At 32.8% G+C, this 72,089-nt stretch overlaps 1 protein-coding gene across 1 annotated transcript; it reads right to left on the reverse strand.

Annotated features, from left to right (window-relative positions):
• Positions 1–25,208: 25,208 nt before the first annotated feature.
• LOC141389597 (uncharacterized) lies at positions 25,209–34,879 on the reverse strand. Its single transcript, XM_073961359.1, has 2 exons — positions 34,864–34,879; positions 25,209–26,500 (listed from the first exon to the last, which is right to left on the reverse strand). Exon 2 carries the CDS (start codon positions 26,407–26,409, stop codon positions 25,732–25,734), a length of 678 nt encoding a protein of 225 aa, XP_073817460.1. The 5' UTR covers positions 26,410–26,500; positions 34,864–34,879; the 3' UTR covers positions 25,209–25,731.
• Between the last annotated feature and the right edge of the window lie 37,210 nt (positions 34,880–72,089).

The raw sequence follows: 72,089 nt of genomic DNA on the forward strand, positions 1-72,089 counted from the left end.
ACGATTCGAGAGGACTCGTAAATTTCACTTTTCCGAATTTTGTGTGGGACGAACCCGAAGGTGTGGACCGATATAGTCTTACCCGGTCTATCGATCGATTGCTCACTTCGCCAACTATCGTTCACACAATTTTTCGAAAAAAAATTGAACTTTTGTGGGGGAGGTGTGGACCTATATAGCCTATATTTGAACTTAAACTAAGTTTGGGCAAAATATTACGAAGTATAAAATTTGGTTCGAATCGGTAGATCCGTTCGAGAGTTATCGAGCGCACCAGCCAGCTAGACAGTAAGAGTGGCAGATGAACGGACAGGGCTAAATCGACTCCAAATTATCTGAAACGAATTTCGTCCAAACATACTTAGGGTCTAAAACGATTATTTCGATGAAACCCATCTTTGGTCGTAAAAGATCCAGTTGGACAACTGAACTGAAAATATCTCTGTCATGATAGAAATAATTTGTAGCATGGGAGGAAATTGAGGTTCTCTACACAAAACCCATTATATATTAGGTAGTAGGCCCGTTACCTAGCAAACACATTATTGCAATTTGCATCAGGGGAAAGTTCAGTAGTTATTTTTCCATATGTAGGCTACTTTGCCGGTATATCAGCAAAAATGTCTAAAATTGTCTTTTCCATTTCAAAAAAATCAAAAAAATTTTTTGATGCTACATCTATGATTTTTGGTACATAGATTAAGAAAAAAATCGTGATTCCAAATCTGTTTTCGTTACCAACTTTGATCGTTGCGCGCAAAAGATATGACCGTTTTAATTATGCTAATTAGAAAAAATTCTAAAAAAATCGCGGCTTAATATAATAAGCTGTCATATCCTATTATCGTTAACTGAATTCGCACCCTTTGCGATGATGCAAAAAAAAATTCGAAAAGTTTCAATGGATTCGCGAAAAATAAAATTTGTTAAATAATTTCACGTACTTACAAACATATTTTTGAAACAATAGCTCTTATACTTACAAAAAATATATATAAAGAAATTATAGCAGCATCCAGACATTGTGAGGAATAAAATGAAACCTATGTCGTGAAGTTTGGAGCTCTAGTATTCATGTTATTTGCAAAAATACAAAGAAAATATGACGAAAAAAATAAAAATCATATTATCCTAATTTTATTTTTTATGGTTTTATAGAAAAGGTTGTAGAAAAAATGTTTGAGTTCTTCGTCATTTTCGACCAAATTTCACGCAATAATGAAGATATTTCGTTGCAACAAATTTTTCGCTTATAGTTTTCCTATTGGCGAATATTTTTAGAACATTATATTAAATCACAAGGAATTCCAATTGTGACATAACATTAAAATAATATTATATTGAATATTACATCATTTAAAACGCATATAAACCGCGTAATATTGGAAATCACAAGATGCGCATCCGATTTTCCAAAACAGCGAATCAATCCCTTTTATTTGATATACACTTTGTGAAATTCCATTTGGCGACCACGATGTAGCATCAGTTGCATGTTAGGGTGCAACAAACAGTAAAATGCCCATAATTTCCACAAAGTACATTTGCATTTTATGCGCATCCGATTTCAATGATCACCATTAAAAAATACATCATCCTATGTCATTTCAATGCGATCCATCAAGAACCGTGGATGTAGCATCGCACTCAGATTTTAGAAAAAATCTATTATATCTTCGGATTCGCGAACGTTTTTCAATATCTGTTTTCGCACATTTTAAATAAGCGTTTTGCTCTATTTATCTAAGTAGGAATAACACATCTAAAACGCGTCTAAATACGCGATATTTTCAAAAACATTTTTTGCAGATTTTCGAAATTTGAGGGGTATCATATCCGCCGATCTAGTGGATGGATTTGGACGCACAAAGGCTTGTTAGATTCAGAACGTAAAAAAACTAAATTCACGCGGGTTTCCACTGAAATCGAATGGCATTTGTAAATTTTGAATCCAAAAAACTGTTTTTTTAGAAAAATTTACGCACAAAAATGTCGACTTTAAGCTGAGATAGTTGTGAACCTTTGAAGGCTACACACCCGAGTTATACACCAAAAAATGCGTAATCGCGAGTACTACAATCTCATAATCAGTTTTTAAACAAGTACAGTTGCGCGTCCCGATTAGAGCAAAAATTCAAAAAACCCAATTTTTCAGTCTTCAAAATGTCAGCATCCGTTTGAGATTGATGCATTGGTTATATTAAAAAATCATACATTAGAAACTTCATCTCTGAAGTATATTCTTTAACTTCTTCTTTGAACATTATACTCTACATTGTATTGTAAAGCCGCTAGTTGAAAATTGACTTAAAAAAACTCGTTTCCCTCAACGATTTTTTCCTATTTTTTTACATTAAAACGACCACAGCTTCCGCTCAAATTATTATTTTAAAAAAACCATCGGTGAATCGGGCTAAAACAGTTTATTTTACCGAAATGCGTTCAAAAGTTATGGTATAGTACAACTGTTCGCGAGTTACAGTACCCCATACCTCAGTTTCAACATAAGTTAATTTTCTACAAAAATGTCGATATGCCTTCCAGGAATTAAAATATGGACCAAAAATAAAATTTGTATATTTTTCATACGAAAGTAATGGTCTATGTCATCCGCAAAATGTCGTGGCTATTGAGCTATAATTGCGACCTCTAGCGTGTTTATGATTACACTACAAACAAAACCCTGGATATATTAGACTGTAACTCTGTTATCTGATCACGTACATGAACATAATTGACATCAATGGAAAGGTCAAGAGATCGGCTTCCAAATAAAACTCACGAGGGAGGATTGTGTCTTTCAGGAACAAACATATAAGCTGTATATTAAAAATTTGCACACAAAAGTTGTGGTCCATTTAACCCTCTTAATATTATCTGTTCGCCATCCCAAATTGCAGGCATCTTCTTTGTCATATACTCTTACCTTATTTAAAATTTCGAGTTCATCGGACTATTACTGCGACCTACAGAGCCGCTACAAAATTGGATAAAAATTATGTTTTTGGTCCATTTCACCCGCTAAATATTTCACTATCATCACCAATTAAAATAGCGATCTATTCTGATGTGAAACGGACCTCCATACCAAATTTCGTGACGATCGGTCCATAATTGCGGCCTGGAGTTTGATTACAATTTATAATGGACAGACGGACACACGGACGGACGGACACACATCTCAAAATCGCTTTATCTCGTCGAGATATGAAGATTGGTATACCACATTGGGGGTCTCCGACGAATATTTCGCGGTGTTACATGAATTTTTCCCAAAACAAACTTATAATACCCTTTCCACATAGTGGTGTAGGGTATAAAAAAACGCCAGCCCTCCAAAGTATAATATATAATTTAACTACTCCAGAACAAAAATATTACATTTATATATTACTATTTCATTCATAACAAATATTAAATTGGTATTAATTAAAAAAGTCCTTCATTTAAGTGGCTGGAACAAATATTTTATATTACGTGTGTAGAATTGTCATTGTGAAAAACGCTTTGTGTGTGTATGTGTTTCTCTTTATTTATATCTTTCTGTTTATACCCTCAGCATTTATTTAAAAATGTTTTACAATCGATGAATCCGAGTTTCACACTTACAGAATTCGGGAACTATTAACATATTCTATATAGTATGACTGTAATTCTTAAAAATTAAAATTTATTTTCGTGGAAGCTGTGTTGGCATCAATGTAGAAAATGGGTAAAAATGGGTTGAAGCCAACAAGTTTTTATGTTCCCTTCCGATTTATGGCTTAACCTTACATTCAATAGGAATATCCGCAGAGAAAGACTCAAAGAATACTCCATGGGCAACATGATACTAGTGTATGATTTTAGATATCGGCTGCATCCACCTAAAATTTATACTGACATTTTGAAGCCGGAATTTCGGTTTTTTTATTTTTTTTAATAATCCGGACGCGCAACAAAATACTATTCAAAAATCATAATAGGATTATAGAACTCGTGATTTTACATCGTTTAATGTATATCTCATGAGTGTGCTCCATACAGCATACTAGTAATTGGAGTCTAAAAGTCAAAATTTGATGCGTGAATTTTCTTAAAAAACCTATTTTTGCGTGTAAAATTTACAAGTGTCATTGAATTTTCTTTGAACCCCGGTTGAATTTAGTTTTTTTACGCGATTGATCTAATGAGCCATTCCGTGATCGAATACATTCACCAATACCACGGATATAGATGCCTTGAAAATAGGAAAATCAGCATAAATATATTTTGACGAATCCGCGTACTAAACCGCGATTTTCTTTAAAAATTTTTACGTAATTACACGATTATAATATTTGCGAAAACGCGTGTCATAAATTACAGGAATACGCAAGTAATATGGGTATCTTATGTAAAATAGAATGTGGAGGCACATCCGCGGTTCTAATCTACTTGAAATATGTGTATATTGACGTATTTTCGATGGGTGCTACTGAAACCGGATGCGCATCAAAATCGTATGCACATTGCGCGATTTTTACCCACTTTAAGGTTTTTTGCATTGTGTGATGCAACTGGCGGCACTCTTTGTCCGCTGAGTGAAACATCGAAATATGCATAAATATTGATAAAGATTGATTCGCTGTATCCAAAAACGGATGCGCATCAACTCATTTTAACTAATTCGCGAATAATATTCTTTTCAATTTCCACATTTTTTAATGATTGTAATTTCAATATTACTCTTAATTTCCTATCCTTATAAGTTATAACAGTAAGCAAATAGGCTTTCACGATAGTAAACCATATTTCTCGATGAAGTTTTAGTAGTACACATTAATTATTCTATGGGATTTTAGCGAAATAGTTGGAGAACTCCCAAATATTTTTTTCTAATTTTTCGAATCAAACCAAAAAATATATTTGAAGCAATATTTTCCAACAATAAGTTTTGTTTTGTTTGTATTGTTGCTATAGTATGCAATTTTCATATGTACCCAACCTCTATAAATTTGGTTTCATTTTTTCTACGCATTGTCCAGATTGCGCATATATTTTTTAATTTATTTTTCGAGGGTTTGTAGGGACTTTGGACCAGGATAATTTGGATTTACTTCAAAATTTGTTTATTATTTGTTGATTTTCCGCGAACATAATAATAACAATGCATAAATTTTCTCATAACAACAAATACGATTTTTTTTAGTTTTTGTTTACATGAGAATAAAAACCGCTATAACTTTTGCGCGCATCATCCAATTTTGTAAACGCGAACAGATTTGAAACCAAAAAATGTAGATGTGCTCGCAAAATTTTTTTTAAATTTTGCCTCATCGACCCCATGATAGGACGAAATCGGTTTCTGACAATTTGGAGTCGATTTTAGCAATGTCCGTGCGTCTGTCTGTATGTCTGGCTGGCTGGTGCGCATGATAACTCTCGAACGGATCTACCGAATCGAACCAAATTTTGGATATCGTAATATTTTGCCTAAACTTAGTTTAAGTTCGTAGGTGGGTCATATCGTTCCACTCCTTCCGGTACCTTCACCACAAAAGTTCAAAAATGTTCGAAAATTTGTGAGCACGACAACTCTTGAAGGGAATAACAGATTTGGTGCATACTTGGAACAGGGAATAACCGATTTGGTGCATACTTGGCACATCGTGAAATTTCACCGCCTCCCATACGACGGTGCAAGTTTCATCTGAGGCAAGTTCATACTTCCTGAGCAAATAGCTTGAAAGGTGCAAAAAACCCCTATGGCACCGTGTGTAGTGATTGGAGCGCAAGATAACTCTTGAACGGATCTGCTGATTCGGTCCATATTTGGCCTTCGTAATATTTTGTCCAAACTTAGTATAAGTTCGAAGATAAGCCATATCGGTCCTCTCCTTGGGGTACCTCCCCACAAAAGTTCAACGTTTGTATCCAAGTTCAGTATAGGGCCTGTTCGAAGATACTTTGTTCGTTGTGGTCCTATGTACAGTGATATTATGTTTTCCGTGAACAAGTCTATACTTCCTGGCATACTCGTCCAAAAGTCATACGATGACCCATAGAAATGACTATCGCGTCTACTAGTCATTTCTATGGGTCATCGTATGACTTTCGATCGAAAAGATATGACTCCAAAAATAAGATCCACTTCCATAAGATCCTCCTCCGCAACATTTTTGAACTTTAATCCTAATCCACAAGTTCCAATGTCCAAAGGGGTCAAAAATTCTGAAAAGACCCTAAATGCATTCGATCTGTCCGTAGATGAAAGTTTCAATTCACATAGGCTGGAGGTATATATCTGTCGGGAAAGTCGACTTATATTTTTTTACTTGTTTCGATTTCAAAGCAAACTTCGACTATCGGCTACCTGACTTAACGCCAACGGACACACCGCCCAAAATTATTTTTGGATGTTATGTCCGCTCTGACACCGGACTTAAGGCCCAAAATAAAATTGGGCGTTACGTCCGCCCCAACCCCGACATAAGGCCAAAAAAATCGGCGTTATGCCCGCTTTATAAGTGGGCATAACGCCCAAATATTCTTTTATGTTTATTATTTTAATATTTTAATTAATTAAAAATAATATTTTTATATTTTGGGCGTTATGTCCATTGGGCGTTAAGTCAGGTCGCCTCGACAGTCATATACGTTCAACAGTATTCCAAGCCATGTCTGCATTTTATATTATTATATTAAGTAGACAGCCTTTCGTGAGATCTTTTAAAAAATTAGGCTGGAAAAGGTTATACGATATGCAAATGTTAAAACAAATAGCACAACCTACACAAGTAGCCACATGTTACTTGCTTTTGCGACGACATAATAAGAGTCATCATAAAAAGAATTAACCGATTCGATTAAAAAGGCGAAAGAGAATCTGCTAAAGTGAGTCTGGATGTAAACGTCGATAAGATTAAGTTGTAGCGTGCAATTTGTGTTGAAGTTCCAAGTGATACAAATACTACTCAAAATTGGTATAAGTCGATTCCCCAAAAAATAATAAAATCTCCAAAAAATGTTGGCGTAAATTTTACGTTATAGCCAATATATGACGACGGCAACGGTCATACACATTTTACAATAACCGTTTGGCAGTTACATTATTTGATAACTTTGCTTTTTTAATTTAATAACTTGTTCAGAAATACAAAATAACAACAACAATAATAAAAGTAGTAGTAAGTACTGCAGACAAAACTTAACTCGTTTAACACCATAGACTACTTCATGAAAACAGAACAACCATTGTTTGGGCGAGCGAGTGAAACGAACGAACGAATATGCAAAATTGTATTTCATGCAGACGATTGCAAGGAGCGAAGGTGGAAATTCATATGAACTGTTTTTGTTGGTGTTGTTTTTCGATAATAAAACAATTCAACACTTAATAATAATAACTGCAATGCACAAACTTGACCAGACTGAATTTATGCGGACGTATCGGCTTTGGGGGAGAAATTGATGGAAAATGTTTTGGCTGTAATTCGGATTTTTTAAAGAATATTTTTGAAGCACCATTAGACCAATAATCGTGGATTTTTTAAGGAATATTTTTGAAGCACCATTAGACCAATAATCGTGGATTTTTTAAAGAATATTTTTGAAGCTTCATTAGACCAATAATCGTGGATTTTTTAAAGAATATTTTTGAAGCTTCATTAGACCAATAATCGTGGATTTTTTAAAGAATATTTTTGAAGCTTCATTAGACCAATAATCGTGGATTTTTTAAAGAATATTTTTGAAGCTTCATTAGACCAATAATCGTGGATTTTTTAAAGAATATTTTTGAAGCTTCATTAGACCAATAATCGTGGATTTTTTAAAGAATATTTTTGAAGCTTCATTAGACCAATAATCGTGGATTTTTTAAAGAATATTTTTGAAGCTTCATTAGACCAATAATCGTGGATTTTTTAAATAATATTTTTGAAGCTTCATTAGACCAATAATCGTGGATTTTTTAAAGAATATTTTTGAAGCTTCATTAGACCAATAATCGTGGATTTTTTAAAGAATATTTTTGAAGCTTCATTAGACCAATAATCGTGGATTTTTTAAAGAATATTTTTGAAGCTTCATTAGACCAATAATCGTGGATTTTTTAAAGAATATTTTTGAAGCTTCATTAGACCAATAATCGTGGATTTTTTAAAGAATATTTTTGAAGCTTCATTAGACCAATAATCGTGGATTTTTTAAAGAATATTTTTGAAGCTTCATTAGACCAATAATCGTGGATTTTTTAAAGAATATTTTTGAAGCTTCATTAGACCAATAATCGTGGATTTTTTAAAGAATATTTTTGAAGCTTCATTAGACCAATAATCGTGGATTTTTTAAAGAATATTTTTGAAGCTTCATTAGACCAATAATCGTGGATTTTTTAAAGAATATTTTTGAAGCTTCATTAGACCAATAATCGTGGATTTTTTAAAGAATATTTTTGAAGCTTCATTAGACCAATAATCGTGGATTTTTTAAAGAATATTTTTGAAGCTTCATTAGACCAATAATCGTGGATTTTTTAAAGAATATTTTTGAAGCTTCATTAGACCAATAATCGTGGATTTTTTAAAGAATATTTTTGAAGCTTCATTAGACCAATAATCGTGGATTTTTTAAAGAATATTTTTGAAGCTTCATTAGACCAATAATCGTGGATTTTTTAAAGAATATTTTTGAAGCTTCATTAGACCAATAATCGTGGATTTTTTAAAGAATATTTTTGAAGCTTCATTAGACCAATAATCGTGGATTTTTTAAAGAATATTTTTGAAGCTTCATTAGACCAATAATCGTGGATTTTTTAAAGAATATTTTTGAAGCTTCATTAGACCAATAATCGTGGATTTTTTAAAGAATATTTTTGAAGCTTCATTAGACCAATAATCGTGGATTTTTTAAAGAATATTTTTGAAGCTTCATTAGACCAATAATCGTGGATTTTTTAAAGAATATTTTTGAAGCTTCATTAGACCAATAATCGTGGATTTTTTAAAGAATATTTTTGAAGCTTCATTAGACCAATAATCGTGGATTTTTTAAAGAATATTTTTGAAGCTTCATTAGACCAATAATCGTGGATTTTTTAAAGAATATTTTTGAAGCTTCATTAGACCAATAATCGTGGATTTTTTAAAGAATATTTTTGAAGCTTCATTAGACCAATAATCGTGGATTTTTTAAAGAATATTTTTGAAGCTTCATTAGACCAATAATCGTGGATTTTTTAAAGAATATTTTTGAAGCTTCATTAGACCAATAATCGTGGATTTTTTAAAGAATATTTTTGAAGCTTCATTAGACCAATAATCGTGGATTTTTTAAAGAATATTTTTGAAGCTTCATTAGACCAATAATCGTGGATTTTTTAAAGAATATTTTTGAAGCTTCATTAGACCAATAATCGTGGATTTTTTAAAGAATATTTTTGAAGCTTCATTAGACCAATAATCGTGGATTTTTTAAAGAATATTTTTGAAGCTTCATTAGACCAATAATCGTGGATTTTTTAAAGAATATTTTTGAAGCTTCATTAGACCAATAATCGTGGATTTTTTAAAGAATATTTTTGAAGCTTCATTAGACCAATAATCGTGGATTTTTTAAAGAATATTTTTGAAGCTTCATTAGACCAATAATCGTGGATTTTTTAAAGAATATTTTTGAAGCTTCATTAGACCAATAATCGTGGATTTTTTAAAGAATATTTTTGAAGCTTCATTAGACCAATAATCGTGGATTTTTTAAAGAATATTTTTGAAGCTTCATTAGACCAATAATCGTGGATTTTTTAAAGAATATTTTTGAAGCTTCATTAGACCAATAATCGTGGATTTTTTAAAGAATATTTTTGAAGCTTCATTAGACCAATAATCGTGGATTTTTTAAAGAATATTTTTGAAGCTTCATTAGACCAATAATCGTGGATTTTTTAAAGAATATTTTTGAAGCTTCATTAGACCAATAATCGTGGATTTTTTAAAGAATATTTTTGAAGCTTCATTAGACCAATAATCGTGGATTTTTTAAAGAATATTTTTGAAGCTTCATTAGACCAATAATCGTGGATTTTTTAAAGAATATTTTTGAAGCTTCATTAGACCAATAATCGTGGATTTTTTAAAGAATATTTTTGAAGCTTCATTAGACCAATAATCGTGGATTTTTTAAAGAATATTTTTGAAGCTTCATTAGACCAATAATCGTGGATTTTTTAAAGAATATTTTTGAAGCTTCATTAGACCAATAATCGTGGATTTTTTAAAGAATATTTTTGAAGCACCATTAGACCAATAATCGTGGATTTTTTAAAGAATATTTTTGAAGCTTCATTAGACCAATAATCGTGGATTTTTTAAAGAATATTTTTGAAGCTTCATTAGACCAATAATCGTGGATTTTTTAAAGAATATTTTTGAAGCTTCATTAGACCAATAATCGTGGATTTTTTAAAGAATATTTTTGAAGCTTCATTACACCAATAATCGTGGATTTTTTAAAGAATATTTTTGAAGCTTCATTAGACCAATAATCGTGGATTTTTTAAAGAATATTTTTGAAGCTTCATTAGACCAATAATCGTGGATTTTTTAAAGAATATTTTTGAAGCTTCATTATACCAATAATCGTGGATTTTTTAAAGAATATTTTTGAAGCTTCATTAGACCAATAATCGTGGATTTTTTAAAGAATATTTTTGAAGCTTCATTAGACCAATAATCGTGGATTTTTTAAAGAATATTTTTGAAGCTTCATTAGACCAATAATAGTGGATTTTTTAAAGAATATTTTTGAAGCTTCATTAGACCAATAATCGTGGATTTTTTAAAGAATATTTTTGAAGCTTCATTAGACCAATAATCGTGGATTTTTTAAAGAATATTTTTGAAGCTTCATTAGACCAATAATCGTGGATTTTTTAAAGAATATTTTTGAAGCTTCATTAGACCAATAATCGTGGATTTTTTAAAGAATATTTTTGAAGCTTCATTAGACCAATAATCGTGGATTTTTTAAAGAATATTTTTGAAGCTTCATTAGACCAATAATCGTGGATTTTTTAAAGAATATTTTTGAAGCTTCATTAGACCAATAATCGTGGATTTTTTAAAGAATATTTTTGAAGCTTCATTAGACCAATAATCGTGGATTTTTTAAAGAATATTTTTGAAGCGCCATTAGACCAATAATCGTGGATTTTTTAAAGAATATTTTTGAAGCACCATTAGCCCAATAATCGTGGATTTTTTAAAGAATATTTTTAAAGCACCTTTAGACCAATAATCGTGGATTTTTTAAAGAATATTTTTGAAGCACCTTTAGACCAATAATCGTGGATTTTTTAAAGAATATTTTTGAAGCACCAATAGACCAATAATCGTGGATTTTTTAAAGAATATTTTTGAAGCTTCATTAGACCAATAATCGTGGATTTTTTAAAGAATATTTTTGAAGCTTCATTAGACCAATAATCGTGGATTTTTTAAAGAATATTTTTGAAGCTTCATTAGACCAATAATCGTGGATTTTTTAAAGAATATTTTTGAAGCTTCATTAGACCAATAATCGTGGATTTTTTAAAGAATATTTTTGAAGCTTCACTAGACCAACAATCGTGGATTTTTTAAAGAATATTTTTGAAGCACCATTAGACCAATAATCGTGGATTTTTTAAAGAATATTTTTGAAGCACCATTAGACCAATAATCGTGGATTTTTTAAAGAATATTTTTGAAGCACCATTAGACCAATAATCGTGGATTTTTTAAAGAATATTTTTGAAGCACCATTAGACCAATAATCGTGGATTTTTTAAAGAATATTTTTGAAGCACCATTAGACCAATAATCGTGGATTTTTTAAAGAATATTTTTGAAGCACCATTAGACCAATAATCGTGGATTTTTTAAAGAATATCTTTGAAGCACCATTAGACCAATAATCGTGGATTTTTAAAGAATATCTTTGAAGCACCATTAGACCAATAATCGTGGATTTTTTAAAGAATATTTTTGAAGCGCCATTAGACCAATAATCGTGGATTTTTTAAAGAATATTTTTGAAGCGCCATTAGACCAATAATCGTGGATTTTTTAAAGAATATTTTTGAAGCACCATTAGCCCAATAATCGTGGATTTTTTAAAGAATATTTTTAAAGCACCTTTAGACCAATAATCGTGGATTTTTTAAAGAATATTTTTGAAGCACCTTTAGACCAATAATCGTGGATTTTTTAAAGAATATTTTTGAAGCACCATTAGACCAATAATCGTGGATTTTTTAAAGAATATTTTTGAAGCTTCATTAGACCAATAATCGTGGATTTTTTAAAGAATATTTTTGAAGCTTCATTAGACCAATAATCGTGGATTTTTTAAAGAATATTTTTGAAGCTTCATTAGACCAATAATCGTGGATTTTTTAAAGAATATTTTTGAAGCTTCATTAGACCAATAATCGTGGATTTTTTAAAGAATATTTTTGAAGCTTCATTAGACCAATAATCGTGGATTTTTTAAAGAATATTTTTGAAGCACCATTAGACCAATAATCGTGGATTTTTTAAATAATATTTTTGAAGCACCATTAGACCAATAATCGTGGATTTTTTAAAGAATATTTTTGAAGCACCATTAGACCAATAATCGTGGTTTTTTTAAAGAATATCTTTGAAGCACCATTAGACCAATAATCGTGGATTTTTAAAGAATATCTTTGAAGCACCATTAGACCAATAATCGTGGATTTTTTAAATAATATTTTTGAAGCACTATTAGACCAATAATCGTGGATTTTTAAAGAATATCTTTGAAGCACCATTAGACCAATAATCGTGGATTTTTTAAATAATATTTTTGAAGCACCATTAGACCAATAATCGTGGATTTTTAAAGAATATCTTTGAAGCACCTTTAGACCAATAATCGTGGATTTTTTAAAGAATATTTTTGAAGCACTATTAGACCAATAATCGTGGATTTTTTAAAGAATATTTTTGAAGCACCATTAGACCAATAATCGTGGATTTTTTAAAGAATATTTTTGAAGCAACATTGGACCATTAATCGTGGATTTTTTAAAGAATATTTTTGAAGCTTCATTAGACCAATAATCGTGGATTTTTTAAAGAATATTTTTGAAGCTTCATTAGACCAATAATCGTGGATTTTTTAAAGAATATTTTTGAAGCACCATTAGACCATTAATCGTGGATTTTTTAAAGAATATTTTTGAAGCTTCATTAGACCAATAATCGTGGATTTTTTAAAGAATATTTTTGAAGCTTCATTAGACCAATAATCGTGGATTTTTTAAAGAATATTTTTGAAGCTTCATTAAACCAATAATCGTGGATTTTTTAAAGAATATTTTTGAAGCTTCATTAGACCAATAATCGTGGATTTTTTAAAGAATATTTTTGAAGCTTCATTAAACCAATAATCGTGGATTTTTTAAAGAATATTTTTGAAGCTTCATTAGACCAATAATCGTGGATTTTTTAAAGAATATTTTTGAAGCTTCATTAGACCAATAATCGTGGATTTTTTAAACAATATTTTTGAAGCTTCATTAGACCAATAATCGTGGATTTTTTAAACAATATTTTTGAAGCTTCATTAGACCAATAATCGTGGATTTTTTAAAGAATATTTTTGAAGCTTCATTAGACCAATAATCGTGGATTTTTTAAAGAATATTTTTGAAGCTTCATTAGACCAATAATCGTGCATGTTTTAAAGAATATTTTTGAAGCTTCATTAGACCAATAATCGTGCATGTTTTAAAGAATATTTTTGAAGCTTCATTAGACCAATAATCGTGGATTTTTTAAAGAATATTTTTGAAGCTTCATTAGACCAATAATCGTGCATGTTTTAAAGAATATTTTTGAAGCTTCATTAGACCAATAATCGTGCATTTTTTAAAGAATATTTTTGCAGCTTCATTAGACCAATAATCGTGGATTTTTTAAAGAATATTTTTGAAGCTTCATTAGACCAATAATCGTGGATTTTTTAAAGAATATTTTTGAAGCTTCATTAGACCAATAATCGTGGATTTTTTAAAGAATATTTTTGAAGCTTCATTAGTCCAATAATCGTGCATTTTTTAAAGAATATTTTTGAAGCTTCATTAGACCAATAATCGTGCATGTTTTAAAGAATATTTTTGAAGCTTCATTAGACCAATAATCGTGCATGTTTTAAAGAATATTTTTGAAGCTTCATTAGACCAATAATCGTGCATTTTTTAAAGAATATTTTTGAAGCTTCATTAGACCAATAATCGTGCATGTTTTAAAGAATATTTTTGAAGCTTCATTAGACCAATAATCGTGGATTTTTTAAAGAATATTTTTGAAGCTTCATTAGACCAATAATCGTGCATGTTTTAAAGAATATTTTTGAAGCTTCATTAGACCAATAATCGTGGATTTTTTAAAGAATATTTTTGAAGCTTCATTGGACCAATAATCGTGGATTTTTTAAAGAATATTTTTGAAGCTTCATTAGACCAATAATCGTGGATTTTTTAAAGAATATTTTTGAAGCTTCATTAGACCAATAATCGTGGATTTTTTAAACAATATTTTTGAAGCTTCATTAGACCAATAATCGTGGATTTTTTAAAGAATATTTTTGAAGCTTCATTAGACCAATAATCGTGGATTTTTTAAAGAATATTTTTGAAGCTTCATTAGTCCAATAATCGTGCATTTTTTAAAGAATATTTTTGAAGCTTCATTAGACCAATAATCGTGGATTTTTTAAAGAATATTTTTGAAGCTTCATTAGACCAATAATCGTGGATTTTTAAAGAATATTTTTGAAGCTTCATTAGACCAATAATCGTGGATTTTTTAAAGAATATTTTTGAAGCACCATTAGACCAATTATCGTGGATTTTTTTAAGAATATTTTTGAAGCACCATTAGACCAATAATCGTGGATTTTTTAAAGAATATTTTTGAAGCACCATTAGACCAATAATCGTGGATTTTTTAAAGAATATTTTTGAAGCTTCATTAGACCAATAATCGTGGATTTTTTAAAGAATATTGTTGAAGCTTCATTAGACCAATAATCGTGGATTTTTAAAGAATATTTTTGAAGCTTCATTAGACCAATAATCGTGGATTTTTTAAAGAATATTTTTGAAGCACCATTAGACCAATTATCGTGGATTTTTTAAAGAATATTTTTGAAGCACCATTAGACCAATAATCGTGGATTTTTTAAAGAATATTTTTGAAGCACCATTAGACCAATTATCGTGGATTTTTTAAAGAATATTTTTGAAGCTTCATTAGACCAATAATCGTGGATTTTTTAAAGAATATTTTTGAAGCTTCATTAGTCCAATAATCGTGCATTTTTTAAAGAATATTTTTGAAGCTTCATTAGACCAATAATCGTGGATTTTTTAAAGAATATTTTTGAAGCACCATTAGACCAATTATCGTGGATTTTTTAAAGAATATTTTTGAAGCTTCATTAGACCAATAATCGTGGATTTTTTAAAGAATATTTTTGAAGCTTCATTAGACCAATAATCGTGGATTTTTTAAAGAATATTTTTGAAGCTTCATTAGACCAATAATCGTGGATTTTTTAAACAATATTTTTGAAGCTTCATTAGACCAATAATCGTGGATTTTTTAAAGAATATTTTTGAAGCTTCATTAGACCAATAATCGTGGATTTTTTAAAGAATATTTTTGAAGCTTCATTAGACCAATAATCGTGGATTTTTTAAAGAATATTTTTGAAGCTTCATTAGACCAATAATCGTGGATTTTTTAAAGAATATTTTTGAAGCTTCATTAGACCAATAATCGTGGATTTTTTAAAGAATATTTTTGAAGCTTCATTAGACCAATAATCGTGGATTTTTTAAAGAATATTTTTGAAGCTTCATTAGACCAATAATCGTGGATTTTTTAAAGAATATTTTTGAAGCTTCATTAGACCAATAATCGTGGATTTTTTAAAGAATATTTTTGAAGCACCATTAGACCAATAATCGTGGATTTTTTAAAGAATATTTTTGAAGCACCATTAGACCAATTATCGTGGATTTTTTAAAGAATATTTTTGAAGCTTCATTAGACCAATAATCGTGGATTTTTTAAAGAATATTTTTGAAGCTTCATTAGACCAATAATCGTGGATTTTTTAAAGAATATTTTTGAAGCTTCATTAGACCAATAATCGTGGATTTTTTAAAGAATATTTTTGAAGCTTCATTAGACCAATAATCGTGAATTTTTTAAAGAATATTTTTGAAGCTTCATTAGACCAATAATCGTGGATTTTTTAAAGAATATTTTTGAAGCTTCATTAGACCAATAATCGTGGATTTTTTAAAGAATATTTTTGAAGCTTCATTAGACCAATAATCGTGGATTTTTTAAAGAATATTTTTGAAGCTTCATTAGACCAATAATCGTGGATTTTTTAAAGAATATTTTTGAAGCTTCATTAGACCAATAATCGTGGATTTTTTAAAGAATATTTTTGAAGCTTCATTAGACCAATAATCGTGGATTTTTTAAAGAATATTTTTGAAGCTTCATTAGACCAATAATCGTGGATTTTTTAAAGAATATTTTTGAAGCTTCATTAGACCAATAATCGTGGATTTTTTAAAGAATATTTTTGAAGCTTCATTAGACCAATAATCGTGGATTTTTTAAAGAATATTTTTGAAGCTTCATTAGACCAATAATCGTGGATTTTTTAAAGAATATTTTTGAAGCTTCATTAGACCAATAATCGTGGATTTTTTAAAGAATATTTTTGAAGCTTCATTAGACCAATAATCGTGGATTTTTTAAAGAATATTTTTGAAGCTTCATTAGACCAATAATCGTGGATTTTTTAAAGAATATTTTTGAAGCTTCATTAGACCAAATAATCGTGGATTTTTTAACGAATATTTTTGAAGCACAATTAGACCAAATAATCGTGGATTTTTTAACGAATATTTTTGAAGCACAATTAGACCAAATAATCGTGGATTTTTTAAAGAATATTTTTGAAGCACAATTAGACCAAATAATCGTGGATTTTTAAAGAATATTTTTGAAGCACAATTAGACCAAATAATCGTGGATTTTTTAAAGAATATTTTTGAAGCACAATTAGACCAAATAATCGTGGATTTTTTAAAGAATATTTTTGAAGCACAATTAGACCAAATAATCGTGGATTTTTTAAAGAATATTTTTGAAGCACAATTAGACCAAATAATCGTGGATTTTTTAAAGAATATTTTTGAAGCACAATTAGACCAAATAATCGTGGATTTTTTAAAGAATATTTTTGAAGCACAATTAGACCAAATAATCGTGGATTTTTAAAGAATATTTTTGAAGCACAATTAGACCAAATAATCGTGGATTTTTTAAAGAATATTTTTGAAGCACAATTAGACCAAATAATCGTGGATTTTTTAACGAATATTTTTGAAGCACAATTAGACCAAATAATCGTGGATTTTTAACGAATATTTTTGAAGCACAATTAGGCCAAATAATCGTGGATTTTTTAAAGAATATTTTTGAAGCACAATTAGACCAAATAATCGTGGATTTTTAAAGAATATTTTTGAAGCACAATTAGACCAAATAATCGTGGATTTTTTAAAGAATATTTTTGAAGCACAATTAGACCAAATAATCGTGGATTTTTTAAAGAATATTTTTGAAGCACAATTAGACCAAATAATCGTGGATTTTTTAAAGAATATTTTTGAAGCACAATTAGACCAAATAATCGTGGATTTTTTAAAGAATATTTTTGAAGCACAATTAGACCAAATAATCGTGGATTTTTTAAAGAATATTTTTGAAGCACAATTAGACCAAATAATCGTGGATTTTTTAAAGAATATTTTTGAAGCACAATTAGACCAAATAATCGTGGATTTTTTAAAGAATATTTTTGAAGCACAATTAGACCAAATAATCGTGGATTTTTTAAAGAATATTTTTGAAGCTCCGTTAGACCAATAATCGTGGATTTTTTAAAGAATATTTTTGAAGCACAATTAGACCAAATAATCGTGGATTTTTTAAAGAATATTTTTGAAGCACAATTAGACCAAATAATCGTGGATTTTTTAAAGAATATTTTTGTAGCACAATTAGACCAAATAATCGTGGATTTTTTAAAGAATACTTTTGAAGCACAATTAGACCAAATAATCGTGGATTTTTTAAAGAATATTTTTGAAGCACAATTAGACCAAATAATCGTGGATTTTTTAAAGAATATTTTTGAAGCACAATTAGACCAAATAATCGTGGATTTTTTAAAGAATATTTTTGAAGCACAATTAGACCAAATAATCGTGGATTTTTTAAAGAATACTTTTGAAGCACAATTAGACCAAATAATCGTGGATTTTTTAAAGAATATTTTTGAAGCACAATTAGACCAAATAATCGTGGATTTTTTAAAGAATATTTTTGAAGCACAATTAGACCAAATAATCGTGGATTTTTTAAAGAATATTTTTGAAGCACAATTAGACCAAATAATCGTGGATTTTTTAAAGAATATTTTTGAAGCACAATTAGACCAAATAATCGTGGATTTTTTAAAGAATATTTTTGAAGCACAATTAGACCAAATAATCGTGGATTTTTTAAAGAATACTTTTGAAGCACAATTAGACCAAATAATCGTGGATTTTTTAAAGAATATTTTTGAAGCACAATTAGACCAAATAATCGTGGATTTTTTAAAGAATATTTTTGAAGCACAATTAGACCAAATAATCGTGGATTTTTTAAAGAATACTTTTGAAGCACAATTAGACCAAATAATCGTGGATTTTTTAAAGAATATTTTTGAAGCACAATTAGACCAAATAATCGTGGATTTTTTAAAGAATATTTTTGAAGCACAATTAGACCAAATAATCGTGGATTTTTTAAAGAATATTTTTGATAATATAAAGGTGCATACCATTATCTAGGATTTTTTAAAGGATATTTCTGAAGCTCCATTATACCAATAATCGTGGATTTTTTAAAGAATATTTTTTTCATGAGCCATTGGAGCAATAATCGTGGATTTTTTAAACAATATTTATCATGGAACATTAGAGCAATAATCGTGGATTTTTTAAAGAATATTTTTCATGGAACATTAGAGCAATAATCGTGGATTTTTTAAAGAATATTTTTGAAGCACCATTAGACCAATAATCGTGGATTTTTTAAAGAATATTTTTGAAGCACCATTATACAAATAATCGTGGATTTTTTAAAGAATATTTCTAAATCATCATTAGACCAATAATTGTGGATTTTTTAAAGAATATTTTTGAAGCACCATTAGACCAATAATCGTGGATTTTTTAAAGAATATTTTTGAAGCTTCATTAGACAAATAATCGTGGATTTTTTAAAGAATATTTTTGAAACACCACTATACCAATAATCGTGGATTTTTTAAAGAATATTTTTGAAGCACCACTAATCGTGGATTTTTTAAAGAATATTTTTGAAGCACCACTAATCGTGGATTTTTTAAAGAATATTTTTGAAGCACCACTAATCGTGGATTTTTTAAAGAATATTTTTGAAGCACCACTAATCGTGGATTTTTTAAAGAATATTTTTGAAGCACCACTAATCGTGGATTTTTTAAAGAATATTTTTGAAGCTTCATTAGACCAATAATCGTGGATTTTTTAAAGAATATTTTTGAAGCTTCATTAGACCAATAATCGTGGATTTTTTAAAGAATATTTTTGAAGCTTCATTAGACCAATAATCGTGGATTTTTTAAAGAATATTTTTGAAGCACAATTAGACCAAATAATCGTGGATTTTTTAAAGAATACTTTTGAAGCACAATTAGACCAAATAATCGTGGATTTTTTAAAGAATATTTTTGAAGCACAATTAGACCAAATAATCGTGGATTTTTTAAAGAATATTTTTGAAGCACAATTAGACCAAATAATCGTGGATTTTTTAAAGAATATTTTTGAAGCACAATTAGACCAAATAATCGTGGATTTTTTAAAGAATACTTTTGAAGCACAATTAGACCAAATAATCGTGGATTTTTTAAAGAATATTTTTGAAGCACAATTAGACCAAATAATCGTGGATTTTTTAAAGAATATTTTTGAAGCACAATTAGACCAAATAATCGTGGATTTTTTAAAGAATATTTTTGAAGCACAATTAGACCAAATAATCGTGGATTTTTTAAAGAATATTTTTGAAGCACAATTAGACCAAATAATCGTGGATTTTTTAAAGAATATTTTTGAAGCACAATTAGACCAAATAATCGTGGATTTTTTAAAGAATATTTTTGAAGCACAATTAGACCAAATAATCGTGGATTTTTTAAAGAATACTTTTGAAGCACAATTAGACCAAATAATCGTGGATTTTTTAAAGAATATTTTTGAAGCACAATTAGACCAAATAATCGTGGATTTTTTAAAGAATATTTTTGAAGCACAATTAGACCAAATAATCGTGGATTTTTTAAAGAATACTTTTGAAGCACAATTAGACCAAATAATCGTGGATTTTTTAAAGAATATTTTTGAAGCACAATTAGACCAAATAATCGTGGATTTTTTAAAGAATATTTTTGAAGCACAATTAGACCAAATAATCGTGGATTTTTTAAAGAATATTTTTGATAATATAAAGGTGCATACCATTATCTAGGATTTTTTAAAGGATATTTCTGAAGCTCCATTATACCAATAATCGTGGATTTTTTAAAGAATATTTTTTTCATGAGCCATTGGAGCAATAATCGTGGATTTTTTAAACAATATTTATCATGGAACATTAGAGCAATAATCGTGGATTTTTTAAAGAATATTTTTCATGGAACATTAGAGCAATAATCGTGGATTTTTTTAAGAATATTTTTCATGGAACATTAGAGCAATAATCGTGGATTTTTAAAGAATATTTTTGAAGCACCATTATACAAATAATCGTGGATTTTTTAAAGAATATTTCTAAATCATCATTAGACCAATAATTGTGGATTTTTTAAAGAGTATTTTTGAAGCACCATTAGACCAATAATCGTGGATTTTTTAAAGAATATTTTTGAAGCTTCATTAGACAAATAATCGTGGATTTTTTAAAGAATATTTTTGAAACACCACTATACCAATAATCGTGGATTTTTTAAAGAATATTTTTGAAGCACCACTAATCGTGGATTTTTTAAAGAATATTTTTGAAGCACCACTAATCGTGGATTTTTTAAAGAATATTTTTGAAGCACCACTAATCGTGGATTTTTTAAAGAATATTTTTGAAGCACCACTAATCGTGGATTTTTTAAAGAATATTTTTGAAGCTTCATTAGACCAATAATCGTGGATTTTTTAAAGAATATTTTTGAAGCTTCATTAGACCAATAATCGTGGATTTTTTAAAGAATATTTTTGAAGCTTCATTAGACCAATAATCGTGGATTTTTTAAAGAAAATTTTTGAAGCTTCATTAGACCAATAATCGTGGATTTTTTAAAGAATATTTTTGAAGCTTCATTAGACCAATAATCGTGGATTTTTTAAAGAATATTTTTGAAGCTTCATTAGACCAATAATCGTGGATTTTTTAAAGAATATTTTTGAAGCTTCATTAGACCAATAATCGTGGATTTTTTAAAGAATATTTTTGAAGCTTCATTAGACCAATAATCGTGGATTTTTTAAAGAATATTTTTGAAGCTTCATTAGACCAATAATCGTGGATTTTTTAAAGAATATTTTTGAAGCTTCATTAGACCAATAATCGTGGATTTTTTAAAGAATATTTTTGAAGCTTCATTAGACCAATAATCGTGGATTTTTTAAAGAATATTTTTGAAGCTTCATTAGACCAATAATCGTGGATTTTTTAAAGAATATTTTTGAAGCTTCATTAGACCAATAATCGTGGATTTTTTAAAGAATATTTTTGAAGCTTCATTAGACCAATAATCGTGGATTTTTTAAAGAATATTTTTGAAGCTTCATTAGACCAATAATCGTGGATTTTTTAAAGAATATTTTTGAAGCTTCATTAGACCAATAATCGTGGATTTTTTAAAGAATATTTTTGAAGCTTCATTAGACCAATAATCGTGGATTTTTTAAAGAATATTTTTGAAGCTTCATTAGACCAATAATCGTGGATTTTTTAAAGAATATTTTTGAAGCTTCATTAGACCAATAATCGTGGATTTTTTAAAGAATATTTTTGAAGCTTCATTAGACCAATAATCGTGGATTTTTTAAAGAATATTTTTGAAGCTTCATTAGACCAATAATCGTGGATTTTTTAAAGAATATTTTTGAAGCTTCATTAGACCAATAATCGTGGATTTTTTAAAGAATATTTTTGAAGCTTCATTAGACCAATAATCGTGGATTTTTTAAAGAATATTTTTGAAGCTTCATTAGACCAATAATCGTGGATTTTTTAAAGAATATTTTTGAAGCTTCATTAGACCAATAATCGTGGATTTTTTAAAGAATATTTTTGAAGCTTCATTAGACCAATAATCGTGGATTTTTTAAAGAATATTTTTGAAGCTTCATTAGACCAATAATCGTGGATTTTTTAAAGAATATTTTTGAAGCTTCATTAGACCAATAATCGTGGATTTTTTAAAGAATATTTTTGAAGCTTCATTAGACCAATAATCTTGGATTTTTTAAAGAATATTTTTGAAGCTTCATTAGTTTAATTTTATTTATTCTACAATACGATCTAAGGTACTTAGATACACATGTATTTGTATGTATGTATCTGTATATATAGAAATGTAACAAAATAACCACTTTGTTTTTAAAGGCCCATTTCCATGTTCGCACATTAAGTGCAGGAACTCATATAATTTCAGAGTACACAGTGGACAATAACAAAAGCATGTTTATTGGCGTTTTGTGTTTCGTTGCTGCATGCATATTGCTGCTGGCTGCCACAAACAGACACAAGGAAATGTAGCTGCTTACACATATAGACGCATATACATATGTACATGGCAAACACCTAGACCCCCCTTTAACATGGATATCCTTATTCATTTATGTGGTGTAGCAGCCATAAATAAATGGGCTCCACAAAGAGGTAGGCACCAACACACACACAAACACCCGAACTACTAGTTTGAAATGCACTTTTATACCACAGACTATGGGTTGAATGCTTTTTCTGTTCTAAGCTCACTTTGTGTGCATGTCCTAATTCCATAATAAAGTCGCTCTATGCCATGTAAAAGCTAACGAACATACACCGACACACACACACAGAGACACTCGTATGCAAACATTTATGATTTTATGCCTATGGGCACCCATTTTGTAAGTTCCTCGACCTCTTCGCTCCCCGCCATTAGACCATGGGTATCATGTGTGCATGGTCCGAGTTAGGCTTGCATATGGTCTTGATTGGTAATAAATGCCGTTTGGTTCATATTTTAAAATGCGGTTTGAAGCGCGATTTTATTTTTTTGCTGTTGGTCGACAGGGAATGTGAGTGGTGTATCCATTGAATCCATTCACTGGGTAGTCAGTGTAATGATGACGACGACATAACCATAATAATAACACCTAATATACATACATACAAAGTTAGACTAGGTGGCTTTATTATAGTTACTCGCAAAAGTTTGTAACTTAGACTTAAATTTAATTTTATAGGAATTTAGGGAAAGGTATTAAGAATAGAATAGGAAATAGTTCTAGAGCCTAGAATCTAGACTTACCTATATGTAAAGGTACGTTCTTTCTTTCAAAAATAAGATATATGCCGCCGTGGCACATACTTTTATCCCACACTTTATACACTGTTTAGCATAGCGCCCTATTTAAAACGACTAGCCAGCCATTGCCATAAATTTACAAGTATCCAATAAGCAGGCAATAAGCCACGGACCATATGGACTTTTGACAGTCTAGTGCTTTATTGCCGAATATTTTTTGTCACGAAATTAATTGTGAATGAACGAACGAGAGACCAGAAATGACAATAACGACGACGATATACCCAGTTCAGTTTTACGATAACCCTCCTTAATACTGACAATTCAACTGTCATGACATTAAACGGTATCAATAATCATATACATAAGTGATACAATTAACTGTAAATTTTGTGAGTACTTAAAAGATATCACCCAAATGTGAAGTTTTGGAAACGTTAAAAGGTAGTTTGGATGGAAATTAAGTGGAATTATATGGTTTGGTTATTAGTTGGACTGAGAAGCATTGGAATTCTTTTTAAGCAGGAGATTTTAGGGTCACCATCCATGAATTTTTAATGAATATTTTTCAATGAATATTTTGATGTGAACTCAGCCCAATCCGTGTGTTAGAGTACACGGATTGGGCAGAGTTGAGCACATCATATGCAGAATTAGCTGAACAGCAATTAGGCTATGTGTAGGAATGCGAGAAAACAATGGATCTCAGATGACACATGGAACGCAATAAATCGAAGGAGGGAATTCAAAAACTAAACTCAACAACGCAAAAACAAGGGCCGTCAAACAGGAGTGGCAAACAAAGTACAATGCAGCAAACTGTACCGTCAAAAGAAGCGCAAGGAAGGATAAACGTGTGTGGATAAACAATTTAGGAAGAGAAGCACAAGCAGCCACAGTAACACATCGCAGCATAGATTTATACAAATATGGTAGAGAATTATGAGGTAGGTAGATGGTGTCATCTAGACCATTTGTAGATGAGAACGGCATATCAACAACATCCAAGCAAGAACAAGTACAAATCTGGACAACATATTACTCGATTATGCTATAGGTAATGGCACATCCTACACAACAACAGTGTGATTGTAGCAACCACATGTCAGGGATGACATGAACATTCAAGGCCCAAACAGGGAAAAAGTTATAGAAGCTATTAAGTCTCTACGAAAAAACAAGGCACCTGGTCCTGACAATGTACCGCCAGAATTACTATCAGCTGACACCGAAACCAGTGTGCAGATTATACTTCAATGGAGGTATCATAATCAAACTACCTAAAAAAGGCAACCTCACAGAGTGCAGGGGCTGGAGAGTTATATCGTTAATGAATGCAGTAGCGAAAGTAATATAGCATATCATGGTTAAGCGGATTGGTGAACCATTGGAACCATTGTTGAGAAGAGAACAGGCGGGCTTCCGACCACGATAACACTTTGTAGGTAATACAGTTGAATAAAAATGACTGAGTGGAGAGGGGGATTCCAAACCAGGATAGGGAAAGACAACCAAGAGGAATCCAAAACCTTTAAGTGGACTGTATTATTGTAGTTGTTGTGACAATATTATTTCTCAACCAAAGGGAGATAATATTGTTTTAATGATGATGTTTATAGCATGAAATAAAAAGAAAAGATTTCGAAAAACGTTATAAAACGTAGGTTTCTGTTTTATTGGGAAAAAGAGAAGAGACAAATAAAAGAGAGTAGAGAAGAGGATGCTCACCGTTTGCTTGTTGATTTGAAAGTAAAAGTAAGTGTGCAATTTCTAAAAGGTTAAAGCTTAGCCTAGGTTACTTCGTTAAGTTTTAACAATTCAAAATAGGGAAATGACGAAAGTAACCGCGTAGAATTAGGATACTTATTCAATAACAATAGTTCAGTGCTAAATATAATAATTCATATACTTAACGCTAGGGTGATAATTCAATGTACTTAAAACTATAACTACATAATTCACAATTCATTAAATTTCATTTTATGGTGAATGGCAAATTATTCAAATTTGTCCATGGCGCCGGCCTTGCACTTGTGCAACTGATGAGGCGACGCACATGACTTCAGCCAACGATTTGATTGCCTGGGATAACACCAACTGATCTGGCATAAGGACACTGCTTCTTGGCGCCTTTAGCTGCATGTTGCGTGATTGAGACTGGTGAGCTTGACGATTGTTACGTGGGCGCTGCTGGTGGTTGTTTTGTGGGCGATTGGGCTGTGGATTGTGGTGACGGTAATTTTGCTGGCGGCCGCTTGAGCGTGGATGATGTTGCGGTTGGGATTGTTGACGCTGTGTTTGTTCACGTTTCGGTTGCTGACGGTGGCGTTTTTGTTGCTGGCGTTTCGACCGATGGTGTTGTTGTTGACAATTTTGGCGCTGTCTTGGTCTATGTTGCTGCCTAGGTTGATGTCCTGAGCGGGTTTGCCTTCTGTGTCGGCTTGGGGAGTTGGGCGGTACGACTCGCTCGTGTATCGTTGCTCGTGACAGCTCTTGGGAGTCTTCATGGCGAACGATGGCAGTGGAAGAGGGCTCTGGGTGCAGCATTGAGTGGTGCTGGCTGCCACACTTCTTGCAAACAACTTTAGAGTGGCATCTTCGCACCTGATGGCTTCGGGCGAGGCAGTTCATACAATAATCATTGTCTCGGACTACCTTCCTTCGGTCTTCCACTCGCATCAGAACGAACTCTGGACAGAAGCGCAAGGCATGGCTTCTATCACATATGACACACTGGTACAGTTCCCGAGTGCTAGAGTTGCGACGAGACCTACAATGTAAAACATTGTTAGTAAAGTGTAATGGCATGGTGGAAATGGAAATGATAATGTGCATGTGTAGTAAACGAGTATAAGACGAGATAATTCATTGAGCGCATATATTACTCGTTCTTCAAAGTGACGTATGAGACGAGCTTGAGAAAAGTATTTTAGAGTAGCAAGTGAGAAGAGTTAGAGAATGAGACAACTTGAGTAGAGAATGACACGAGTTTGAGTAGAGATGAGAAGGGTGGTATATGAAATGAGCACTATAACGTTACGTATCTGAATCGAGAAGAGGTAAGTAGCAAAGTTTGACAATTGGTCTTTTAATTATACCAGAAGCTGTTTTAATTTCAGCCACTCTCACGTGACTATCACTACCAGAATGTGTTGTTACGATTCTACCTAACCGCCATTCGCTCGGTGGTAGTAAATCGTCCATTACGACAACTAGATCGTCAGGTTTTAAATTGGGAGTGGAGTTTTTCCATTTGTAGCGTTTATGTAGAGATTTTAAGTAATCCTCTTTCCATCTTCTTGCGAATTGCTGATGAATAGCTTTTAGTTTAATCCACCTATTTACAAGAGATAGATTTTCTGATATTGGTTCGGGTAGTGCCATAATTGGGGAACCTCTAAGAAAATGTCCTGGAGTTAAGGCGGTAATGTCAGAAGGATCTTCAGAGACAGCAGAAATGGGGCGAGAATTGAGAACACCTTCGATACGAGCTAAAACGGTCGCAAATTGTTCAAACGTAAATCTGTGTGCTCCTGCTATCCGTTTAAAATGGTGCTTAAAGCTTTTTACAGCTGATTCCCACAAGCCACCCATATGAGGTGCATGTGGTGGAATAAAACGCCATTCAAACCCGTGAGTAGAATATTTGCCAGCAATCTCACTGGGAACAGCTTTAATAAAATGCGAAAATTCTCTAAGCAACTTTCTGCTAGCACCAATGAAATTCTTCCCATTATCAGATACTATCCGAAAGGGTAGTCCTCGCCTCCCAACGAATCGAGCAAAGGACGCCTCGAAAGCCGCAGATGAGAGTTCAGTGCATGGCTCTAAGTGGATAGCTTTGGTTGCAAAACACACAAATAAGCAAACGTAACCTTTTAGAATGGGAGCATTTCTCAAAGTGGAACTCTTAATTTCAAAGGGGCCTGCAAAATCAATACCAGTTATATGAAAAGGGGGAGTCAAAGCGCATCTTTCTGGAGGTAATGGGGCCATAATCTGGGTACAAGGTCTCTTTTTGAAAATTATGCATGTTTTGCACTTATGAATGATGCTTTTCACTCTAGGTTTGAGACGAGATATATAAAATTCGTTTTGGACCATCCTGCACATTTGATTACACTCTGCATGAGCCAGACATAAGTGTAAATGTAATAAATACAACCGAGAGAAGCGAGAATTTCCAGAAACTATCATGGGATGTCGTTCATTATAGGGAAGATCTGCGTTGGCCAATCTACCATTAACACGCAAAATGTTGTTGTGATCTAAAAACGGATTAAGGGATTTTAAAGGGCTTTTGAGTGAAATATCTTTGCCGTCTTCCAAATCCTTACATTCTTGCTCATAAAATTTGCGCTGATAAAAATATATCAGTCCATATTTGGCCGAAAAAGTTTCAGAGTGTGAAAACTGCGGGGAAATAATTTTGGGGGAATTTCTACTCCTGCTTAAACAGTTGTTGTAGAACCGATATACATATGAGAATACTCTCAGAGCTCTATGATAAGTGGAAAATGGTTTCAATAAATCGGTATCTTCTTCAACGGCTACCATAGCTTGTACGTTTGCACGTTTTCCCATATCTGGGATAGCTATTGGATTTTTCTTGGGCCATTCAGAATGGGGGTTTGTTAGCCATTTGGGACCATTAAACCATAAAGGATTTGTCACTAAATCTTGAGGTCTACATCCTCTGGTGCCAAGATCGGCTGGATTGTCATGCGTGGGTACATGACGCCACACACCATTTGGAACTAATTCCAGAATCTGAGCCGTGCGATTGGCAACAAAAGTTTCCCATGACCAAGGAGGTTTTGACATCCAACCTAAAACAATTGTTGAGTCTGTCCATAAAGTTATACTTGTGAAGTTAAAATCGAAAGTAGAAATCACATAATTAACCAACTTTGCGAGAAGAACTGCTCCACTGAGCTCAAGTCTTGGTAAACAGACAGGTTGAAGAGGAGCAACCTTGCTTTTTGCAACTAGCAAATTGGAGAACACTACAGATTTGTTATTCTGGCATCTAACATACACACATGCGCAATATGCGGCTTGAGACGCATCTGAAAATCCGTGGATTTCCACACAATCAGTCGGATAATACTGAATCCACCTAGGAATAGTAATCGATGATATATTTTGGAAATCGGAGACGAGATTGTTCCATTTCGATTGAGACTCTGGACTTAAATTATCGTCCCAATCAATACCTTCTAACCATAACTGTTGCATTAAAACTTTCGACCGAATAATAATTGGGGCAATCCACCCTGCAGGATCGAATAACTGTGCAACAGCCGATAGAACCATGCGTTTAGTCATAGAGGAGTTCGTCGAAAGTGAGCCAAGCGAATATGAGAACTGATCTGAGAATGCATTCCATTTCATACCTAATGTTTTGGTCGAACTTGATTCATGTAAGCGGAGGAAATCGCAATCATATAAATCTTCGGTGTCAATATTAGCCAAAATTTTTTGGTCATTAGCGGTAAGTTTTTTCAGAGGAAAACCAGCACTTTTAAGAACATTAATAAGATCGTTTTGCTTTTGAATAGCTTCTTCAATTGAGAAACTGCCAGAGAGAATGTCGTCGACATAAGTTTCTTGCCGTAAAATTTTTGCCACATCAGGATATTGGTCTTCGGAATCTTTTGCCAATTGCAACAGTGTACGGATCGCCAAAAACGGCGCACAATTCACACCAAACGTTACAGTCTTAAGTTGGTAATCTTTTATGTGGCCTTCGTCATCTTGACGGAATAAAATGCGCTGATAGGGTCTATCATGAGGATGTACGAGTATTTGTCTGTACATTTTTTGGATGTCTCCACTAAAGACATAAGGGTACTTTCTCCAATTTAAAATTACAGACGTTAAATCTGTTTGGAGAGTTGGGCCGGTATGGAGAACATCATTTAACGAATAACCGGACTTTGTTTTGCGAGATGCATTAAAAACAATTCGTACTTTCGTTGATTTGTGTTCGGGGCGAACAACAGCGTGATGAGGAAGATAATAGGAGTTGTATTTGTTATCAATACAGACTTCTCGAGACGAGCATTCTTCTACATGATCTAACGCGACATATTCGTTTAAAACCGAGCTGTATTCGGTACGTAAGTCAAGATCATGAGATAAAGTTTTTTCCATTCGAGCATATTGTGCCAATGCAATGAGACGAGACGAGCCGAGATAAATTGAGTCAGCAAATTCCTTCTTAAAAGGAAGCCGAACAATGTAACGCCCATCAGGTGAACGTGAAGTGGTTTTATTATAAAATTTTTCACAGAACTGGTCTGCTGTGGAGACTTTTGGTACATTTGGAACTTCTTCTAGTTCCCAAAACTTCCTTAGCAATTCGCTTATTGGAGGTTCATTTTTTTCAATTATTGTAGTGGAGAAGAGTTGAACACTTTCGGTTTTAATGGGTCCACTTAAAACCCAACCGAATATAGTTTTATAAGCGGAAGTATTGCCACAAATATTCTTTTTAATGCCTTCAAGATTTATAAATCTGTCGGCGTCATTACCAAGTATGAGGTCTATTTGTGAGGACTTATTAAAGTGTGGATCTGCCAAATCTAGTTCTTTGAGATCAGATGGGTGTGCAATTTCAAAGGAAAGAGCCGGCACTGGCTTTGTTACCTTGGGAAGGATAATAGCAGATATAGAGAATCGAACATCACACTTTTTAGAGACAATAGTCAACTCACACTCTTTATCAGAAACTTGTTGTTGACCTCCAACTCCAGAAATTTCAAAATGGCTTCGAATGGTGGGAATTTTGAGAAGATTTCTGATTTTTTCAGATAAAAATGTTCTTTGAGACCCAGAGTCAATTAACGCTCGCACAGTGAACAGTTCCCCAAGATGTTCAATTTGCACTAGAGCCGTTCTTAGGAGAATCATGTCATTATTGGCAGAGAAATTAGCTTGAACATTGGAGCCTTTTTTATTTGACGTTGATGGCTTTTCTTGAGGAGACGAGTAATTTTGTTTTGGGGAGAATTTAGAAGACGATTTATTGGGATTGTACTTATTTTCAGTACCATCTTCGTGAGAAGAAGAATCGTTGACGTGCAGAAGACTATGATGTGATTTGTGGCAAATAATGCAAGTATTGATACTTTTGCAGTTGATTTTGATGTGAGACGGGGAAAGACAATTCGAGCAAAGTTTATTTTTGAATACAAAACTTAAACGCTGATGGGAGGTAAGTTGTCGAAACTCTTGACATTCTCTTATTGCGTGATTCCCATTACAAAGTGGACATAACGTGATTGATCTATTCTGAGACGGCTGATTTTGGAATCTATTACAATTCTGAGAAGGGGCAGAGTTATTTTGTTTGGTGGTACGAATGCTAGAAATTCTCTCAACTACTTCAAATCGATTTACAAGGAACTCATCTAATTGAGCCCAAGTTGGCAACTCTCTGTGGGACTTCAGAGATTGCTCCCAATGAGATAGGGTTTCGTCTGGCAATTTTGTAGAAATAAGGTGAATCAATATGGGGTCCCAACTTTCAACATTAACATTGAGAGTTTTCAAAGTACTGAGGCAATCGGAAACGGTAGAATGTATTTTCTGAAGTGATTCGCTACTTTCATTTGTGGCAACTGGGATATTAAATAGGATTTTAAGCTGATTGTCGACCAAAACACGCCTATTTTCATACCTAGCCTTCAGAGCATCCCATGCCAATTTGAAATTATCGTCACACAACGGATATCTTTTGACTATCGCACCGGCAGGACCTCTGGTTTTATTCCTAAGATGATACAGTTTTTGAGCCTGAGACAATTCGGGATGATCCGCGTAGACCGCCGTGAACATATCACGGAAAGACGGCCATTCTTCGTACCCTCCTTTAAATACCTCAGTATCGCAAGGTGGCACTTTGATACAGACGCTTGACTTTGTAACGGGGGCTTGATTTATAGCTTGCGAAAAATGAGGAGGGACAATACTCTGCCTTGCTTTTACATTATTTGCACCTGATATCCTAAGTATATCTAAAATCTGTGATCTAGCAGTATAGTAGGCCTCGGTGGTTGCATTTAAATTTACCATAGCATTCTCTTTGAAATCTTTGATACCAGCCGCTTTTGGGGAAAGTATTAAATTCTCATAGGCATTTTGAACACGTTGCCATCGTTTTTCTAAATCCTCCAATTTAACCTCTAAAACGGTATCAGTTTGATCAGTAATGTCACTAGCCTCGAATTGAGTACAAAAATTGAGCAGAAGGTCACATTCAAACAAGAACTTACTTTGCTCTGGACATGTGTGTGCGGAACTGACTGAAGGGCGAGCGCCGTCTGAAATTTGGCTATTTGAGCCTTCGGATGTAGAAGCGTTTAAACTCATTTTGAATAGAGTGCTAAAATCAACAAATTAAGCTTTTTTCGAACAAAAGAAAAGGGGGAGTTGCTAATAGAAAGAGTAGTAGTTTTAAGGGGTGACTACGAAACCAAAGCAATAGTTTTAAAGGGTGACTATATAACCTTTAAGAATGAAAAGAGCGGGGACAATTATCCAAAGCAACTTTGTTGAAATTAGCTAACCTTCTAATAAGACGACTTTAAATACTCAAAAAATATTCTCCCAAATTAAAAATCCGAGCAACTTTGTATTTAATGGAAAAATTGTAAATCCGACCAAATAGCTAAATCGACCAAATTGTTATTTTTGTGAACTTGGAGCGAAATTTTGCACAATAAATGAATTCTAAGTTGCAGGAAAACCAATCTATTGAAGAAAAATGCGGAAAACTTGCTTCAAATATGCATATACACGACCAAATTAAAAATGAGTCAAAACCGAAAAATAACAAATTCGACCAATTTTTGCAATGTGCGACTTGCTTGGGTATCTCAGCTCAAAAATTAGAAAAAAACAATGGCGATTGCTATAGAAATTAGTGAATTATTAATACCAAAAAATTCGACCAAAAAATAGTCAAAGGCACAATTTCCAAAAATGTTCAAATAACTTTTTAAACTCTGACAATTCTGAACAACTTTACCAAAATTTAACAAAAAATATCAGAATGATGAAGGGATCATTCAGATTATCAACAGAAAATAATTATTTAAAAAAATGACCAAATTCGAGAAACTAGTTAAACGTCCAAATTGAGACAATCCGACGAATTGGCAACTCTTTTCGGGGTAACACAATCAGATTGTAATAAAATTTCCCGCCAACTAGAGCCTTATTAAAAAAAATTTGACCAAAAATAATCAAATGACCAAATATTCAAAATCGACCAAAATAAGTTCAGATAAAACTGGCAACTTTTCCCAAATATTATGAGTGAGTTTCTCAAATCTTAATAAATTTTCCCGAAAATTTTGGATTTGAAAATGTTTTGACTCAAAAAGTCAATAAAGTAAGCCGACCAAAAAAATAGTAGAACAAATTGGGATGATAAAGAACAGTGGCAACTCTATCGCACGTAGTACGATTTGTTGCTTTCCACTTATAATAAATGTTTGACGTGGAGCTGAATCAAAAATTCAATAAAAAAGTTCGACCAAAAATTTTTAATAAATTCGACCAAAAATGAGTGAACAGAACAACTGGCAACTCTAATGTTATAAGCTATGGGTTAAAGCTTGATAACAAATAGCTTGCTCAATTCGTGTAATCGGAATTGTAGAAAAAATTTTCGGATCAAAAATCCCATAAAAAAGTTACAATATTTAAAAATTCGACCAAAATGTCGTAATTTTCGCAAGAATTTATCAAAAAAGGGTAGCAAATTCGCCAACGAATTTACTAACCACTTTTTCGCACAGACATAAATTTTTAAATGTTTGAAAATATTTGTTTTCACTTACCACAAAAAACGAGATGTTTTTTGTATTTTATGGCAACCCAGATAAGAATCAAAAATATTTATGTATATATGAATGTATGTACTATACTACACATGCGGGTTAGTTGAGTATTATTAGTTAAAATATATGCGTTGAAAAAATCATGAAATGTTTTAAAAATTTTAATTTTGGTTGTGTGGGTTATTTCCCCTTATTCAACGAGAAATTAGTTTTCTCTTATTTTTTGTGTTTCTCTATTCTAACTACAGCGCTGGATTGGCGCCTCTCAACGTAGTTAGAATATCCAGCTGTTGCTTTAGCTGTTTGTCGCTATTAATGTAGATATGTATGCTTGTGTGTATATATGATGGGTATATGCAGTGTGTTTGATGGGTAATGATGAATTTTGTTGTTGATATTTCTTGTTATCTCTCTTTCGTTTTATATTTTCTTTTTGTTATGTTGTATAGTGAGCGTCAAAAGACCGTATATGTTGTATTAGTACAGTGAGTTCGAAAAGAATGTATAAGGTGATTTAATGTGAAATGAGTGTAATTATTGGGTGCAAATAACGTTTTATTTTTAAATGGTAAATGGAAATTGTTAAAAAAATTTAGAATTTTATGTGTGTACGTGTGTGTATGTGTGTGTTGTTTCGCATATATTGTGTAAAATATGTGTATTTATTTATGTGCATCTATGTATCGTGTAAATAACTGTAAATATATTTATTATTTATTGCAGTTTTCGATTTCCCACTTTCTTCTTTATGTACTTTTGGAACGCCGTTCTTCTTCTTCTTTTGCACTTATTTAAAGTGTCGGGTTCGCTGACCTCTTTTGTACATAGGCACCGCTACTTTGCAGACAGACAATAATGGCACGATATATATTCTTTAACTATATTACGTCACTTTTATGCGGACGGACAGCTTTTTTACCACTCACACACAAACACTGTTACACAACTTCCACCAATTTGCAGCTTTAATTTTCAAAGTTTAACACTTTCTTTTTGCACTCACTGTAATATTTTTCTGATATATGGCTTGTTGTTGTTAGTTTAATATGTTATTTTTTTATGCTTAGCCAAACACAAGTCACTTGAACACGCAGGTATGTATGTATGTACATATATATTCTTGTAAAATATTGCAATTCTTTTCGTTAATTTGATTTTCGCTCGTTTGGGATGTATGTACATATATATGTATATTTTTTTTTCACTGATTTTTTTCACTATGTTTTGTGCTTGGCTATCACTTCACTTATGGGGAGAATAATAAAAAAGTTGTATCACTTACCGAACCGCAGGTATAAATGTATGTACGAGAAGTATGATGAAGTTACCTCATAGTTGTTGCTGTTTATAACAAAAGATCACTGCTTCTTTGTGAACGGTTACGGAGGACCATGAATAAAAATGACTGAGTGGAGAGGGGGATTCCAAACCAGGATAGGGAAAGACAACCAAGAGGAATCCAAAACCTTTAAGTGGACTGTATTATTGTAGTTGTTGTGACAATATTATTTCTCAACCAAAGGGAGATAATATTGTTTTAATGATGATGTTTATAGCATGAAATAAAAAGAAAAGATTTCGAAAAACGTTATAAAACGTAGGTTTCTGTTTTATTGGGAAAAAGAGAAGAGACAAATAAAAGAGAGTAGAGAAGAGGATGCTCACCGTTTGCTTGTTGATTTGAAAGTAAAAGTAAGTGTGCAATTTCTAAAAGGTTAAAGCTTAGCCTAGGTTACTTCGTTAAGTTTTAACAATTCAAAATAGGGAAATGACGAAAGTAACCGCGTAGAATTAGGATACTTATTCAATAACAATAGTTCAGTGCTAAATATAATAATTCATATACTTAACGCTAGGGTGATAATTCAATGTACTTAAAACTATAACTACATAATTCACAATTCATTAAATTTCATTTTATGGTGAATGGCAAATTATTCAAATTTGTCCAACAGTAGAACCTCGATAGTTCGTACTGCAAGGGACCGGCAATTTTATACGAATTATCGAGGATTTCGAATTAGCGAGGTTAAAATGCGTAGGAAATGGCTTCAAAGGACCGTCAGCTTCTACGAATTATCGAGATTTTCGATTTATCGAGGTACAAATAATCGCGATTCTACTGTAGTAGTTTTGTCTGGATGTGAAACCTGGAACTGAGCTACTAATGATGTTAAATCGATGCAAGTCTTCATAAACAGGTGCCGGCGAAGCATATTGGGCAGATTCAGGCTAAATACCACATCGAATATTTCACTGTGGAGGGAAACTAAACAGGAAACGGTTAGTCTAGAAATAAGAAGACGAAAATGGATAGGTCATACCCTACGGAAGAATAAAGACGACATTGCCATACAACCGCTTGAGTGGAATCCACAAGGTAGCCAAAGAAGAGGTAGGCCCGCAAAAATATGGAGAAGGTCTGTTGAAGCAGAGTGAAATGAAACATTTAGCATTAAATAGACTAGAATGGAATAATTTTGTTGTGGTCCTCTGCTCCTCATTGGAATAAAAAGGGATAAATAATTTTTCACTCACCATTGACCAATAATGTTGGATTTTCTAAAGAATATTTTCTACTGACTATTAGACCAATAATCGTGGATTTTTAAAGAATATTTTTCATGGAACATCAGAGCAATAATCGTGGATCTTTAAAAAAAAATATTTTTCATATAACATTAGACCAAAAATCTTTAAAAAAATATTTTTCATATAACATTAGACCAATAATCGTGGATCTTTAAAAAAATATATTTTTCATATAACATTAGACCAATAATTATAGATTTTTTAAATAATATTTTTCATGGAACATTAGACCAATAATTATGGATTTTTAAAGAATATTTTCCATGGAACGTTAGAACAATAATCGTGGATTTTTTAAAAAATATTTTTAATGGAACATCAGAACAAGAATCGTGGATGTTTTAAAGAATATTTTTAGTGGAACATTAGAACAATAATCGTGGATTTTTTAAAGAAAATTTTTCATGAAACATTAGAACAATAATCGTGGGTTTTCTAAAGAATATTTTCCATGAAACATTAGAGCAATAATCGTGGATTTTTTTAAGAATATTTTTCATGGAGCAGTAGAACAATAATCGTGGATTTTTCAAAGAATATTTTTCATGGAGCATTAGAACAATAATCGTGGATTTTTTAAAGAATATTTTTCATGGAGCAGTAGAACAATAATCGTGGATTTTTTAAAGAATATTTTTCATGGACCATTAGACCAATAATCGTGGATTTTTTAAAGAATATTTTTCATGGAGCATTAGAACAATAATCGTGGATTTTTTAAAGAATATTTTTCATGGAGCAGTAGAACAATAATCGTGGATTTTTTAAAGATCATTTTTCATGGAGCATTAGAACAAAAATCGTGGATTTTTTAAAGAATATTTTTCATGGAGCATTAGAACAATAATCGTGGATTTTTTAAAGATCATTTTTCATGGAGCATTAGTACAATAATCGTGGATTTTTTAAAGAATATTTTTCATGGAGCATCAGAACAATAATCGTGGATTTTTTTAAGGATATTTTTCATGGAGCATTAGAACAATAATCGTGGATTTTTTAAAGAATTTTTTCCACGGAACATTGAACAATAATCTTGGATTTTTTAAAAAATTGTTTTCATGGAGCATTAGAACAATAATCGTGGATTTTTTAAAGAATTTTTTCCACTGAACATTGAACAATAATCTTGGATTTTTTAAAAAATAGTTTTCATGGAGCATTAGAACAATAATCGTGGATTTTTTAAAGAATATTTTTTCATGGACATTAGACCAATCATCGTGGATTTTTAAAAAATATTTTTTCATGGAGCATTAGAACAATAATCGTGGATTTTTTAAAGAATTTTTTCCACGGAACATTGAACAATAATCCTGGATTTTTTAAAAAATTGTTTTCATGGAGCATTAGAACAATAATCGTGGATTTTTTAAAGAATTTTTTCCACTGAACATTGAACAATAATCTTGGATTTTTTAAAAAATAGTTTTCATGGAGCATTAGAACAATAATCGTGGATTTTTTAAAGAATATTTTTTCATGGACATTAGACCAATCATCGTGGATTTTTAAAAAATATTTTTTCATGGACCATTAGACCAATAATCGTGGATTTTTTAAAAAATATTTTTTCATGGACCATTAGACCAATAATCGTGGATTTTTTAAAGAATATTTTTTCATGGACATTAGACCAATCATCGTGGATTTTTAAAGAATATTTTTTAATGGACCATTAGGCCAATAACCGTGGATGTTTTTAAAGAATACTTTTTTCATGGACCATTAGACCAATAATCTTGGATTTTTTAAAGAATATTTATTCATGGTTCATTAGACCAATAATCGTGAATTTTTTAAAGAATATTTATTCATGGACCATTACACCAATAATCGTGGATATTTTAAAGAATATTTATTCATGGACCATTACACCAATAACCGTGGATTTTTAAAGAATATTTATTCATGGACCATTACACCAATAATCGTGGATTTTTTAAAGAATATTTATTCATGGACCATTACACCAATAACCGTGGATTTTTAAAGAATATTTATTCATGGACCATTACACCAATAATCGTGGATTTTTTAAAGAATATTTATTCATGGACCATTACACCAATAACCGTGGATTTTTAAAGAATATTTATTCATGGACCATTACACCAATAATCGTGGATTTTTTAAAGAATATTTATTCATGGACCATTACACCAATAATCGTGGATTTTTTAAAGAATATTTTTTCATGGACCATTAGACCAATAATCGTGGATTTTTTAAAGAATATTTATTCATGGACCATTACACCAATAATCGTGGATTTTTTAAAGAATATTTTTTCATGGACCATTAGACCAATAATCGTGGATTTTTTAAAGAATATTTTTCATGGACCATTAGACCAATAATCGTGGATTTTTTAAAGAATATTTTTTCATGGACCATTAGACCAATAATCGTGGATTTTTTAAAGAATATTTTTCATGGACCATTAGACCAATAATCGTGGATTTTTTAAAGAATATTTTTCATGGACCATTAGACAAATAATCGTGGATTTTTTAAAGAATATTTATTATGGACCATTAGACCAATAATCGTGGATTTTTTAAAGAATATTTTTTCATGGACCATTAGACCAATAATCGTGGATTTTTTAAAGAATATTTTTCATGGACCATTAGACCAATAATCGTGGATTTTTTAAAGAATATTTTTCATGGACCATTAGACCAATAATCGTGGATTTTTTAAAGAATATTTTTCATGGACCATTAGACAAATAATCGTGGATTTTTTAAAGAATATTTTTCATGGACCATTAGACCAATAATCGTGGATTTTTTAAAGAATATTTTTCATGGACTATTACACCAATAATCGTGGATTTTTTAAAGAATATTTTTCATGGACTATTACACCAATAATCGTGGATTTTTTAAAGAATATTTTTTCATGGACCATTAGACCAATAATCGTGGATTTTTTAAAGAATATTTTTTCATGGACCATTAGACCAATAATCGTGGATTTTTTAAAGAATATTTTTCATGGACCATTAGACCAATAATCGTGGATTTTTTAAAGAATATTTTTCATTGACCATTAGACCAATAATCGTGGATTTTTTAAAGAATATTTTTCATGGACCATTAGACCAATAATCGTGGATTTTTTAAAGAATATTTTTTCATGGACCATTAGACCAATAATCGTGGATTTTTTAAAGAATATTTTTCATGGACCATTAGACCAATAATCGTGGATTTTTTAAAGAATATTTTTTATGGACCATTAGACCAATAATCGTGGATTTTTTAAAGAATATTTTTCATGGACCATTAGACCAATAATCGTGGATTTTTTAAAGAATATTTTTTCATGGACCATTAGACCAATAATCGTGGATTTTTTAAAGAATATTTTTCATGGACCATTAGACCAATAATCGTGGATTTTTTAAAGAATATTTGTTCATGGACCATTAGACCAATAATCGTGGATTTTTTAAAGAATATTTTTTCATGGATCATTAGACCAATAATCGTGGATTTTTTAAAGAATATTTTTTCATGGAAAATTAGACCAATAATCGTGGATTTTTTAAAGAATATTTTTTCATGGACCATTACACCAATAATCGTGGATTTTTTAAAGAATATTTTTTCATGGACCATTAGACCAATAATCGTGGATTTTTTAAAGAATATTTTTTCATGGACCATTACACCAATAATCGTGGATTTTTTAAAGAATATTTTTTCATGGACCATTACACCAATAATCGTGGATTTTTTAAAGAATATTTTTTCATGGACCATTAGACCAATAATCGTGGATTTTTTAAAGAATATTTTTTCATGGACCATTAGACCAATAATCGTGGATTTTTTAAAGAATATTTTTCATGGACCATTAGACCAATAATCGGAGACTTTTTAAAGAATATTTTTTCATGGACCATTAGACCAATAATCGGAGACTTTTTAAAGAATATTTTTTCATGGACCATTAGACCAATAATCGGAGACTTTTTAAAGAATATTTTTTCATGGACCATTAGACCAATAATCGGAGACTTTTTAAAGAATATTTTTTCATGGACCATTAAAGCAATAATCGGAGACTTTTTAAAGAATATTTTTTCATGGACCATTGACCAATAATCGGAGATTTTTTAAAGATCGTGGATTTTTTAAAGAGTATTGTTTCGTAGAACATGAGAACAATAATCGTTGATTTTTTAAAGAATACTTTTCATGGAACATTACAAGAATAATGGTGGATTTTTAAAGAATTTTTTTCATGGAACATTACAACAATACTCGTGGATTTTTTAAAGAATATTTTTCAATGCAGCATTAACCTATAAGCGTGGATTATATAAAGAGCATTTTCCATGGAACCTTTTACCAAAAATTGTGGATTTTTTTAAATAATAATTTTCATGGACATTTTCGCCAAGAATCGTGTTTTTTAACAATATTTTTCATGGACTCTTTCATCAATGATTGAGTATTTTTTAAAGAATATTTTTCATGGACCCTTTCAACAATAATTGTGGATTTTTTAGGAACATCTTTCAACCCCCATTAGACCAATAATTGTGGATTTTTTAACAATGCTTTTAGTCGACACTTAGACCTACAATCGTGGATTTTGTCACTGGTCGTTAGGCCAATAATTGTGGATTTGGTAACGCTATCTACACCTAAATCATCAATCCAATGCATCGGATTGATTTGGAGGAGTCTTTGATCGTTACAACGTTTTGCGATAGGGTCGTACAAGAAGCGAAGAAAATGAATTTGCCTTCTGTATACTTCTACAGAGCCATCCCGATTGGACTTGACTCTAATGACTAAAACATGGAATGCATGGGGGCTGCATTAAAGTATGGGACTTCCGAGGTAGAGGTGTTTAATGTGTACATAACACCGATGTGTACATTGTTCCCTGCGTTATATGTATGATATTAGTTCGCTTTTGGCGGTCAATAACTGTCTGATCCTATAGACTGCAATGCTCACCCTGAGATTTGCCATTTCGTCCTAAACTAGGGGAGTAAAGCGCTGGCGGAGCAAATTGATAGCTCCACATTAACAAACAACCACATATCAAAACCTCTGAACGCAGTACTTTTAAGAACCATGGAAAAACTGACAGGCCAGGGTTCGGAGAATTTACTAATCCCCGCTTCTGAGAGGTGCCCATTCACACAGCTGTAGCCACTCGGAACATACATGCTGGTCGAATACCCGAAATTAGACTAAATGAGCGTCGTCGTACGAATCCTGAAGACCCAAGAGTTCTTGCAGTCAAGAGGATAGTTAGTGTAAAAAGTGGCTAGACCTCTTGAAACAATGCAACATTACTACAGGGTTGAGTACCTTTGTTGGCAACGGTTAAACCACTTTTAAATCCGGGAAGGAAGGGTGGCAGAACGGCTGATACTTTCAACTTTCGTTGGCATGATGGTCCAGCTACACAAGGCAGACAAGGATACCTGTAGAGGCGAATCTTGTTGCCACTAGAGACACTACTCGTCCTTATGATGAGATATTGTTTCCCAGTTGCCCAGAATTAGCATGGATTCCTAACTACACAATGATGGGTGCAACGTTCAATAGCATTTCTAACTCGTCCGCGCGTACGAATCAGGTCTTCAAGTCGGTGACCGGCAGTACTTGGCGTGATGGTTATAAAGCAATATAACGGTATATGGCCTACCTACGCGGCGGCAGTGTGTTATGGAAATGTTAGCGATACACCGTGGAAGAATATTCAAATCGGTCAGAACGCCATCCAAATAACAGCCTCTTCATCACACCAGTGGACGACCATCTCCATGATGAGGCGAAAATGTTACCGGTGCATAAGCCCAAAAGCATATTATCGATGCATTACCTGTTTGGGTTTTATTGCCTTGAGCATTCCGGTCGAAATCTTGTGGGCAGCCGTCCTTCACCCAGGCACTTCAGTAGAGATCTTCATAATCTAGACAGAGAGAGGCCCGGAGGAGAAACCAAGGTAGTCTTGGATATCAGTCATACTGTTGCAGATAAACAGATATTTCAAAGATTCAGTGTGAATGCCGTAAAGAACGCCAGCCGTGAAGGCAAACGGGAATGGAAGTGCACGATCTGTTCAACTGTCCAGTTAAACTCACTAACCTGTCATCCGATTCTTCATGGACGTAGCTTGGTTGCAGAATTGTAAAATCTGGGCAGAGATAACTGAAAACGACACACAATCGTTGCTACAAGAGCAACATCTAATGCATATCAAGACCCGAACTAAAATACATACAATTGGATGGATATCATATATTCCAATGTAAAATTACTTTAATACCCCAGCACTAGATGATATCAATTAACCTTAACTAAAATAGTAGTATTTTAAGCATCTCTAAAAACTAAAACGATTATCTTGGTTGCCCTTTCCATTTGGAAATCTGATTTTCTACTTTCAAATATCTCCAAAAATTGATCACCGATAGCGAGGAAGCCTGCTACTTATCTAACTACTAACTTCTAAGAAGTTCATTATTCTTTTTGGAGGGCAAGGCGTTTGGTCAAGAACATTAAGGTCGGTGGTGTTATTGCCTTCATTTGTTTGGTTGTTTGTTTTTAGTTAGAAAATCAACAACAGCATTTAATTGTTTAATTTACAAGCCAAAATGGGGGAAATAAAACATTAACTTCAAAACTAATAAAAATTTGTCTATTGAAATACGTAGCAGTAAATAAATAATATCACTGAACAACCACAGCAGCAACAACAACAACCACGACTATACGCGCTCGAAATCTTAGAAGAGAAAAACGTTTGGATTGTGACTGGGTTTGATTGAGACGGTTTTCTGGGAAAAAGTCATCAAATGGCTATTTTAAATTAGAGTGGCAAACAGCGATCATCACAAAAACACAAAACTATGTAGCCGAAAAAAGATCAGTTAATTTGTTTTTTTTTCTTCGTTTTAAGATTTGGTTGTTACGCTTTTGGGGGAACAACCCAATCTGGAAGACACTCAGCTAGCTACGCATAACAAAACAACATTCTCAAATCGAACCAAAATTTCAGTTACTGTCTTCTTCTTCGTCACAATCAAATCAAATAATTTGTATGCACAACGGTATCGTAAGTAAATCGTTAAAGTCAGAAAGTACAAGTCGTAAAACTCATCAGTCTTCAGTGCTCCGGTGTAATTCCATTTAAAATAAACACGAGCAGAAATTCAAAGTAAATCTGCCGCAATTATGGCCTAAAAGGTTTTGAGGTTTTTTTTGGCTAGTCTTCTGCGCTTCTTTGGTTGAGGTCCATACATGTTTGTTCCATCATCAAAATGGTATGACAAAAAGAACTCAGGCACAGGTCGGAATGTTGAATATTGTCGTAATGCTAAGACACTTGCCTACAAGAAGTTTTTTTAACATCAACGATAACTGATCACATGGACCATGGAAAATATTCTTTAAAAGATCTGCGATTATTGATCTTATGGTTCATGGAAAATATTTTTACAAAAAATCCACTATTATTGGTCCCATGGTCCATGGAACCTATTTCCTTGAAAAAATCCACGATTATTGGTCTCATGGTCCATGGAAATTATTCTTAAAAAAATCCACGATTATTGGTCTAATGTTCCATGCAGAATATTCTTTAAAAAATCCACGATAAAAATATTCTTTAAAAAATCCACGATAAAAATATTCTTTAAAAAATCCACGATAAAAATATTCTTTAAAAAATCCATGATTATTGGTCTCATGGTCCATGGAAAATATTCTTTAAAAAATCCACGATTATTGGTCTCATGGTCCATGAAAAAATATTCTTTAAAAAATCCACGATTATTGGTCTAATGGTCCATGAAAAAATATTCTTTAAAAAATCCACGATTATTCGTCTAATGGTCCATGATAAAATATTCCTTAAAAAATCCACGATTATTGGTCCAATGGTCCATGAAAAAATATTGTTTAAAAAATCCACGATTATTGGTCTAATGGTCCATGAAAAAATATTTTTTAAAAAATCCACGATTATTGGTCTAATGGTCCATGAAAAAATATTCTTTAAAAAATCCACGATTATTGGTCTAATGGTCCATGAAAAAATATTCTTTAAAAAATCCACGATTATTGGTCCAATGGTCCATGAAAAAATATTCTTTAAAAAATCCACGATTATTGGTCTAATGGTCCATGAAAAAATATTGTTTAAAAAATCCACGATTATTGGTCTAATGGTCCATGAAAAAATATTGTTTAAAAAATCCACGATTATTGGTCCAATGGTCCATGAAAAAATATTCTTTAAAAAATCCACGATTATTGGTCTAATGGTCCATGAAAAAATATTCTTTAAAAAATCCACGATTATTGGTCTAATGGTCCATGAAAAAATATATTTTAAAAAATCCACGATTATTGGTCTAATGGTCCATGAAAAAATATTCTTTAAAAAATCCACGATTATTGGTCTAATGGTCCATGAAAAAATATTCTTTAAAAAATCCACGATTATTGGTCTAATGGTCCATGAAAAAATATTCTTTAAAAAATCCACGATTATTGGTCTAATGGTCCATGAAAAAATATTCTTTAAAAAATCCACGATTATTGGTCTAATGGTCCATGAAAAAATATTCTTTAAAAAATCCACGATTATTGGTCTAATGGTCCATGAAAAAATATTCTTTAAAAAATCCACGATTATTGGTCTAATGGTCCATGAAAAAATATTCTTTAAAAAATCCACGATTATTGGTCTAATGGTCCATGAAAAAATATTCTTTAAAAAATCCACGATTATTGGTCTAATGGTCCATGAAAAAATATTCTTTAAAAAATCCACGATTATTGGTATAATGGTCCATGAAAAAATATTCTTTAAAAAATCCACGATTATTGGTCTAATGGTCCATGAAAAAATATTCTTTAAAAAATCCACGATTATTGGTCTAATGGTCCATGAAAAAATATTCTTTAAAAAATCCACGATTATTGGTCTAATGGTCCATGAAAAAATATTCTTTAAAAAATCCACGATTATTGGTCTAATGGTCCATGAAAAATATTCTTTAAAAAATCCACGATTTTTGGTCGAGTGTTGTTATAAAAATATTTTTAAAAACTCCACAATAGCTTACCTGAAAAACTGTACGATAGTGTACTTTGGTGTTATCACGTAATCGTCACAATCACACGATGTTTGGAATGGTTTTGAATCATCAACATCGTCATCATCTAGATGATGGGTTGATACGGACCGCCAAACATTTACTCTTGGCTGGCCATCATCATCACCGTCATGACTGTGGACGCGCGTGCTCTGTCATCAAAATAACCAAATAACATTAAAATGAATGCGCGGCAACAGCCAAAGACAATAGTACTCGTATGGGATTGTGCGTTTCTCACAAAGCAAAAACCCAGGAACAACAAACAATTAATTGCCAAAATGTTAAATTTGTTAACCTGAGAAGTAGTGGCAAAAAAGAAGCAAAAACCGACGAACAACACTTTTACGATGTTTTTTATTGATTTTACTATCACTTGGAGTTAGTTTTATTGTCATGTCTGTTTGTGGTTGTGTTATGGATACACTAAATATTACAACAGACACAGGTTAATTTACAGATATTCAAGATAGGAAACATTTTAGTGATTTTCTGCTCAAATTACAATCATCAACACCAGGAGATACAATGCCATTCGAAAATAAAGAGGAGAAAAAACAGAAAACACCGGCCAAGGACGAATATGCCACTCTCACTCACCGTGACGACACCATGTCTTTGTTAACGCCTACAAAAATATTTAGCATCGCTACCGGTGCAACAACAAACAAACAAACCCAACATGAAAGCAAATAAGACTAACGTATTAAACAAAGGACAAAAAGGTATTGTCAACCAGGTCAAAAAACCCAATCTCTCTTAAAATTGTCTCCTTCATAGTTGTCCTCCTCAACAGCAGCAGCATCATCATCAGCATCTGTGATAAGAATTGTAGTTCTCTGATAAGATAACGAAAACAATAAGCGGCAGCGGCTACATCATCCTCATCATCGATAGCAGCCACAGAGTGCCACTCGAATGAGGCAACAACAAAATCCAGCCTTTACAACAACACTTACATAAATCTTTTCAACAACAAAAATTTTAGCGACAAATATCGAAAAATAAAACAAATTTTCTTGCACAATGCAAAAATAATACGCAGAGACAGACAGGCACAGTGGTGAAGGTAGGAGAAAATAAAACAATTTGAACAATCTCAAGCCGGCGTGAAACTGGATTTTTTGTGCATTTATTAAAGAATATTTTTCATGGTCCATTAGACCAATAATCGTGGATTTTTGAAAGAATATTTCTCATGGACCATTGGACCAATAATCGTGGATTTTTTAAAGAATATTTTTCATGGACCATTAGACCAATAATCGTGGATTTTTTAAAGAATATTTCTCATGGACCATTAGACCAATAATCGTGGATTTTTTAAAGAATATTTCTCATGGACCATTAGACCAATAATCGTGGATTTTTTAAAGAATATTTCTCATGGACCATTAGACCAATAATCGTGGATTTTTTAAAGAATATTTCTCATGGACCATTAGACCAATAATCGTGGATTTTTTAAAGAATATTTCTCATGGACCATTAGACCAATAATCGTGGATTTTTTAAAGAATATTTCTCATGGACCATTAGACCAATAATCGTGGATTTTTTAAAGAATATTTCTCATGGACCATTAGACCAATAATCGTGGATTTTTGAAAGAATATTTCTCATGGACCGTTAGACCAATAATCGTGGATTTTTGAAAGAATATTTCTCATGGACCATTGGACCAATAATCGTGGATTTTTTAAAGAATATTTCTCATGGACCATTAGACCAATAATCGTGGATTTTTTAAAGAATATTTCTCATGGACCATTAGACCAATAATCGTGGATTTTTTAAAGAATATTTCTCATGGACCATTAGACCAATAATCGTGGATTTTTTAAAGAATATTTCTCATGGACCATTAGACCAATAATCGTGGATTTTTGAAAGAATATTTCTCATGGACCATTGGACCAATAATCGTGGATTTTTTAAAGAATATTTTTCATGGACCATTAGACCAATAATCGTGGATTTTTTAAAGAATATTTCTCATGGACCATTAGACCAATAATCGTGGATTTTTTAAAGAATATTTCTCATGGACCATTAGACCAATAATCGTGGATTTTTTAAAGAATATTTTTCATGGATGATTAGACCAATAATCGTGGATTTTTTAAAGAATATTTTTCATGGATGATTACACCAATAATCGTGGATTTTTTAAAGAATATTTTTCATGGATGATTACACCAATAATCGTGGATTTTTTAAAGAATATTTTTCATGGATGATTAGACCAATAATCGTGGATTTTTTAAAGAATATTTTTCATGGATGATTAGACCAATAATCGTGGATTTTTCAAAGAATATTTTTCATGGACGATTAGACCAATAATCGTGGATTTTTTAAAGAATATTTTTCATGGACGATTAGACCAATAATCGTGGATTTTTTAAAGAATATTTTTCATGGACGATTAGACCAATAATCGTGGATTTTTTAAAGAATATTTTTCATGGACGATTAGACCAATAATCGTGGATTTTTTAAAGAATATTTTTCATGGACGATTAGACCAATAATCGTGGATTTTTTAAAGAATATTTTTCATGGACGATTAGACCAATAATCGTGGATTTTTTAAAGAATATTTTTCATGGACGATTAAACCAATAATCATTGACCATTAGACCAATAATCGTGGATTTTTTAAAGAATATTTCTCATGGACCATTAGACCAATAATCGTGGATTTTTTAAAGAATATTTCTCATGGACCATTAGACCAATAATCGTGGATTTTTTAAAGAATATTTCTCATGGACCATTAGACCAATAATCGTGGATTTTTTAAAGAATATTTCTCATGGACCATTAGACCAATAATCGTGGATTTTTTAAAGAATATTTCTCATGGACCATTAGACCAATAATCGTGGATTTTTTAAAGAATATTTCTCATGGACCATTAGACCAATAATCGTGGATTTTTTAAAGAATATTTCTCATGGACCATTAGACCAATAATCGTGGATTTTTTAAAGAATATTTCTCATGGACCATTAGACCAATAATCGTGGATTTTTTAAAGAATATTTCTCATGGACCATTAGACCAATAATCGTGGATTTTTTAAAGAATATTTCTCATGGAAGAGGGCCAAGATCCTCAAATAGAATGCACAGGGTCTTCTAAAAGAAGGCCACAAGATCATCTTAGAAAAAAAATTAGAAAACCACAAGTTCTTCTTTTATAGAAGACCACAAGGATTATGGATGTTATCCGTATAGACTGCCGATTTCTTACTCTTTATGTTTTTGTATATTTTTCCGCTGTTGCCAACAATTTCAAGTCCTCCACTACACCACTGTGCCATCACTTAATTCATATTGCCATAAATATACTGCCAAGCGGGCAGATGATAGCAAATTAGTACAACTGCGTTGACAAGCAACGCATCATACATACAAATGATAAAATTGATAAAATCGCCAACAGCGGCAGAAGCTATAGGGGAGGCGGCGACATTTCAACTATACCAACCAACAAATAATATTCTGTCCAAGAGCGTCGTACATAAATAACGACAAAACAAAAAAGTGGATTCGAGTGGTGGAATGAAGTAATTATAACACACCACTCAGGTAATCCGAGAAATGCCGTTCAACACTCAACAGCTCAGCTCACTAAAAACGGACACAGACCGAATCATCATCATAGATGGATGCGAGATAATGACAACTATCCGAAAAACGACAAAACGCAAGTACAGCACAGCAACACCAAGAACAACAATAACAACAACGAGAATTGCAGCCACGAATAAAGATGACAATGCCTGGCAGGCTGACTGACTGTGTTGTGTATGCTTAAGCCTAAAATTATGTCAATGATGACAAAACATGCCGCCAGCAGCAAAACGGAGAATATCAACAGTATGGACAATAACAAACAACAAGCTCGCTATGGAATTCTTTAGCCAGTCAACCAACCAAGGAAAGGGACAAGAGGAACTCCAAAACAATCATAACAATTTAAGCCAACTGAAAAAATTGACTCACTCATACGCACACACACACACACCCAATCCTTAAAAAACTTCCATTGTGGTCCTTTGGAAAGAAGCTCTTCAAAAATATTCAAATATTCCTGTTGGGCTATTATGCTTACACAAACACACCCAAAGCGATGCTCCGCTTCGTCTGTTTTTCATTCATCGTTGTTTAAAATATTTTTTTTATCTCAAAAACATAATCGCTTAAAAACATCTACCAAAAAATATTTTTGCTGCTGTTGTTGCTGTTATTTTTGTCCCTTGATTTGCCGCCAACTTGTGGTGCCGTTTGTTATTCATATTTGAAATCATAACTTATGCTGAAGTTTGGGCAACAAATATGCGTCACACACACTATGAGAGATGCTATAGTTTTTTTCGGATGAAGGAACTTTGAAGGATGGTATGTTTAAATAGGGATATATACAAGATATTAGCGTACAATATCTTGTATAGCTCCACATTTTGAAAGGTGAACGAACGAGAATTAGAGGAGATTGTCACAGCTCGCAAGACATCACTATTGTGTCACCAAGTTTGATAAATGATGGGTACTGTAAAGCCGCCATTTCGCTTGGCTCAGACAAACTTCCTACCATCGTTTCCGTTAACAGATCATCCGACTTCATTTTTCGGACCATCGTACTTTTCTGAACTATGGGAAAGCTGGTTGGCAAGGGTTCAGTGACTTTACAAGATTTGTCCAGTCCCTCAGATCCCCGGGTTGCTGAAAGAATTTTCCGGGATATCATCACAGCCGTTACATAACAGCTCGTTACATAACTGCTGGTGGAATACTCGAAATTCTACCAAATGCCCCGTCATTTCGCTTGGCTTCTTACCATCGTCTCCCTTAATAGACCATCAGACTTCAAATCCTCTGATCATCGTACTTTCCTGAACTATAAAAAAGCTGGTTGGCAAGGGTTCAGTGACTTTACCTAATTTGTCCTGTCACTCAGATCCCCGTGTAGTTGAAAGACTTTTCTGGGACAGCTGCAGCCGATCGCTACATACCTGCTTGTCGAATATCCGAAATTCGACGGGACTAGCAAATGAACGTGATATGCTTTGTTGTACGAACCCTGAAGACCAAAGAGTGAGAAAAAGTGGCTAGATCACCAGAAGCAAAGCAACATTGGTATATGATTAAGTAAATTGTGGGCAACAGTTAAATCAATGTGAATCCAGGAGGATAGTACAGATGCACAGAGGGGTGAAATCTCAAAAAACGGAGATTAATTCAAAAATGAAAATTCAGTTTTTGGTATAACTGTCATTACATGGTTATAGGGTATAAAATTGCACGTCTCTAACCGAAATGTCAAGATCATATGTTGTTTACTTTTACAGTTACACGTTGTTAAATTTGACGAACTTTTTACAACTTCAAAAGTAACATAAACAAAATTAAAATTTCTTGTGTTTAAAGTGCAATATCTTTTTTCTGTGCATCAAAAGTGGCCAATATAGAATGGAATCGTCAACTTCAGGTAGTTATGAGAATTTTACAAAAATATAATTATAGCAAAAGTGGTTTAGAAACATATTCAAAAATTAATTTAAAATGTATCCATTTTTTCACAATTTTTGAAATGTATATAGATTATTAAAAAAAGTAGCGCGAGGTAGCGCGATAATGATATTTTTGTATTTTAGTCCTGAGTGTTGTCTTTCGAAATCAACTCAAAACTCGTGCCGTTTTTTGCCGTTATTTTTTTATGAAAGAAATGGTGAAAATAGTCATTCATTAAAAATCTGGGAATTTTGAACATAATATATTTTCTACTCGTTATTGAAGCTATGGTTGTTACTTGTATATTGTGTTTGTTGTTTAGCGTTGTGTTATTTGTTTTTACTGTACCTACGACAAACTATTATGGATCGTCAGTGTGATATTGTTCCTAAAAAATTTAGGATAATTTCTTTTCAGAAAGTAGTCTTTTTATGTACATAGAACCACTTTTCACACACTAAGAAATATATTTTGCTGTATACTTATTGGGTCACCACTATAATAAGCTGTTTAACCGTAATTTTTACGACATCCAATGTAAATTTCGTAAAAATTTTCTTATAGGAATGGGTAAGATCTTCAAAATATGTCAAATTTGATTGCTCCTGTGTATGGAGGTTATTCCGAAGCGAGAATATATGGACACGATGTTTCGTAAAAATAATTTTAGCCCCTTCAAAATGCACGATTTACAATTTAAGCAAATTTAGTTTCAATATATAGCTAAAATGTTAAAAAACCAAAATTTTACTATACCTTTATATAGGGGATATACAAAAAAAAAATACCTATATCCAAAATTTTCCCCACGATGAATTCTTAGGCACTCGAAACTATAATTTCTAATTTGCAGAAAAATATACTAAAAATGTGGTCAAGATCCCCGAAATCAATAAAATCCGGAAATACCCTTATATGGCAACTACATTAAGAGATTGATCTAACTTTCTAATTCATTGCCAAATATTAGCTTAACTATTAATTACAAATATTGGAAGGTTTTAGCTTAATGAAATAAGAAATTTAGACAAAACCGTAAAAACACTTTATATTTTTATGGTACCCATTTATGAGGAATTCGAAAATAACTCTTTTTTCCCTTAATATGCAATAGAACTGTGTTCCGTTATATTGATTGAGGCGTAAACATTACAAAAATATTAACATTAGACCACCCAAATGCTTCCCTGAATTAATCTCCGTTTTTTGAGATCTCACCCCACTGTGAGATGTTACTTTCAGTGACATCACATTGACAGGCCCGACAAGTTTCCCATGTTATTTTACACTCTCAGTCGAGGAGGAAGCATCACAATTTAATACGAGCGATGCTGCAGATGTCATCCCGGCCCACCCGGAATATCAATGGGGGTTGAGTAGTGAACAAGTGTCCTCAATCTATCGTCAGCAATCTATATTGTACCAGAAGTCTGTTGGCAGGGTGGGCACGCCACTGAAGTGAGGCAAGGATGCCATCAAAGTTGCACAACGTCAGCATGGATTTCGGAAAATGACAATCACATTGCACTCCATATCCACCAAAGAACCAAAGAAGGCCGTGCGACGGAACAGTTATGGTGGTGCTTGACTTCTGAAAGGCGTTCGATAACGTTCGAGCATAATATGTGTGGACGCCTCTACATTCATACATACGAGGGCTGCACGATAACTTTCTGGCCTAACAATATTAACGCGAATATTTACCATCAAAAATAGTTATATTGTTTTATTAAGTAGTCTCCAACATGATTTATACACTATTTCATGCGCTCAAACCAATTGTTGAAGCACATTTTCCACTCCGACTGAGACACCTCCAAAACATGGCATTTGAATGCTTCAACAGCTTCTTCTAGCGACGAAAATCGTTAATATCGCCATGTTTTCTTGATATGCTGGAATCAACTGAAGTCATTGGATCCCCACTCAGGGCTATACGGCGACCGACCCATCAGTTTTACGTTCTTTTCCAGTCAAAAAGGTGCTGATTTGAATTGGTGTGTGAGAGCTCACTTTGTCATGGTGCACAATGATACGTCCTCTCTTGTTCCTTTTTTCGAATTTCTCAGGAGACTTCAGGCAAACAAATTGTAGTGTACTATTCAGAATTAACCGTCCTACGTTCCTCAAGCCGTATAGTAGCCGCTAGATCAGTTTAGCCCAAGAAACAGGCGACCACTTGATTCTAAGTGCATCTTCCATTAAAAACGTTCATTAGATTTGGCTCGCCTTCTAGAACCCCCACGGTCGATTGCTGTTTTGTTTTGGGCTCATACGCATATATCTAAGATTCGTCTCTCTGTGACGAACGTCGTTTTAAGCACTGCAATTTCTTTGCACCAATCGACAAAATCCTTTTTTTGAGCGGCTGCCACATTGTGCTGGATCTAACGAGAAACCTCATGTTTGCGGCCAGGTGTTCATGTAATATCAAATGTTAGTTGGTGGAAGATATGGCCAAGGATGCCTCTATTTCACGGTATACAACATGACGAATTTGCATTATTCGTTCTCGCACGGCTTATTTTTTTCTGGCACAACGCCCGCTTTTGGAAGAACCTCACGAACTTCAAACCTCACGTATGTCAAACTCTCCTGAGAACGTTTAGGCTTAAAACTGTCAATCGTTCCAATAAAAACTTCAAATGGCACACGCAGTGATGCCTAGACTAGAAAGTTATTGTGCAGCCCTCGTACATATGTTCAACAACATCCCCGAAGGGCCAAGGGTGACTTCCCGCATATTAATGAGTGCTTGCCGGTTTATATTGGATCAATGATATGTGGCCTATTTTTTATTGCCGAGACCGCACGGAGTGTCTTAAGACACCACTTGTAAAAAAAGTTTTTCATTGCTTTAATACTCAGGAATGTAAGACAACATTACATTGAATGACGCACGTGCATACCACTGCACCACAGTGGCTCCCAACCTGTTTAACCTCTACTTTTCTGAAATGTCACACCCTCAAGAAGGCCCAGAGATCATTATGTATGAGGATGATTTTAAGATCTTGAACTGGCGTCCTATCTTCGATAACATACATATGTGATAGGTTAAATGTCTACATAGCTGAATTACTGCAGCTCTTCCATCAGAGAAATATGAACATATCCCCCGCTAAATCCACTATTACACCTGGGGCTTAATTCTTTTTCTATGAAAATGTGAAGTGAAAACTTTTATAAAGGAGAAAACTGTCAAATGAAAACAAAATATAAAGGAAATATTTTGTATTTGGTGCCATGGTGCCATGATTTCGACCACTAACTACCCCACGATATTGGATGTAACGTCGGATGACATTTTAAGACGTCCGCGCAAGCCACAGCTATTTGCGACAAGATCAGATGTAGAAACGAGGTCCTCAAGTCGCTAGTCGCCAGCACTTGGGATGCTAAAAAAGAAACCATGTTGATCTTTTTCAAAGCAATAAGATCGTCTGTGGTAAGTTATTTGGCGCCAGTGTGGTATGCAATTGCTAGCGCTACGCAGTGGATGCATTTTCAAAACTGCTAGAATACCAACCTGAAGACTGCAACAGGGTGGCTCCTTTTTACCGGTACATTAACACAGCATTATGTTATCGATGCAGTTCCTGCTTGGGTGTTATCGCCGTGAGCATCCCTACCACGATCTTGTGGACAGGCTTCCCCCATCCGGACACGATCTTCATGATCTGTAGAGAGAGGTCCACAGGTATAAGCGAGAACCTCTTGAGCCTATTAGGCAGGCAGTTCAAAGGTGCAGTGGAAATGCCGTACTCGGAGACCATTCTCATGCTACAACAAGGGAACCTCTCACACAAAATTTCAAAAACATATTTAGGAACGTTTTGATTTTTTTCAGCGGATTGTCCTTACGACTTTAAAATTGTTTCATACATAGTTTCAGATAGTTTTAAAATTTATACCGAAGGTACTCTTCGTGGCGATATAATGTTTTTTCATGGTCCATGGTTCCAGACATAATGGTCCGAATGCTCTAAAAACGGCGACCAACTAAAACTATCGAAGTGAGTGACTGACATTGATCCAACCTTTGCATGTCGTAATATTTCTCTCAAATTTAAATCAAGTTCGATGATGGACTATACCGCTCAAAAAAAGCTGTTCTAGCATTATTTTCAAATTTTCAATTCTGATTACAATTTTTGGTGTTTTACAATGCCTAAGGTACAAAATACAAATTCTACGGCGACCAACAAATATGGCTGGTTTGCACGATAACTCTTCAAAGGAAACACTCCAGAAATTTCCGCCAAAACAGACGGTGCACAGTGGTTCAGAATCGTTTTCCTGGTCAAAACTCTATAAATATATTTCCATAAAGCGATCAAATTTTGAGTTTTTTCATATATAAGTGTTTTTGAGTTTTTCATAGGTTCCAATCTATCAAAAAGAGGTCAAACACCAATTAACCAACCATAAAAATACAAAACATTAATGGACTGTTTCTCAAGGACGATTCGAATTAATATTTGTTATTTGAATCATTTGTTTGGACATAGTTTGCAAGAATTTGAATTTGAATTCGAATCGTCTTAGAGAAATATGTTAAAAAACAATTTTTATTATTTTTTTAAACATTTTTTGTTCTAACTTAAAAAAAAAATAAAATTTGTTCAAAATTTAAAAATAAAATATAATTTAAAAAAAATAAGTTTCAGTGTTTTTTTAGAAATGCACTAAAGACTAGGAAATAATTTGTCGCTTAGCCTCAATAAATATATACTTTCTCATGATGGAATCTCTCAAATAAAACGCTTGCCGTTTAATTTTGCCACCATTTATAATTTAAATGCAAGCGTTTTATTTGAGAGATTCCATCATGAGAAAGAATATATTTATTGAGGCTAAGCGACAAATTATTTTCTAGTTTTAAGTGCATTTCTAAATAAAACACTGAAACTTCATTTTTTAAATTATATTCCATTTTTAACTTTTTAATAAATACATTTTTTTGACCACTGAGAACAAAATTATAGTCAATTTAGGCCGAAAATTTTGATAAAAACTTTAAAATGCCTGAAATCATGTAGTACAGTTATATAAAGGCTATACCAAAACCTGAACCTATATCAACAATTTTTGGAGGAGAAGTTTCTTTACCATTGGGGACTCCAAATGCCAAGTTACAGCCAATTCGGCCTCAAAATGAAGATAAAATCTTCATAATACTTGAAATCGGGTGGTACCGCTATAAGGGGGCTATACCAAAACCTGGACCTATGTTCACAATTTTTGGTGGGAAATGTCTGTATCATTGGAAATGCCAAATGACAGCTAATTCGGGCTAAACTGAAGATAAAATCCTCAAAATACCTGAAATCGGGTTGTACCGCTATATGGAGCCTGTAGGAAAAATTGGGCCCGTATTCATGTATTGTCATCCAAATCTGAAAAGTGTGCAAAATTTCAGTTTGATTGGTCAACTGCAACTGTGTGGAAAATGAGTTACCAGAGTTGAACTAAACGGACCAAAGCAAGTAAAATAAAACACTGTAAAAACAAAACATTAATTCGGAAAACATTAAAACATTAATTCGATTCGAATTAAAAGTCGCGATTTGAATCATTTGTTTGGTCGTAGTTCGAACGAATTTGAATTCGAATCGGCTTAGAGGAATGCATAGGTCAAAAAACTGTTTTTATTAATTTCTGTTCCAATTTTTTTTTTCAAAAAAAAAAAAAAATATTAAAATTTTTTAAAAACACAGACATTTGAACTTTCCGGCAAAAATGTGGATTAGGATTAAAGTTCAAAAGTGTTGCGGATGAGGTATTCAAAGAAATGTTTATAGATAAGAAAAATCAGAAAATCGGCGGAGCGCTATTAATAAATCGCGGTCAAAGTTCACATTTTCAGGGTTTTTTAGGTTTTCACAATTTTGCTTGGAAAAAATGTTGTAGCAGCCAAAATTCTCTACAAGATTGTCTTTTATGATATTTTTGTAGGTTTTACCATCATCGAGATATAGAAGTTCAAATGGGGACAATTCACTGACTGTATCGTCTACTTATAAAACAATGTCATGACTGCAATTTCCTAATTTAAACTTATATATCTAAAACTGGTACAACCTAGAAAAAATTACATACAAGACTTGCCGTGTGCAAGCACCGAAACCCTAACAAAAAACCTAAAAATGTAACCTGAGCTTCTTTCTCTCAAAAATTGTACAACCTGGGAGCAAATCAAAAACTCAATCCTCTAGAGAATTTTCACAGCTACAACATTTTCTTTAGCTTCATTTCGTTAGGACTTTTTGAGAAAAAAAGTCATAAAATGTCATGATTTTTAAGTATTTACCGCATAAATGGGGTATTTTAAAACCGTCATTACGTTTTAAAAACATTTTTTTGCCGCCTTGTATAACAGGTTAATTATTAGTTTTGGTTATTACTGTTGAACTAAATGGCTTAATTTTTTAATTATCCATTTAATCTGGTCTTAAACAATTCAATCAACTGATTTTCGCAAAAAACCCGACATTTCTATCACAAGTATTTGTCATTTAGTTTGAAAACAATTACTTGTCAAACTGTATGTATAACACTCAACTGCGAAGAGCGCCACTGTTAACCAAACATTTTCTACTTATTATAAATAAATTATTAGATAATTCATTTTAACCCTCTGCATAATCTCATTAAAAATTCATTGATATTTCCTCTCCTCATATAAATAATAGCTAAAGCCAAACGTAGACCATTAACAAAATTTTGTTATGAAAGGTAGTGCAAATGTTAACATTAAACATGAAAATAAACATAGAATAAATGAACATACGTTTTACATAATGCACGCATGCGCATTATGCATAATTCATAAACAACAAAACAGCAAAAATATGATCATCGCTGACTGATCTCGTGCTACAAAATGCTGCTGTTAACAATAATGAAACGCCATCATACAAATGATTTAGTCATTAATGCAAAGTTCAGCAACAATTGGCTGGCTGATGACATGACTACTGCGCAAACAAAATGGACAGAGTTGCCGTGATGAAATATTTGTTGTTTCGGTAATATACATGGAAAATAAGGAGAAGTGGATTATAAAATGGTTCTAATAGTTAAACAAATACCATTGTATAAAAATGCATAAAATTGCGAAGAAAGTATAATAAGCATGTACACTAAGTTATAAGGAATTAAGAAAATTTCCTCTTATAGTTTTTAACTGGTTAGAGGTCTCTGTGGTCCTATGCTCATTAAAGGTTTAAATATAACCATATCAGCCTCTACTCCGAGAATATTATTTTTGGTCTAAAACGTACATTAAATGTCCACTTTAAAAATAAATACCAAATTTCATCAAATTAAATAATATATGCGATTTTATATAAACACAAACACACGCTTACATACAGATAAACAAACATTCCGAAGATAAGAAATCTGTTAAATAAATCATAGAATTTATGCAAACCTACATTCGTGCAAAAAAAAACAAACATCAACATAGAGGAGGCCTTCCTCTTCTTATATGAAAATACATATTCATGGACTAATGAGAAATGAGTAACAAACATTCCCTAAGCAAAATAAACAACAAGAACACCAACAAAAACATCAAAAAGAAGAAATCAAAGAGAAAACTGTGAAATTATGATGATGTTACATAAGAGATAACGACCACGATAAGAAATGTTCTACCACAAAGTACAAATGCAGAAACAGAAGCCCAAGCAAAATGGACTGAGACGACGATGACGACCACGACGACTAATCTCTAAAGAATCTCCAATTCTCTATCTAAGCAACAACAGGCAGGCAGGCCTTCTTAATAAACACTGTCCTCCTGTCACAAACATAAAGGCATCCAATTAAACAAATAAACAGGCCGAGAGACAGACAGGAAGGGAATGATGAATTAGAATTTTTCTTTCAGGGGCCAGTGAAAATAATTTATATAAAAATGAATTATAAATATATAAAGGAAATGCAAAGTTTAATATCGTCCTCACAGAAGGAAACATGGAAATATGTCAATCCGTAGTTATGTACGTCATATGTTGTTGTATACGGAGGAAAAATGGTCTCTCTAACATGCATATATCCCAAAGATATTTTGCAGCAAACATATATATGTTTGCAACAGTCCCAAACATAAAATATGTTTGGGTCCTTAAAATAAATATATGTTTGGGTGCAAGCAAATATTTGTTTGGATTAAATATACTTACAAACCCAAAAGCCACAAAACACATACACCAACACACACGGAGGGAAAAAGGCCTCTCTAACATATGTCCCAAACATATTATGCAGCAAACATATATTCGTTTGAAATCAGTACCAAACATAACATATGTTTTGGTTGCAGGACCAAAAATATGTTTGGGTGCAAACAAATTATATGTTGGGTGCAAACGAATTATATGTTTGGGTGCAAACAAATTATATGTTTGGGTTCAACCAAATACAAACCTAAAAGCCACAAAAAAAACGAACACATGCACAAGTGGGCGCTTTCTGAGAGCAAGGTAGCGTAAATTTCAATGTGAAACACATTGAAATGTATGCTCACTTGCTCTCAGTAAGAGCTCACTGGTTATCTCAAACATATACGTACATGGTGTGGTTTATTGAAAGAGAAAAACGCAAAATCAACAACAGACACATAGGTTCATACAAAATTCCAAAGAAATACATACGCAGAAAAAAATATTTCAAGAATTTTTACATATTTTCGTTCGTGATGTAGTTTTTTCATACTGTACGGGTACCTCACATAAGATACATATGCAGTTTCTTATTTCCATCCGAAAGCCACTATTTCTTCAAAAATATGTAAGATTTTCATGAGATGCAAAATCACTTTCCTATTTTTCCCGATATTCCACTATTTGATCTCATATTTCCTCTCTTGTTTGGTAAATGCTCTCAACTTTGTTCTCGTTTTCTTTTGAATGGTCTCGTCGTCTCACCATCGTATTGGCAATGTATCAATAAACCTCACCACACACATACACACCACACAAACATACCTAAACTGCAGTGCGTTTGGTGTCGAAAAAACAAAGTTCGTATCAAATACTTCGCAACAACAAATTTGTAATTTCTTTAATATAAAGGCAGCATCTAATATCTCAACCTAGTGCTGATAGACTCAACGTGTATGCACATATGGTTCGTATTGTTCTGCTATGTTCACAAGACGATAACAACTACAGGAAAATCAATAATAACAAAAACAACAACTCACCAAAATTGTTCTTTTTTTCAATCTCTCAGAAAAAAAAAGTATTTTTTTTTGCTTTATGAAAGGCGTTCATGAAATGCAAAAATTTGAACCTTGGCAAGACTTTATGAACACTATTCCTGAAATGCAGTAATTATTTTTTTCTGTGTAACAGACTTTAATAAAAAACTGAATGAAAAAAATTATTTTGTTTTTCAAAATAGTCAGGCTTAATCCCATAGTCGTTGTTTTAATATTTTATTAAAACAACTTTAATTTATTAGTGGGAAAAATTGGCGATGTTTACCAAGGGATAAGGCAGGGAAGACTATAGTTTCAGATCTCGCCACAGATCTTCATCAGTTCCCTTGTTTCTTGTTATTCAACAAGAAACTTTTTATACCCAAGTGTCCATAGCCCGCTCAAATAGATACGTGTGCAAACACTCTGATCGAGAATTTCTTTGGCACTACCTAAACTCGAACAACTTCACTTGCAAACAAAACCAAATTAATGATAAAAAGTCGCACTTTTAAATAGATAAAATTATATACACGCAAAAAAAACCGCCTCTCTAACATATGTCCCAAACATATTTTGCAGCAAACATATATATGTTTGCAACAGTCCCAAACATAATATATGTTTGGGTCTGCAAACAAATATATGTTTGGGTGGAAACAAATATATGTTTGGGTGCAAACATATATATGTTTGGGTGCAAAGATATTTATGTTTGGGTGCAAAGATATTTATGTTTTGGGTGCAAAGATATATATGTTTGGGTGCAAACAAAGATATGTTTGGGTGGAAACAATTTTTTGTTTGGGTGCAAACATTTTATATGTTTGGGTGCAGAAAAATACAAACTCAAAAGGCACAAAAAACAAAAACACGCACTAGTGGGCGCTTACTGAGAGCAAGGGAGCGTAAAATTCAATGTAAAACACTTTGAAATGTGTGCTCACTTGCTCTCAGTAAGAACTCACTGGCTATCTCTATAGTATACACACAAATGTTGAGGTTGTTTATTGAAAGGCAAAAGAACAACAAACACATAGGTACATACAAAATTCCAAAGAAATACATAACACACTTTAATAAAAGAAAAACTGATTGAAATAATTTGTAAATAGTCACACTTTTAAAAAGGAAAAATATATAGAAACGTAGTTGAACGCTTCTCCTTAGTTGTAAAATAAAACAAATTGTCCTCATAGTTGAAATCATCAGCGGGGAATCGGCATCTGGAATCAAATGATTATGTAATGTAATAAATAAATATGGATATGACATATTTCAAATATACATAAGTATGTATGTAATTACCAATATTAAATGCGATTTCTTCTTTGTCCAATAAAATAATTCCATTAAACTTTCCGATTCGATTATAAAATGTATTGGGCATTTAATTTACCAAAAAGCACAATTTCTTTAAGAAAACACAAAACACTGATTTATTCACTCACTTTACCGTCTTGATTCTACAAAGGCATCTAAAACACTGAAGAAAGAAAAAAAATATAATTCATATCTTTTCTTCTTTCCTGCTAAGTTGGTTAACAACAACAAAACAAGAAACACACGAGTTTGACGCATACATGCCACCAAAGCCCCCTTCTTCGATTCTACGCCTTCTATTATACAATACACACAACTCTTCATTATTAAACAGCATTCCAAAAATGTTCTAACATAAAAAATATGTTTTACCCAAACATATCAAATTGAGATATGTTACAAAATGTTGCAAACATATATTTGTTTGGACGCAAACATATTATGTTTGGATCCAAACATATATTTGTTTGCAACCGGCCCCAAACATGTATTTGTTTGGATCCAAACATATTTCTAACATAAATTTTTCTGCGTGTAGGAATAAAACACATTTTTGTCAAAGTTGAATTCATCAGCAGGAAATCGGCATCTGGAGTCAAATGATTATATAATGTCACAAATAAGTACATCCGTATTTCAAATATACATATGTATGTATGTATATGAAAAACGTATTGATGTAATTACCAATATTAAATGCGATTTCTTCCTTGTCCGATAAAATATTTCCATTCACCTTTTTGACAAAACACTGATTTATTCACTCTCTTTACTCAACGATTGTATTTAGAAAACTGAAGAAAAAAAAACAACATAATTAATACCATTTTTTCTTTTCCTCTTCGCTTGCTACGTTGGTTAACAAGAACAAAGCACGAAACACACGTGTTTTACCGCACACGCAGCTCTTTGTTATAAAACAACATTCCGCAGCCGCGAGAGTCCTGTTGTTACTCTCCCCAGCAAAAATCCTCATTACAAACCTCCTTTCCCACCCATTATTTTAACAAGGGTATGTTGCGCGAAATATCTGGTTATTTTGTAACCACTGAAATAAGTAGTCAGAATCTACTCAGTATCTACTTATTTCAGTGGTTACAAAATAACCAGACATTTAGCGCGACATGCCCTTGTTAAAATAATGGGTGGGAAAGGAGGTTTGTAATGAGGATTTTTGCTGGGTCTTTGACAAAAATCCTCTCTCCACCCATAAAAATATGTTCTAACATAAAAAATATGTTGCAAAAATATATTTGTGTGCAATCAGCCCCAAACAAATATTTGTTTGGATCCAACCTATTTCTAACATATATTTTTCTGCAAATTTATAAATGGCGGTTGTTTTTCTTTTATTGAAATGTATAGAAATACCAAACACAAAAGCAACAACAGACTCGCAGGTACATACAAAATTCCAAATACAAGAAATAGTGTCACACTTTTAGGAAGAAAAACGAATAAAAACTATTAATTATAAAATATAAAAACATCGTTGAACGCTTCTCGTTAGTTGTGAAATAAAACACATTCTCCTCAAAATAGAAATCATCAACGGGAAATCGTCATTTGGAATCAAATGATTATATAATATTATAGATAGGTACATACATATTTCAAATATATGCATATATCAAGCTTTTTGTAGAAAATTAACTTATGTTGAAACTGAGGTATGGGGTATTGTAACTCGCGATCAGTTTTACTATACCATAACTTTTGACCGCATTTCAGTAAAATAAACTGTTTTAGCCCGATTCACCGAGGGGTTTCTTAAAATAACAATTTGAGCGGAAGCTGTGGTCGTACCAAGGTAAAAAAATCGGAAAAAATCGTTGAAATAAACGAGTTTCATTATGTTATTTTCCAATTAGTGGTTTTACAACACAATGTAGAGCTTAATGCTCAAAGGGGAAGTTAAAGAGCACACTTCAGAGTTGAAGTTTCTAATGTATGATTTTTTAATATATCCACTGTATCTGCCTCAAACGGATGCTGACATTTTGAAACCTGAAAAACGGGGTTTTTTGAATTTTTGCTTTAATCGCGACGCGCAGCTGGATTTCCCTAAAAGCTTATTATTTGATTGTAGTACTCGCGATTTCGCACTTTTGAATGTATAACATGAGGGTGTAGCCCTCACAGGATCACAGTAATCTGCGCCCAAACACGAAATTTTTGTGCGTAAATTTTTCTCAAAAACCTATTTTTTTGGTTTAAAATTTACAAACGTCATTCGATTTTCGTGGAAACCCGCGTAAATTTAGTTTTTTTACGTTCTGAATCTAACAAGCCACGACGCGTAAAAATCCACCCACTAGATCGGCGGATATGATACCCCTCAAATTTCGAAAATTTGCAAAAAATTATTTTGAAAATATCGCATATTAAAACGCGTTTTGGATGTGTCAGTTCTACTTAAATAAATAGATCGATACGCGTGTTTAAACTGCGCGAAAACAGATATTTAAAAAACTCTCGTAAATCCAGAGATATAATAGATTTTTTCTAAAAATTGAGTGCGATGCTACATCCACGGTTCTTGATGGATCGCATTGAAACGGCATAGAGTGATGTATTTTTTAATGGTGATTATTGAAATCGGATGCGCATAAAATGTAAATGAACTTCGCGAAAATTATGACCATTTTACTGTATTTTGCACCCTAATATGCAGCAGATGCTACATCGTGGCCGCCAAATAGAATTTGACAAACTGTACATCAAAAAAGAGGGATTGATTCGCTGTGTTTGAAAATCGGATGCGCATCATGTCATTTTCATAATTACGCGGTTTATATGCGTCTCAAATGTTGTAATATTCAATATAACATTATTTTAACGTTATGCCACAATTGGAATTCCTTGTGATTTAATATAAGGTTCTAATAATATTATCCAATAGGAAAACTATAAGTGAAAAATTTGTTACAACGAAAATGCCGAAGAACTCAAACATTTTTTCTCCAACTTTTCCTATAAAACCATAAAAAAATAAAATTAGAATAATATGGTTTTAATTTTTTCGTAATATTTTCTTCGTAATTTTGCAAATGAAATGAATACTATAGCTCCAACCTTCACAGCTTAGGTCTCATTTTATTCCTCAAAATGTCTGGATGCTGTTATAATTTTTTATATATTTTTCGTAAGTATGGGCGCCATTGTTTCAAAAATATGTTTGTAAATACGTGAAATTATTTAACAAATTTGATTTTTCGCGAATCCATTGAGACTTTGCGATTATTTTTTTGCATCATCGCAAAGGGTTAACGATAATAGGATATAACAGCTAACTATTTTAAGCCGCGATTTTTTTAGAATTTTTTCTAATTAACATAATTAAAACGGTCATATCTTTTGCGCGCAACGATCAAAATTAGTAACGAAAACAGATTTGAAATGCTGATTTTTTTCTTAATCTAGGTACCAAAAATCATTGATGTAGTATCAAAAATTTTTTTGGATTTTTTTGAAATGGAAAAGACAATTTTAGACATTTTTCCTGATATATGAAAAATTTATTAATATTATTACCAATACTAAATATAAATATTGAATGCGATTTCTTCTTTGTCTAATCAAATATTTGCATTCACCTTTTTAATTCAATATAAACTTTCTATGTTTATTTTAAGACTTTTGTCTTATTGGTCTATAAGGTCCTTTTTGTCAATGAAAAATGGTTCATTATCCAAGGTTTCAATCAACGTTTCTCTATGTCCACGAATGGTTTGGTTGACGGTATTGAAGGCCTTCGATAGTACGAGAGCTACCATGACTGTTTGGTCGCATGGCCTGTTTTGGCGTGCAATGCTGTTGTGAAGCTTTGCCTCTTCTGGAATCCTTACTGCTGCTGGCCAACTGCGAAACTGTTTCTCATAATGAGGAGGAGAAGTGCCTTTTGAATCTTCGCTACTGGCAACAAGAGGGAGATCGGCCTGTACGATTCGCCTCATTCTTGCCTGGCATTAGTATCACATAGCTCATCGTAAATTGTGGTACCTCTTATACGGCGTAGCATACTCCTCTTCTCCCTATCCCTCGGGTTGCTCTAGAAATTGCCGGTTAAAATAACGTTGCATACCTGTTCCGAGCTGTCCCTGTAACGCCGTTGAAAATAACAGCCGTATTATCATCATTCTCTCACAGATTCACCGTTGCCCACAATTTACTTATTCCTGTACCAATGTTGCATTGTTTCAGATGGTCACTTTATACGCTTTTGCTCGCCTACTAGCCTGTGGACTTCAATAGTAAGTTCCCTAACTCTTGGGTCTCTGGGTTCGTACTACAAAACTCATCACGATCATTTGCTAGTCCCTTCGCCTCTACTGAGGGAATTGGCAGCTCCCTAAAGCGGTGATTGATAAATTCTCTGAACCCTTGCCAATCAACTTTCCCATGGTCCAAAAAAGTACAATGGTCAAATGTTATGAAGTCGGATAGTCTGTTAATGGAGACGATAATAGGGAAGGAAATGACGAGTTGCCGGGATACGTTGTTTATCAGACCGATTTCCACGATGGGGATGTCTGGCCAGCTGAGACAGTCTTCTTCTTTTTCCGTGCAAAATGTGAAGCTATCAATTCGTCACTGGGAGATGTTCTTTCTCAGATGTTCTGTAGGCTGCTAAGACCATATCAGTTTTGAAAGTGCAGCCATTCTCTAGGCATTACATGTCAGCGATGTTGACATGTGGGGTATTCGGACCTGACAAACAGGGTTCATCTCTATAGCGGCACAACCCAAATGAGTTCGGAGCAGGCATTGCGGTATATATTGTCGCTCCCATGGTGAACAAATATATGAACGCAAACAAATAACTGGTGAGGATAAAGCCCCTGTTCGAAGATTCCTCCAAGTAAATCCTATGCAAAACTAAAAACTATGATGTTGCAAATATGATCACGATTATCCGCTTTTAAAATTTAACACTATCAGAGAAGTGACGTTAAACTGGATTAAAGCACTAAAGTGTAGAACATTGCCAGAGGATGTACCTGAAGAAGTGGACGGACGGACATGGTCCATCTTGAAATTGGATCTAAGTTTCGGAGTTATTATTCCTTTCGATAGTTATCGTGTCACCTAGCCATTTTAGTTGATCACCATAGATAGCACAGTGGATGCGCCCAATGGAAAAAAATTCATGTCACCATTTTAAAAATTTAAAGATGAAAATCGCTTAAAAACATGACTAATTTTGGAAAAAAATTATTTTAAAATGAGAAAAAATGGTTATATTATAAGCGAGTTTCTGAAGCAAAAGACTATTATTCATGCCATAGCTTCGTTTTCCTACTTATAATAATAATTTCTCTAATTTGCAAGGGTTGCCAATTATTTTAGTTAAAATATTGGTAAAAATGAAAATATTTAATATAGATGTATGGATTTCCTTAAAGCTTTAGCTAGTGGCGATTCTAGTAGATGCCTGGATCTACTAGAATCGCCACTAGTATCAAGTTGAAGCCAAGGGTCTGTAGATTTCAAAACGGTTTAGAGTTTTTGCGGACGTCTGTGGTTTGGGCAGTTATGCCCAAAGGTTTAACTCGGATTTTTGGTACTGAGTTTATATATTATTTGAATATTTTAAAGTAATTTTATATATATAATATTTATATATATAATATTCTGCATAAAAAGGTGATTAAATCTTATAAAGTACCGAAAAATGGATGGTAACCCTATATGGAGGCTGTGATCAAAAATGACCGACATCACATTTATAAGGCGGTTATCTGAACTCTCAGTTCATGATTACAACCCATTGGGTTTGAAAATATGGTTAACATCTGCCGAAATAAATCGAGATATAAATCATAAAAGGAGTACACAAAATCATGGACCAATACTGACATTTTTCGCGGGGAGGTTTACTATGCAATAAGAACTCCTGATACCGGATTACAACAAAATTCGATTAAACAATGTGTTGGCAACTGTAAAATACATCAATTCAGGATGATTCGTTACATGGAAAGCACGCGAAAACTTGGACCTAGGACTACAATATTTTTGTTAGAGGGTTTTTAAGGCCACTAGGACCCATTGATAAAAAATTCAGTTCAATATATTCTAGAAGTATTTTTGTCACCACTGCGCACAGGAGAGAGGTTTTGTGCAAATAAAACATACTCGTATATTGTTGTAATAGAATCACAAATAATATTCGAAAAGCCCTTAACCGAAGACTTTGTAATTTGTGAGCGTCATAACGGAGGGAGTTGTCCGATGCAGTCCATGTTGGTCTTGATTTACTATTTAGATAAATATTACTATGTGCAGGTAAGACCAGTTAGTCTGGCAGAAATTTTTAGCCATTATCTCAAAAACCCACCGTGCTGCAGTGGTAAGGGTTGCGGTTCACCTCACGATAACATCAAAACTTTCGGCGGTGATAAATCCCCTCAGTATAAGGCTTACTTTTCCTGAGTGTTTCAGCCATGAACATCTTCTCTACAAGTAGTGTCGTAAAACACGCCGTAATTGAGCCAATATGAATCAGCGTGCACTCATTGATATGAGAGATGTGTTCCTTGTCCGTCCGGGGATGTTGTGCGAACATATTTATCTCAAAAATACTATAATATATGGCGCCGCGAGGACAATCCGCAGCCAAAAATTACAAATCGATCCGACCATGTCCTAAAACTGCACTTTTAGGTAAACCAAATGGTGAGGATCGATGTGAGGGTCGATGTAGCCCATAATCCAGCAAAGTGTGACAGTTTTCTCTTTAAATTATTTTCTAAGGAACACTAGATCTATGATCGGAAATTATGCAATAAGGAAAGACAAATTATTACATAAAATACATAAAAAACAATGCAATTTGATATAGCAATAACAATCTAAAACTAATATTCCATTTTAAACGTCGTTTGCCATTGATGGCCATCGCATCGTTTTGTTTTATCATTTATGAATGTTTTAATATTTAAAGTGTGATAAATGTCAAGATTAAATCACAATTAAATTGATACGATCATAAAACAGTCATTCATTTCGAGTTAACAAGAAATCGTATTTGTAATCTTCTAGCCGGGTAGCTAACTAGCTACCAACTAGTTAGTTGGTGTTAATCTTACATGAGTATTTCGCTGTTTGGTCTGGTCATATTAAGCAATTATTGTAACAATAATTAAATGCAATTGAAATAAGCGTTTCAATTAGACGACGATATATAATTTTTATTGATTTACAATTTGTCTTTTATAATTATTACCCGGTTATTGTGTGCACTGGCGGCAGGGTAATAAAAAATACTCTGTCATAAAAAAGACTAGTTAGTTAACAATACTACTTGGTAACTAATGTTTAGTGTAAACGTAGCCGATATTCATTCGCATATTAAATAAAAGTGATGTGGAGAATTATTTGCAAAATATTTTTAGATGTTTTATTTTTTAAACAAATTCTACTGGAATTTGGGATACCCATTATTACTTATTTCCAATTTTATTAAACTGAAAAAGAATCTGTGATCTATTCTAAACACCATTTTAAAGAAACCCTAATATTTGAAAATGGTCTAAGGTCATGGCATGTTTTACCTCATTATAATCTCATCAATCTAGATTTCTAAATATTTTTTTTTTTTCTGATAACCCATTTTCCGTTTCTGTTTTTTGTTGATGCTGTGTTAACATTTTGATTGATAACTCTGTCAATGGGATTTGTTTTCCTTTTGTCACACGCACAACATAGAGACGATTTTTTTCGACTAAAATGCGTCTGTATGTTTGTCACTAAAATAATTGAGTAAATTGCAGTGTTTGTAGAATTATTTTACTGAAGCAAAGTCGCAGACAATTACTCCTCTGCTGCTGCTTTTGGCATTGCTGCAGCCTGCCTGCAGTTATTTTGTGATTATATGTACATATGTATGTATAGAGTAGTTGTTCATCAACAGTTCTGTGTGTATAATTATTGACAACTAAACCATCAAAATCAATTGAAAACTGTCAACACAATCAGTCTGGAGTATTGGTTGGCTCTTATCCAAATGACCGGTCATAATGACTAATGATTGGTTGGTTGGTCATTCAGTTGAAGGAACATAAAATGATACGTATAAATAAGTATAATGGGGGAAATTGTTAGATATTTGGGATATATAGCGTGAATGAGTTCTAAAGACCACTGTATATACAATATGTAATTACAATTTGATGAGTTGAATAAAAATCTTGACAACTAAGACCAAGAGAGTTAACAATGCCAGTATAGAAACATTATGCTCTAAGTGAAAACAATTGAAATCTGGACATAGTGGCCCAACGCGTATGGAGAAAATAAATAAAAACAAGTAAAAAAGTATCAGTCGGCTTTGCCGACAGAGATATACCCTCAGCCGATTATGTGGTCCTTTTGGAGAATATGAACTTGCCGACAAAAAAAATATATCTGGTTTGAAGCTTAAAAGTGTTGCGGAGGATGTACTTGAAGTGATGGGCCGACATAGTCCATTTTGGATGTGGATCTTATTTTGGGAGTCATTTATTTTCGATAGATAGCGCACCCTCCAGTCATTTCATCTGATCACTGTATAACTTATAGGTCTTTGACTACTATGTTAGGAAGCATGGACTTGTCCACGAAAAATATGGTATCGTTGTAAAAAGGACCATAAGAAGTAACATCGGTATACATTTCCAAAGGATCTTCGAACAGATTCTAAACTGCACTTAAACAAGCATGTACAACTTTTGTGGGCTATTTCTGAAGTAAAACTACGTTTGGACAAACTATTATCAGATCCCATGTTTGGACGGTTGTTCCGGAAGTTGCGTACCGATATATTGGAAAAAATATTACGAAAGCCAAATTTTGGACCGAATTGGCTGATCCGTTCGAGAGTTATCGCTTTATTCAGCCACTATACATGATGTCATACGGGGTTTTATAGCTTTGTGGCCATTTTATCAGGAAGTATGGACTTGGCCCTGAAAAAAAAACTTTTACCAACATAATGGTGGCAGCGAATGCAAGTTGTTACAACAAAGACAAAATGATTCGAGAGAAGGCCTTAAACTGATTTTTTTTCGAAATTTTGTGTGGGAGTTACCCGTAGGAATCAGGGTTTCGGAGTCGGAGTCGGAGTCTACGAGTCGGAGTCGAGCAATTTTGCTGGAGTCGGAGTCTGAGTCGAAAAAAATAACTCGACTCCGACTCCGGGCGAAATTTTTTCCACGTTATAGAAATAAAATATTAAATTTGGAACAAGAAAATTTTTTTAAAAATCATTATTTATTTTGAAAGAAAAGTATAAAAAAACATATCGTCTGCTCCGTCGGAAAAGGTCGTAAGTCCACTTCTTTTGGAAATCGCGTTTTTGTTACAGGATGATAGTACAAGTCAAAACACGTCGTATGATACAAAGAAAATGGTAACATGTCGCGTTTTTATATATGTTTTGCCCTTGTCGGAAAAGGTCGTAAGTCCACAAAACGTACAAATTTGAGTACGAAAAGGTCGTAAGTCCACAGGAAAATGTATACTTTAGAAGAATACTACAGCTAATGTAGTTCAGATATTATGTTTAACGTCATCCATGGTTGGGGTACAATGTAAAGAACTAGCCTACACCTTTGGATGATAATCGGATGATATTTGGCGGAGCCTGTGGACCAAACTTTTGAACAAAAATGTGATAATTTCTATATTGCAACGAAAATCTATATTTGAAATCAATTTTCCCCTATAAGCGAACTGATTATGAAAGATGGACTTCTGGCCTTTTCATTGATACAAATTAGGATGCTGTATGTGTTCAAATACCTCATATATTGAAAAATTTGTAAAAAAATCAAAATTTTTACTGTCGTATATCTTACTTAACTTTATCAACTGGTAATTTGTGGTTTCTCTAAGGACATTTGTACACATAACGAGATTAGATTGTATTCTGAATTCAATAAAGTAATACCTTCTAACGGACGGGTAAGTGCAATGTTTATATTATTGAATGATTCTAAAATAATAATTGATTGAAATGTTATTAAACTAAGAAGACATCATGGTTCTTGCTAACAAAGAGCAGTATGAATTTGGAATGGAATTAGACGATGGTGTCATGGGTCTAGTTCCCTACGGTTTTCACGGTGATTCTGAAAGCTCTGATGATAAACTTCCTAAACGCAGGAAGACAAAAGATGCAGTGAGGTGGGGCAGAAATACTTGGGAAGACAAAAAAGGACACTATTTGGGATTACAATGTAGCTAAGAAACCATCTACATTAACGGAAGGGGTCTACGGCGAATACTTCGCGATGTTACGCGAATATTGGACAAAACAAACTTATAATACCCTTTCCACATTGTTTTGTTAAGTATAAATATTTTGTTTTAAAAACGTCCGTAAATTGTAGGAAAAGGTCGTAAGTCCCTACAAAAATACAAAACTGTACAAGGAAAAGGTCGTAAGTCCAAATACACCCAATTATCTCCCAAACGCGACGGAATTTTATCAAACAAAGTACAGGTATTGAAGCGGAATAAATAAACGAAAAATACTGCCTTTACCACCATAATAAAATCTTTAATAAAGAAAGCGCTGGAATGTTTTTTCTTCCTCCTGAAAAATTTATTGAGAGGGACTTACGACCTTTTCCGACGGAGCAGACCATATATGCAAACAGTATATTATACTAAGTTAAAGGACAATTCACAAGATATTTACTATCCTCTGAAGTGTAGTCTATTCATCCTTA

This window comes from Musca autumnalis, unplaced genomic scaffold (assembly GCF_047663935.1).
Source record: "Musca autumnalis isolate F117 unplaced genomic scaffold, ASM4766393v1 scaffold_1, whole genome shotgun sequence".
Taxonomy (NCBI): Eukaryota; Metazoa; Arthropoda; class Insecta; order Diptera; family Muscidae; genus Musca; species Musca autumnalis.

Coding starts and splice junctions, on each gene's coding strand:
- LOC141389597 (XM_073961359.1), bottom strand. CDS start 26,409: ATGCGAGTGGAAGACCGAAGGAAGGTAGTCCGAGACAATGATTATTGT.